Source organism: Pseudochaenichthys georgianus, chromosome 18 (genome assembly GCF_902827115.2).
Source record: "Pseudochaenichthys georgianus chromosome 18, fPseGeo1.2, whole genome shotgun sequence".
Classification (NCBI taxonomy): Eukaryota; Metazoa; Chordata; class Actinopteri; order Perciformes; family Channichthyidae; genus Pseudochaenichthys; species Pseudochaenichthys georgianus.
In genome coordinates, this window is record NC_047520.1 from 3298793 (window position 1) to 3370881 (window position 72089).

The 72089-nt window shown below is 39.7% G+C and overlaps 2 protein-coding genes across 2 annotated transcripts; both read right to left on the minus strand.

Moving 5' to 3' along the window:
• Positions 1–11353: 11353 nt before the first annotated feature.
• Positions 11354–19431, minus strand: LOC117463890 (tryptase-like). The gene is made up of 6 exons (XM_034106385.1): positions 19362–19431; positions 14837–14860; positions 14578–14740; positions 14217–14479; positions 13995–14131; positions 11354–12048 (listed from the first exon to the last, which is right to left on the minus strand). The coding sequence occupies exons 1-6, from the start codon at positions 19417–19419 to the stop codon at positions 11671–11673; spliced, it is 1023 nt and encodes a 340-aa protein (XP_033962276.1). The 5' UTR covers positions 19420–19431; the 3' UTR covers positions 11354–11670.
• A 6094-nt stretch (positions 19432–25525) lies between these two features.
• On the minus strand, positions 25526–33605 carry LOC117463903 (tryptase-like). Its single transcript, XM_034106403.1, has 6 exons — positions 33536–33605; positions 29009–29032; positions 28750–28912; positions 28389–28651; positions 28167–28303; positions 25526–26220 (listed from the first exon to the last, which is right to left on the minus strand). The coding sequence occupies exons 1-6, from the start codon at positions 33591–33593 to the stop codon at positions 25843–25845; spliced, it is 1023 nt and encodes a 340-aa protein (XP_033962294.1). The 5' UTR covers positions 33594–33605; the 3' UTR covers positions 25526–25842.
• Between the last annotated feature and the right edge of the window lie 38484 nt (positions 33606–72089).

The window sequence follows — 72089 nt, forward strand, 5'->3', positions numbered from 1 at the left end:
GTGTTTTAGGTTGAGTTTTAAAATCTGTCCAGGGACTACAGATGAAAAATAGCCTCTTGGCTAACTCTGGCACGTTTACAGAAATGTTCATTAATGTGCACTGTCCCTGTTAAATAAATGAATGAATAAATACAAATAAATGACCGATAGCTCATTTATATAATCTTATAGATTTCAGGGATGTGTATTGAGATTATATTGAAACCAATCAGCCACCCTACTACTGAAATTCAATATTCTCACTGCGTCTTTTTTGCACATTTTCCTGCTCCCTGTAAAATCAATTTCTGTAGAAAGTGTCACAAAGTAAATACACAAAAAGTTGGTTACCTGACATGAATCAAGCCCTCCAGCTCTTAACCCAGCACAGATCATGTTGTCTGTGAGATTTGGGTAGGCACATGTGCACTCATTGTTTCCCACGATTGGGACCCTCACTTCCTGCAGGGTGTCTGCTTGGGGACCACCTAATTGAGAGAAATTGGTGTTTAAAAAGACAACAGACATATGTACCCATCAATGTGTGATCAAGTGTGGAGTCAGTGAGCTTACCAAATGAGATTGTACCAAAACCAACGACCCAGTTGTTGTCACCGGTGTAGAAGGTGCTGTCTGCAGAGGCCAAGCACACTGGCTGGATGTAGTGGGTAAAGTTTACGGGACTCGACAGCTTCAGAAGAGCCATGTCGTTGTCTTTTCTCTCTACATCGTAAGCAGGATGGGTTATAATCTTATCAATTACCCTTGACACTTCAAGTTCAAGTTTTGACCTTTCATGCTTTCGCGGCCCAGAACAACCGTCATGTTTTTGGGAAACCTTAAGACAAAATAGTACATTTAGGTTTATTATTTAACTTTCCCAACAAAATAGAAACAATCCCTGTAATATTTCTAAGAGAAAACTTGATTCCTTACTCTGGGATGCAGTGAGCAGCAGTCAGAACCCACATATCGCTGATCAGGGACCCTCCACAATTGTGAGCCTCATCAATTTGGAAACTGGCTATCCAGTTCCTGCAGCTGCATCTTGACCTCCCACAATTTTTGGGTTGTTTACCGCTCGGCCACATGCTGACAGAGAAAAGAGAACAGATTAGACATGTACAATCAGTCCTTTTCATAACTCACTGAAGGAATCTTGAAGAACTTGTAATGTTGCTTACCTGGCTGCTGTTTTGAATGACATCCTGAAATTGAGAAAACAGACAGAAACATGTTATGCAAACGTCTTGGTTGAAACAAGGGATGACAAGCATTTAGTGGTGGAACAATTCACATATTTTATTTAAGTAAACATACTAATACCACACTGTGAAAATACTACACGGATAGTTCCTGTGTTGTAATTTTACTGAGGTCAGATGAGTGACTATAGTTGGATAGATATGTATTTAATAATTCATAGAACATGGCTTGTTGATTGATTGACTTGGCTAGTTCTGTTAATAAATGCACTTCTTATTTTTATGTAAAAATCTTATTTACCTAGTATCTAGGTAAGTTGAAGTAGTACAGTACACAATATATTCCCTTGATTTGTAGTGGAGTTGAAGTTTAAGGTGGAATGAAAAGATAATACTCAAGTAAAGTACTTAATCACTGCACTTCAGTAAATGCACTTACGATCCACCCTTGCATGCCTTTATGAGCACACATCAAAAACAGACAAGAGATGTGGTAGTTTAACAGAGGGTCTGCTTTATTGAAGGCAGAAATGGACTCTTCCGAAATATTTTGAAAACTAAAAAATATCCTATCAGTTCACTTTAAAGTCTGCCTTGTTGTGTCACCAAATCTGCAGTCTAGCCCATCCCAAACTCCTGATGTACTTACTGATAATGCTTTACTTTTGACTTTAGTTTGATAAACTTCACACAGCACACTTTGTCCAATAACACACTCATGCTCATTTTTTTCTCAGCAACCAAACAGAACAAGTGAACACGAGAACACCAGCGAACTCATGAGGGCAAAATAAAATAAAAATTGAAAATACGGCAACAAAAAATCAGCTCAACCAGTTTAATTTTCTATTAAATCCCATTATTTTGTGGGTTTTTTCAACTAATTTGCTGATGACAGGGAGACAAAATATGCGTGTTGTGTTTTTGAGAGGATTTAAAAAAACAAAACACAATGACTACAATGGGTTTCATATTACTTTATGGTCCATTGACCCAGATGGATAAACCTGGTTTGAAATATTTAACTTCTGCACTGCCTCTCCAGCAGACAAATCAATTTCAAGGATTAACCCAAATCAAAGTACCAATACTTTTGCTGACCATTTGATTAATACTTTTTTTAAATAAAGAAAGAGAGAGACTAGATTCAATGAATATAGTGCAAGAAAAAAAATCCAAATCAAGCCGCACGGTTAGCACTGATTACCAGCACTCCAACACTTCAGTGACTTTAATTGATTAGCCTTCACATGCACTTGAACTCCTTTTGATCACATAATAAAATCAGTCATTTTCCAGTTATTAGTAGTCAAATATTTGCTCTTTAATTTGAAGGAAGATTTAGAGATCAGCTACAAAATCTCTACTATCAACTTAAAGACATTAGCATAATATAATTTAACAACAAAACATTTGTAATTGCTTAAATAAAAATCACATAAACGTTCTCACCATTGGATAAAAGGATGATCATCACCGCTGAACCACACAGAAATCGGTAGAGAGCCATTTTCACTGTGCCTTCTTCCCTCTGTGCTCACTATTTAATACCCTAAACCAGTGGTTCCCAAACTTTTTGTGCCCAAGGCACACCAAAGGACAAGTAAAAATCTCAAGGCACACCTATTGTGCAAAATAGCCCTTTTAACACGTGTTATCACTCATATCATGTAAAATATCTGTACATGTGCATAATTATTTACTAATGCCAAATAAAATGTGACAAAGACAACTATATTACTCATGAAATATTTATTAACGAAATATTTCAGAAATTAATTTGAAACGTTATCAAATTAGGCTTCATCAAAGCAGCAACACACTCATTTAAACCAGACAGGTCACAACATTAAAAATGAGACAAAGAAAATTCAGCACAGAGAACTGTCAATGCAAGGAAGCTGCATTGTCCATGGTCCTGAACTACAAATTATAAGTGTAACATTTCAGCAGAGATGGGGTCGTTACTAAAAAAAGTAATATATTACATATTACATATTACTTTAAAAAAAAGTTATATATTACACTACTTCGTTACTCTCTACATAAAGTCGTTACTTTACTCGTTACTTTACTCGCAGGGCCGGCCCGCCCCTCCCTGCAGGCAGATCACGCAGACTGCTAAAGTTTCAAATGTTCTCTTTAGTTCAGTTTCCATTGTCGCATAAGACTGATCCAGATCCTGAATGTTTTCCTATCTGACCATGGCTGTCCTCTGTCTCCTGCTATCTGTATATTTTGCACAGTCTATCTCTGCTCACTCTGTTGCGTCGGTGTGTTCTCCTGCGTGTTGGCCATGTGTTGCACTGGAACCAGACACCGCAAAGACTTCAGCCGAGCGCGTACGAACTGCACATGCGTGAGTGGCAATAACTCTCTTTACCAGCAGGCGGCGGTAGTGTGTATTCGTCATTCAAAACAGGCAACAACCGGAAGACAGAGAAGAAGAACAGACTGTGATATAAACAAACAACAAATAGCGTGTGCGGTAGCTCCAACTTAGCATGTGTTCTTTGCAGGTGCTTGTTGAGGTTTGACTTGGTGTTTACAGCAGTGGATAACAGCTTCTGGCCCAGACACAGTTTCCACCTCACCGTCACATTCCTGTCTATTCTTTGGATGAACTCAAAATAATGGGCATACCCCTCGAGAGTTATCGCTGACTCAGCCATGTTTATGCAGCACTGCACGTGGAGATGTGGACGCTCAAGTCGCGCAGATTACGTACATATAAACCTAAAAAGTACTGATATAGTAAATTAAAAAATAATTATTTTTGTGTAGTTGTATATTGCAATAATAATGTATGGTTGTCACAAAATCCCACGGCACACCCGGACTTGCCTCACGGCACACCAGTGTGCCGCGGCACACCGTTTGGGAACCACTGCCCTAAACCATAGCTCCGCCCACAACTTTATATCGTATATCTTTCACTCTAATTTTTTTATTGTTACACATAAAACAGATAAAGATAAGTCTAACTTGTTTTTCTTAATGCCTTTGTGTCTGCAGCATGCATGAAGTGTTGCAGAGGTATCTCAAATAAAAGTTCATTCAGATATAAATGAAATAGTTTACATTCATTTCTTTTTTGTTTTAACTTTTACGATTCCTTTCAGTCTAACATGAAAACAGCTATAATTCTCACCATTAGAAAGTTCAGTCATAAGTTACATTAACAAAAACAATGACCTTTGTTTTCTTCCGTCTTTTGCTCTATTGGACGTCACTGTTCAATAACCCAAGTTTAGTAGATAAAAAGTGTTGTGTAATGTTTGTCAAGCTGCCTATAGGTGTTTTCCTTTGCAATGGCAGATTATACCTCTTCTCAGCACTGTGTCCATGTGTTTAATGACTGTGGTTAATCGACAAATTCCTTTTTTTGTGCTTGTTAAGGCCCTGTCACACTGTCCCGAAGTTGACACCCGATGGACACACGAATATGGAATTGTGAATTTCGCACGAAGATGGCCCCGAACCACACACAAAGGCAACATTTACATTACATTTAAGAAATACAACTGCAATGAAAGTACCAAAAACAATTATGTTACAGTACTATGATACTGTACTGATATTTTCAGACTTTGTTCTTTACTTTCTCCGTCTTTATATGTAGAAAATATTACGTTTTCTCCGTAATGTTGTTTCCATAGCAACAACAACTTCCTGTCAACTCTCCTTCAAAATAATATAGTATATCCTTTTTAGTTTCACAGTAACACAAATTGGGTTATTTACATAATATGTTTACATGATTTTGTTGTGCAATAAAACAACCCGATGGACACACGATAAAGGAAATGTTCAAATTCGGCTGTGATCGTAGCAACATCGGGCCGTTCGTGAGGGCATCTTAAGCCATCGTATGACCGCCGGTGGAGTCTCTCAGGCTCCGGCAGCAACTTCGTGAGCGGTGGCAAAATCTTTGGCATGCCAAAAAATTGCCGAAGGACCTTGCGAAGGTTCATTTTCGTGTTGAATTTGTGTGTCAATTTTACCCTTCGTAAGGCCATCGTGAGGGCATCTTGTTATCATCGGTGCCATCGGGCATTCGCCCCGATCAGAGTGAGGGTGAATGCACCGATGATAACACGAAGATGACACTATTTGACAAGATGCCCTCACGAGTGCCTTACGAAGTTGCCGCTCATGAAGTTGCTGCCGGAGCCTGAGAAACTCCACCGGCGGTCATACGATGGCTTAAGATGCCCTCACGAATGGCCCGATGTTGCTACGATCAGAGCCGAATTTGAACATTTCCTTTATCGTGTGTCCATCGGGTGTCAATTTCGGGACAGTGTGACAGGGCCTTTAGGAGTTTCAATTCAGTGAGAATCTTCTGCATCAAGTGCAAAATTGGTGATTCTATTCTAAACCAATAGAAAGCTCTCTCGATTTACAATTTACACCACTGAGAATAAAGTAATCCCATCCACGGAATAACAATGAGACCGTTGCTCCGGGCTGCTTGCTAGTTAGTTTTCCGATCAGCCACGCAGAACATATTGCAGTTTTTTCACAAACGATGCGAAGCGGCCTGCTGGGGATAGCAGTCGCATTCCTGTGTGAATATTTGAAAATTAACATTTAGAGAGTAAACAAGGGAATGAAAGAATAACGTACATTTGTCCCAGTTAGGTTTTCACACACACACACGCACACGTTAGAGCTGTATCCGAATATTTGTTCGTTGGAGTACTATTCGGGTTTCAATTTCGTTATTCGGATATTGGTTTTGTTAGTTTTTTAAGTTTTTTCCCGTTTTTTTTTTTAAATTGAATTGATTGAAATCTCCAATATCAACGTAAGAGCTTGTGCCTCTTCGGGGGGTGCTAACACTTAACCATAAACGTTATTGTTTCCTTTCTCCATCTTTATATGTAGATATGACTTTTCTCCGTTAATCTCCGTCACGTTGTTTCCATAGCAACAACAACTTCCTGTCAACAGCGCTAACTCTTCAAAATAAAAGCATGTCCATAAATAGGAAGCCAAGCCAAATTACACTTAAGACATATACAACTGCCACGAAAGTAACAAACACAATGCAATATCCTTTTCAATTTCAAAGAACACAAATTGGGTTACATCAACAAATAAATATAAAACAACAATACTGTAGAATAACAAAATGAATGCAGTGAATACACCGAAATACACATGCCCCCCCCGCGCAGGCCGAATATTCGCTGCTGATTACTTCCGAATATCCGGAGCCCGACAAATGGTATTCGGGACAGCCCTAGCACATGCACATGCACACACACACGCACATAAACACACACCTAATGAGTGCTCACACACCCTTAGAATCAGTGCATGCTATTTTTCACACCATTGATACTGCAGGCCAGGGGAGAGTTTAACTTCATTGCCAGGATAACATAAATATATGTGGGTGTGCTACCATGAGTAATCCTATCTAATGAGCGCTATGGAGAATGACAGAGCAGAAAAATAACAGCTTCTAGTTTTTCAGGTTTGAACAGTCGACTTATGGGAGTTCATCTTGTAGAAAGGACATTATGGTTTTTTCTAATGTTATAATTAGGGCCGGGACTTTAACGCGTTAATTAAGATGAATTAATTACACAAAAATTAACGCGTTAAAAAAACGCACTTTAATCGCACTTATTTTTGCACAGCGGAACGTTTCTCACTGGATGAGTTTCAGGCGTACCGATTATACTGGAGCACCAACTAACGTTCATGACTTCAGCATGGGACTTCAAACAACAACAAATCACGGTGAACAATAGTCAAACATGAACGAACAAGCTGATGAGACCGCTTTGGTCTGCCCCGTGGATGGGACATTTTGTTTTAAAAAATGGACGGATTTAAGCGTCGATAAGAGCACGGTTGTGTGCAAATTATGCAAAAAAGAATTTGCATATCACCGCAGCACATCAAGCCTAAAGTATCACCTAAATGCAAATCATGTAGCAGCTAGCGTGGACGTTAGCCCGACTCCGAGTGCAAGGAACCACACCCTGACCCAACCCACACTCAACCAGAGGACTGGTTTCAGGGCCAGGATAAGTGAGTCCACGTCTGAGAGAATAACCAACTCCCTGGCTCACTGGATTGCACTCGACTGTAGACCACTTGGAGTAAAATCCATGTGAAAATGGCTTCTCACTGGTCAAATATGTATCTTTGATTAAAAATGCGATTAATTTCGATTAATTAATTACAAAGCCTCTAATTAATTAGATTAATTTTTTTAATCGAGTCCCGGCTCTAGTTATAATATACCTTTGGTTGATCAATAAAGGTCCATCTTATCTTATTCCGGAGCTCTTGGCAGATATTAGTTTTGAGCCACAGTAGTTTTTTTTTTTTTTTAAATTGGTCTAATGACATCTCTATGTACCCATTTGTTGGATGTATGTGTTCAGCCTAGCTTAGCACAAAGTCTGGCAGTTATGTTACTTAAAGGAATGGTCCACTCATTAGATAATTAATCAAAACTTCAGTATTTAGTGAAACGTTATGTTTAAACCATACCCTGAAGAAATCAGCGATATTCCCCGGTAAATAATGATTTTATAGCTCTTTTTTATCAAGACCTGTATATTCCGTCTGGCCGCCGCCATGTTTGCCATTTTCAGTAGTCACGTGATGGTCGTGACGTCATCCATGCGTTCACTTTGTCAACACACGGAAACATGGCGGAGTATTTCAGTTCGGACTCGTCAGCAGAGGAACAAGTTTTGACCAATGTGAAGAGATTGGATGGGGGAATTCAGCCATACATATCAGTATGACAATACGACACCCTCTGTCTTTAGACCCTCACATCGTACAAGGAAAAACTTCCGAAGAAAACCCACAGTTTAAAGGGAACATGGGAGAAACCTCAGGGAGAGCAACAGAGGAGGGATCCCTCTCCCAGGACGGACAGACGTGCAATAGATGCCGTGTGTAAATTGAAAAGATAATACATTTGCAACATAGGTAGTCCAGATGTTTGGAAATGCATGTGTGTATAACAGGAAGATGATATAAGATACTATATGTATGCTTGTAGTACCACCCTTGCTAGCGATTCCCTCTCTAGTTTAGCATACTCAGCTTCGTTGTCCCTGGCCATAGAATCACGATTTTATGGGGCCGGAAAAACTGGGGGGAAATACACACTAGCCGGTACTACGCTATATGGAAAGGCCACCAAAAACTGTCCTGGCCTGGACGTTAAAACGGGGCTAGCCGCTGCAATGGAAATGCGCTATAACATACCTTATTCTTACTCCGAGCACTACTTCTGCTCCTCCGTCGCTTCACACTTGTAGAGGGCGATTTCTCTACTGGCCGAACTGGTGTCCTGGTCGGTGATGGCACCAGAAAGACCGATGGTACTGCATCTCCATTGAGTAATGGTTGTTCTTTAAATCCCATGTTATGTTTGATCATACTCTCAGAGTAGTCGTCCGGAAATGTGAAATGTTCGCTGCATACATGAGCCTGTAAATCTCTCGGTCCCGGCGGCCACATTTCGCTAGCCACTGCCTCCGAATGTACTTCTTATGCTTACCTTTTGGCAACAGATGGAACCGAGCATTCCGTGGATTGTTCCTATCCGAATTATGGCAATATTTCGCGATACAGTGAGGCATATTTGAAGAGAGAAACTACAGTAAATAACATGGAGATCAACGTGTCTTCGAAAACCAAACGCATGGATTACGTCACGTCCGGGAAATGGCGGCGCCCACAGTGTTGATGTTATTTCGGTATATAATCAGTTTAAAATCACTGATAATGTCATCGGATTAAAAAAAAAAAAAGAGAGACTGGCAGAGACTGGTCTGTTTTATCGGATGATAATTATTTAAAAATGAGTGTCATGAGCATACCATTCCTTTAAAGGTGGGGTAGGTAAGTTTGAGAAACCGGCTCGGGATACACTTTTTGTAATATTCCATGAAATGCTCTTAACATCCCGATAGCAATGAATATCTGAAGTGCTTTGACAAAAAATCCATAAAAATGTCATCTGTGGAAGCCGTGGCGCTGTAAAAAGCACGACCAATCATCTGAGCCGGCCCGGCTAAAGTAACTGGATGGCCTACCTGCCTGTCAGCCTTCCATCTGTGCACAAATTTATCTCGTGCCCTCATTGGTCACGTTCGTGTGTTGGAGGCAGTGGCGTAGCCACCATAGGGCCAGGGTGGGCCCACCCAGTTTACTCATTGGCCCACCCTGAGAAAGCTTTGGTGTCATTTAAAAAAAAAAAATCTTTAATTTTTTATTTTTTTAATTTTTTAATTATTATTCTAAAAAAATGTATTCACCCATTGAGAATATCCAAGCATTCAAAGTGAAATTCAAGTGAACAAATATCGAGTTTAATTAATGTTGTATGTGTTTTGTCCTCTGAACCGAACTCATTTACGGTAAAAACTGATTGTTGGTTCCGGCGGCGCCATAATAACCTGAGAGAGGCAGAGAGCTGCCTGCGAAATAAATGATGGCTCAAAGTTCACTAATGAACTTTGGTTTTAAAAAAAAAAAAAGCCTGACTCCAAGAAGAGCCCCCACTGCCCTCATCTAGCAGCGATCTATACGATCATTTTCTGAAAACGATGAAATAGCCCCGCCCCCCTCTCCCTACCTGCTGGGCTATCAGAAGAAAAAAAATGTTAACGGAAACTCTGCCGCACGGTTCCCTCATCCCTTGGAAGAGGCGGAGAGAGGTGGGTGTTTTTCATCTGCTGGTGGACAGCCCGGAGAGATATACACAGGGTTGGATTGTAACGGAATACATGTAACGGCGTTACGTAATCAGAATAAACAAATCAAGTGTATTCAGCTGGCGTTACATTTGAAAAACGAGTAATCTGATTACAGTTACTTTCGTAAACCTGAAGTGAATACATTTTGGAATACTTATTGGAATTATTGGTGGAAAGGTTTCCTCACAAAATGTAATATTCATTACCGTCAGAACTGTGTGCACACTGCACAGCGCTGCAGCATGTCTGTGAGCGAGAGAGAGATGCAGCGTGTCTGTGAGGCCCCGCCCCCGCACGCAGATGAGAGAGAGAGATCTCTTTTAAAATATATTGAACGTTAGAAACGGAGATGGTTAGATAAAATGTGCAAGATAACGTTTATGTAGCATTTCTTTATTGTCGACATTTATAACGGGATCAAATCAAAGAGAATGGCCTGCTGCTGCTGAATGCATGGGGCAAGTGACTGGAAAAAGTTTTAAAAGTTATTACATCATTTCAGATAATAATAATAAATAATGATGATTCATTCTGTTTAGGGGCGCCTTTCAAAGCACCAAGGACACCTTACAATTCATAACATATTCCAAGGAAAGGTTTTAAGACAGTTCAAAGAATGCAGTCCGGGTGATGTGTTTTATGTGGGGTGCAGATGAGAGAGCTGTCCAGAATGACACATGTTGTGTTTGTGCTCTTGATAAGGCATTAAAACAGTAACGTATACGTGTCTCCTGTTCACCAAAACATACCCATCTGTTATGGAAAATAAAGTATTCCAAAAGTATTCTAAAAGTAATTTGCCACCGGTACCGGCGGGGATTGTTGTTAGCTTCTGATGCACAGAAGAAAAATCTGGCCCACCCTATTTTGTACAGGCCCACCCTAAAGTACATTTCTGCCTACGCTACTGGTTGGAGGAGGGGCTCTATAAGGAAGTGGCAGATTTTTTCCGGCTGTGTATTTTCAAATTCTAGCACACTCGAGCTTGTTTCTCCAAAATTACCTACCCCACCTTTAAACTTTAGATTAGGTAGGGTTAGGGTTAGGTTAATCTGGTGGATGTATCTATGTGTTCAGCCCAGTTTAGCACAAAGTTTGGAAGTTACGTTATGTTACTTACACTTTAGGTTAAGTCAACAATTATTGCAACTTTGAATACTTTGAAAACTACATTTGAACATAACTAGACCAAAACTACAATAAACACACACATAATACAATACAGGAATTAACCTATAAGAGTTAGCACTAGCGTTTTAGTGTCTTTCAGCGCACTGTTTTGGTATCCCAAACTTTACTGTTGTGGTTCATTCTCAATGCTCTCATCAACCCAAACTAGTCACCTTATTCATAGGCCTGCTGACCCAAAAATGAAAAAATGTATAACACAAAAGATAATTATTTATTTTAGTTTTTTATCCCGTTATGTATGGAAAAACAATCTTTACAAGACAATGCAAAATCGTTGAAAAACTTAATCCAGTCATCTGCAAAATTATTGACTTTCCACCAGAAATGGAATCAAGATAAGTTTAACACTTTGATTAAAGGAACAAATGATCACATTTGAATTATTATATTATTTTAAATCACAAGAAGGGTTATCGCTAATTAAAACATTTCAGTTATATATCTTAAATCATATGTTCTATTTTCGAACAATTAGGGCTCATATCAAATCAAGGGAATGAGCCATTTGGACACAGAAACCCTAAACGTGTCTTACTTCAACATCTCCATGTTTATATGCCTCCAACCAGCGCATAAAAACACATAAGGAGAAGACCGAGTGAGGAGATCACTCTCTCACCACTGCCAAACAAACTGTCGTCATCGGTGGTATGGGGGTGATAGGTGGTGGGATAAGGTTTGGGGGGTTCGGTGTTTGTGGTTATTTCAGAACAGTCAAAGGTTAAGTCGGTGTCAACGCCTGAGGACATGGAGTCAACAAAGCCTGGTTGGCTAGAGCCAGTGTGATTTTTGATCCAGTCTTCGTAGTTGGACACACGGGAGTAAACTCCAGGAAAATCTGGCAAGGCGCAGCCTTTTCCAAAACTCACAACACCACTCTGGACCCAGACTGAACCAGTTTTGATCATCATTGGTCCACCTGAGTCTCCCTGTAGAAAGAAATTGATGGTTGAGGTGATATGATAGAACCATCCACCCTGCTAAAGCATGGCAAGGCAAGGCAAGTTTATTTATATAGCACATTTCAACACAATGCAATTCAAAGTGCTTTACAAAAATGAAAGACATTAAGAGCATTACGAAACTTATTATACATTGGCATTTAAAAACACTAATTTAAAAGCAAAGATAATAAAACAAGAATAACAAAGGTACATGAATAAAAGTTACAGTGCAGCAGAATATATCAATTAAAAGCAGCGGCAAAAAGGAAAGTCTTCAGCCTGGATTTAAAAGTAATAAGAGTTGCAGCGGACCTGCAGGTTTCTGGTAGTTTGTTCCAGATATTTGGAGCATAATAACTGAATGTCTCCATTTTTAGTTCTGACTCTGGGGACAGAAAGCTGACCAGAAGACTTGAGAGTTCTGGATGGTTCATAATTTAGCAGTAGGTCTGAAATGTATTTTGGGCCTAAACCATTCAATACTTTATAAACCAGCAACAGTATTTTGAAATCAATTATTTGAAACACAGGAAGCCAGTGTAAAGACTTCAGAACTGGAGTGTTGTGATCCACTTTCTTAGTGTCAGTGAGGACTCGAGCAGCTGCGTTCTGAATTAGCTGCAGATTTCTAATAGATGTGTTAGTGAGACCTGTGAAGACACCATTACAGAAGTCCAGTCTACTGAAGATAAAAGCATGGACAAGTTTTTCCAAATCCTGCTGTGACATTATTCTTTTAATCCTCGATATGTTCTTTAGGTGATAGTAGGCTGATTTAGCAATTGTTTTAATGTGACTGTTGAAACTCGGGTCCGAGTCCATGACTACACCTAGGTTTCTGGCTTTATCTGTTGTTTTGAACATTGCAGACTGAAGCTCAGCGCTGACTTTTATTCGTTCCTCCTTGGCTCCAAAAACATTTACCTCAATTTTAATTGGAGCATAGTCTCCTGGTGAAATGTAAATGTGTGTGTCATCTGCATAGCTATGGTAACTTAAAGAGAAGAGGCCCCAGGATGGAGCCTTGAGGAACCCCACATGTCATATGTGTCTATTCAGATGTGAATTTACCCATAGAAACACAATTGTTCCTGTCCCTTAAGTAGGATTCAAACCAGTGTAGAACTATTGCCGAAAGTCCCACCCAGTTTTCCAGTCGGTCTAGTAATATGCTGTGGTCAACAGTGTCAAACGCAGCACTGAGATTTAATAATACTAACACTGAAGTTCTGCCACTGTCTGTGTTTAAGTGGATGTCATTGAAGACCTTTACAAGAGCAGTCTCAGTGCTGTGGTTGGTTAAAAGCCTGACTGGAACACATCAAAACCCTTATTTAGATTAAAGAAATGACTCGGCTGTTGAAAAACAACCGTTTAAATGATTTTACCAAGAAATTAGAGATTTGATAAAGCTTGTTGTTTGATACAGCCTGACTTCCTTTAAAATACATTTACTGGACATACTTTTAATCAATGCAGTGGAAGGCTTGCTTATTTCCTTCTGTCTTAATCAAAGTCATGAGAACTTAATTTGGCTTCAACTCTGTGTTTATTTGGTGGATGTATCTATGTGTTCAGCCTAGTTTAGCACAAAGACTGGATGTTACGTTATGTTACTTACAACTTTAGGGTAAGTCAACAATTCTTGCAACTGGGACAAACTTTGAAAACTACATTAAGGTAACACACAAAAAATACAAATTTTAATTTTGGGTAGTCAAAGAGAAGCTTGTAATTAGCATGACCGATAGCTCATTTATATAATCTTATAGATTTCAGGGATGTGTATTGAGATTATATTGAAACCAATCAGCCACCCTACTACTGAGATTCAATATTCCCACTGCGTCTTTTTTGCACATTTTCCTGCTCCCTGTAAAATCAATTTCTGAAGAAAGTGTCACAAAGTAAATACACAAAAAGTTGGTTACCTGACATGAATCAAGCCCTCCAGCTCTTAACCCAGCACAGATCATGTTGTCTGTGAGATGTGGGTAGGCACATGTGCACTCATTGTTTCCCACGATTGGGACCCTCACTTCCTGCAGGGTGTCTGCTTGGGGACCACCTAATTGAGAGAAATTGGTGTTTAAAAAGACAACAGACATATGTACCCATCAATGTGTGATCAAGTGTGGAGTCAGTGAGCTTACCAAATGAGATTGTACCAAAACCAACGACCCAGTTGTTGTCACCGGTGTAGAAGGTGCTGTCTGCAGAGGCCAAGCACACTGGCTGGATGTAGTGGGTAAAGTTTACGGGACTCGACAGCTTCAGAAGAGCCATGTCGTTGTCATTGTTGAATGCATCGTAAGCAGGATGGATTATAATCGTATCAACTACCCTTGACACTTCGTTCACGTTTTGACCATTCATGCTTTCGCGGCCCAGAACAACCGTCATGTTTGTGGGAAACCTTAAGACAAAATAGTACATTTAGGTTTATTATTTAACTTTCCCAACAAAATAGAAACAATTCCTGTAATATTTCTAAGAGAAAACTTGATTCCTTACTCTGGGATGCAGTGAGCAGCAGTCAGAACCCACATATCGCTGATCAGGGACCCTCCACAGCTGTGATCCTCATCAATTTGTAAACTGGCTATCCAGGGCCAAGTTCCTGCAGCTGCATCTTGACCTCCCACAATTTTGGGGTTGTTTACCGCTCGACCACATGCTGACAGAGAAAAGAGGACAGATTAGACATGGATATGGATATGTACAACCAGTCATTTTCATAAATAAACTTGTAATGTTGCTCATGTACGCTTACCTGGCTGCTGTTGTGAATAACATCCTGAAATTGAGAACACAGAAAGAAAAATGTTATGCAAACGTCTTGGTTGAAACAAAGGATGACAAGCATTTAGTGGTGGAACAATGTATCTATCTTTTAGTTAAGTAAACTTACTAATACCACACTGTGAAATTACTACAAGCAAAGTTCCTGTATTGAACATTTTATTAGGACACAAGCAGGGGTGGACTGGCCATCTGGCATACCGGGCATTTTCCCGGTGGGCCGACGTGCCTTTTGGGCCGACACGTCATTTTCTTTTTTTTTTCTGAAGTCCCGGCCCATAAGACGGGTAGATTGGCCCTCTGTTTAAATGTTTTTAGTAATTGACACTGGGCCGGCCCAATCAAATCTTTAATCACCTCCCCCTTTGGGCCGCTCGGTGTGCATCATTAAATCACGCCCCCAGGAGGTGAGCCGGCCGTTGAAGCCAAACTGCCTTTTTTTTCGAGAAAAAAAAAAGTTCGAGTTAGAAATGGCGAAGGCCAAGCGAAAAGGGAGAGCAGAACAATTGCGGGCAAGAAAAAAGTAGGCCCTTCGTGCTGATGCTGCCGCTTGTGTCAAAATAACCGACATGTTTAGTACAGGTGCAGGTCCATCTTCTTCTAACCCGTGGCCGATATTGGTGGTGAGGAAGATGATGAGAGGGAGACAGATCAGCGCGAGTGGGGAGAGCGAGGAGAACTGGCGGTAAGCAGAAGCTAAGAAAATTAGGAAAAGATTATTATTAAGGTTATGATACTCTGTAGTTCTGGAACCCATTAATATCCCTTTGATGAAGCACTAATAAGACAAATATTATAAGAGAAACATTCGTTAGCCTACAAGCTAGTAAGCTGGCTTTTTTAGGTTTTCCCTGGCAAGTTAAAATATAGCTTAATGGGACTCTGATACATTGTTTCATTGAAAGTTAATCAACATTCATGAACAATTACTGTCAGCTGGCAGCTTGTTTTGTTTAGTTTATTTACTTATTTGGTTATAAGGGCAACAGTGGTCTTTTGGGACCTGAAGAAAATGTTTATAGTCAGCTTGTTGTGGTAGTTTTGATTGACAATATATAGAATGAATAATATAGAAATAGATAAAAAATGGAGGCACACATGTAGTTTTGACCATTAACTGTGTGGTATTGTTATGTCAATGCCTATTTGTATGGACCTCTATCAGGGAATCCATTCATTCTGTATCATCGTGTTGAGCCAGGTAGCATCCCCAGAGGAGGAGAGTGAGGAGAGCAAAGAGCAGGAGGACATAGATTACTTTGCCCGTCCCGAGCCATCTATGTTACAGATGTTTTTAGAACAGCACCCACAACAACATACCAGAAGTCCAGTTGTGCAGACGGTATTCACCTGTAAAGATGGCACCAGCAGAAAGTGGCGTCATATTGCAAGGGACGTCATATGTTGTTTTGTTTTGTATGTCTGGCATTTGGGAAGAGGACTGACACTGGCACATTTATAACTGGAATGTCAGATTGGACGCACGCACACCAGCGTACAGAGGAGCACGAAAAGAGCATTACACATTCAACCTGTGCTGAAGCTTTCTTCTTACGGTGCTCTAAAGCAGACATCGAAAGCATGTTTGCTGGCAGTCAGATGTCTGCTCATAGGGAACAAGTCCGAAAGAGACGTCAGGTTTTGGAGCGTGTGGTGAAAGTGCAAGCAGGTAGAGAATGAGGGAGCATATATGCTAGCTGACAACACCGTGGACCACGGTAACATTTTGGAGCTCATCCCTTTATTAGGAAAGTATGATGTCTGCTTAAAAGAGCATCTGGATGATTGCGTAGAGAAGAGCAAGAAATTGCACCAATCCAGTGGAAGTAAAGGTAGAGGGTCTCTCATCACCCTACTCTCCAAAACTACTGTTAACTCCATCATAGAAACTGTTGGTAGTCTAATCAAAGAAAGTATCTCCAGTGATGTCCAGAAGGCCGGGATGTCTTCTGTTCAGCTGGACACAACACAAGACAGAACTTCTCAGGATCAGTGTTCAGTAATCTTAAATCAATGAGACTGTGCAAGAGAGGCTTGTGGCTTTAGTGAAGTGCCATGCATCCACCGGACAATACTTCATGCATCTGAAACTGGACAAGGGCATGTGTGTATAGGTAATGCAACAGATGGAGCATCCAATATGCAAGGCCGGTACAAAGGATTTGCTGCAATGTTCTTAATCTTGTCCTGGCTGAAACTACCCAAACTGTCATCGAATGTGGAACACTTTTCAACCTAATCAATGACATAGCAGTGTTTATCAGGGAGTCATATCAGAGCGTCAAGCTGTGGGAGAAACGAGCCCAAGAAAAGATGCCGTCGACTCATCCTGTAGACTCATCTGGTCCTATCTCTATTGTGTTGTCATAGAAAGGGGAGGCAGGTCACTATAGGGTCCCCCCCCCCCCCCCTTAAATTAACTAGAAGTCATCATTTAAGGGGTTATTTTTAAAACTTTTCTTCTGGGGGGGGGCATACCCCCCCAGACATTACATTACATTACATTTAGCTGAGGCTTCTATCCAAAGCGACTTACAATAAGTGCGTTCCACCAGGAAGACACAACCTTGAAGAAAACAGAATCATAAAGTACATCAGGTTTCATAGAGCCAAACATTTCAAGTGCTACTCAACTGGCTTCAGATAAGCCAGCCCTTTATTAGTATATAAGTGCTTTGTTAGTCATTCTATCGCTCGAAGTGGAGTCGAAAGAGATGAGTTTTCAGTCTGGAAGGTGTGTGAGCTCATTCCACCATTTTGGAGCCAGGATAGCAAACCCACGTGTTTCTGCTGATGGGAACTTGGGATGGCCTACCTGCCTGTCAGCCTTCCATCTGAGCACAAACTTATCTCGTGCCCTCATTGGTCATGTGCGCGTTCGTGTGTGTTGGAGGCGGGGCTCTGTAAGGAAGTCTGAAGTTGGTGCATCATGGCATGTGGCTCATTAAAGAATAAGTACAGCTATTGTCTCCCTCTTGTAGAACTGGTCGGCCCCACCTGCAGCAGGTACTCCAGGGTTGCCAACTCTCACGCATCTGGCGTGTGACACACGCTTTCACTCTCAATCTCACGCTCTCATGCTGCCCAAACTATTCTCAAGCCAAAAACAAGATGAACCGGTGATCGTCTTTTGTTGGTTATTTACAATGTTGAGTTGACAGCTGCTCAAGCTGTTGATCCGCTCCCTCCCCACCATCAGACCCCCCTATTAGTGCTCGGTCACTGTTCGCTTTGTGAGAGGGTTTGAAGGTCTGATTTCTAATGATTGATAGTTACACATACTTGTTGTATGTATTAGTTTAGTTTGCCCCTGGTACGTAAAAAGGATAATAATAATAGCGGTTTTTTAAATTATACTGAGTTATTCTTCTTGTCAATAACCGCTACTATTCGTTTGTTTTATGGATTTGGGCCGGTCTGGGTCTAAATGCCAGGGCCGATTTGCTGTCCCAGTCCAGCCCCGGCCACAAGGATATTAAGTATAGTCAGAAGAATGTACTAACCCAATCTAAATCAAAGAAACAAACCAAATAATTGATTGATTTGATTTACTTGTATATACTGTTTGCTAGTAATAATCTTTTATAGACTCTTGGGATTTTTTGTTCACATATTTTATTTTGTAAAGTAACTAAACTTTAAAGTACAATACAAAACGGTGTAACAGTTCTCTTAGACTTGTAGTGGAATTGAACTATAAAGTGGCTTGAAATGATAAGTACTTTGATGTTGTACTTAAGTACTTGAGTAGATGCACTCCATCATGCATTTGTGAGCACACACCAAAACACAGGATATACTGTATGATAGTTTGACTGTGGCTTGCCACTTCATTTCCTTTCAATTCACTTTAAAGTCTATATTCCACATATTTCCAATGGAGTCTGCCTTATCGTGTCACAGAATCTGCAGCCTAGACAAACCCAACATCCTGATGTACTCATTGATAATGCTTTACTTTGGACATTAGATGGATGAAATTCAGCACGCCTTGCCTTATCAAATAACACATTTCTTCTAAGCAATCTCACAAAATAACTAAACACACGGAAACACAATAGAACTCTTTGCTTAAACATGAACAAATGCGATTATTTTAGTTTTTTTTTCCAACTAAATTGGCAGGGAGACACCATGTTTTAAGCTTCTTGTTGTGCTTTTAGGAAAGGATTTTTAAAATACCACAATGTTGATAAGGGTTATCATGACATTGATGGGTTAACCCGCCCTGAAATATTCTAGTTCTGCATCGTTTCTCCAGAAGATAAAACAATAAGGAATTACCTTAATAACAGTACCAATACGGTTGCTGTCCATGTTAATTCATCATAGTTTTAAATAAAGAAATATAAAATACTGCATCCAATCAATATAGTTGTAATCAAAGCAGAACGGATTGCAACTGATTACAAGCTCTTTAAGCAAATTAGCCTTTTATCCTTTTAACAACCAAACATTTGTAATATTTTAAAGAGAAATCACATGATCGTTCTCACCATTGGATAAGAGGATGATCATCACCGCTGAACCACACAGAAGTTGGTAGAGAGCCATTTTCACTGCCTTCTTCCCTCTGTCCTGACAATGAAATACTCCACACCTCATACCTAGCTCCGCCCACAACCTTTGACTACAGTACGTTTTTCCCCAGAATCTTTAGTTCCTTCTCGTAACAACAACCCCCTTCATACCTCAACACATATTCTTAGAAGGTATGCATGTGAACATGTGAAAAATCGCCACGTCAACTGTTTTTTTCTGATGATGTTGTGTTTGCAGCAGGCATGTATCTCCCAGTGTTTTGTAAAATGCAATCGTTCACATTCATTTTGCGTTAAATTGTTCTGACGCAATGCCTTTTAATGTCTGAGTATTAATTCAATTATCCCGTATCACACATAATTTTCAACTGTAAAGCTCTTTGAACTACTTTTATACTACTTCACTAGTTGTGTATAGTAACCAAATACATGTTCTCAAGTACTGTACAATTGAGGTGCTTTTACTATAACTGAGTATTTTTACATTATGCTGCTATGACATACTTTTACTCCACTAAATTCTGTAGTCAAACGCTGTACTATTACTCCACTAAAAGTATTGTACATATTTAGTTACTAGTTGCTTTGAAAATGTAGGTTATTAATAACAATGAAGTCAACCAATACATTATCATTCACACCTACATTATAATATGATACTTTAAGCTACCCAGTTGTATATAAAGTCATTCAAATAAACCCTACCCAAGTTCAACATTGAAGTAAAAGATGCATAAATTATCATAATACAAACATTTAAAAATATATGGTGTTTTAATGGGCAATTAAGCATAATGAGTATTTTAAAGGGGACCTATCATGATTTAACCCCGCCCCGAGGGGCTCTGTAAGGAAGGGGCACATTTCTTCTGGTTGTGTACTTTCAAATTCTAGCGCACTCGAGGTGGTTTCTCCATTCTTACCTACCTATCTCTCAATTCTCAATAACTGCTTACTTGCTGCATGATTGAAAGTTACACATTCAGGACAACAGGAACCAATTGTTTCTTCCTGGTAACGTGCAGGGCTCGTTGTGTGTGGAGTGTGCCAACGTTAAAAATAAAGTCATTGAACTCATTTTAAACAATTCACATGACATGGACACTGTACAGATCGTACAGCCCCTGATGGAAAGGAACAGGGAGAAAGTCTTACTTTACCTGCCCTTTACTTAAAAATAGATGGTCAATCAATCGTATATATATATATATATATATATATAACATTGTTTAACATTATCATGAAAACCCTCCAATAGTTCTCTCCATGAGAAAGTTCAGTGTTTTTATAAACTTATTTTTCTCTTTTGTGTCACACTTTCCGAGCTCCATTGAGCGTCACTGTTCAATAACCCAAGTTTAGTAGATTTCAAGTGTTGCGTGATGTTTGTAAAGCTGCCTATAGGTGTCTTCTTTTGTAATAGGTGATAAAAGCTCTTCTGAGCACTATGTCTATGTGTGTACAGTAAGTGACAAGTATTTTCATTTTGTTGCTCTTGTTAGGGCGGGGTTAAATAATTCAGTGCAAATAAGAACTTATAGTAAGCTGTTTTAATAGTGTCAATCTTGATTTTCAAATATACATTTTGCAAAAACACTATTCTTGGTTACAGGCCGCATTGGTATATTAAAGCAACTGTTTTTTTTCATATACGATTACAATGATTTGAAGGAATTCATATACGTCAATGGGCGAGGTCAGAAAAGAAAAGAACATTGTGTACAACATTAACAACATATCTGATCACTGTTCCAAGGGTAGAGATCATGAGATGCCTTATCGAGGAATCTTTGGCATCCTCTTTGCTGTGGTATGTCATATGTCCAGAGCAATGGTGTACAGACAGTTCTGACACATGGAACAATGCCCTGAACAAACCGTGTGAACCTATTGTATGGGTAGCGTCAAACTAAGCTAACAAGTTCTCTCCCTGACTATAAGAAAGCTTGTTATGTTTGAGAGCTTTATTCTTCCAATTCAATACCTTTTTTAATTGGGGAATAAACTCAAAGGAAAATTACATTACATTGCATTTAGCTGACGCTTTTAGCCAAAGGGACTTACAATAAGTGCGTTCGACCAACAAAATACAAACTTGAAGAAAACAGAATCATATAAGTACATCAGGCTTCATAGAGCAAAAACATTTCAAGTGCTACTCAACTAGCTTTAGTCCTTTGTTAGTATTAAGTGCTTTGTTAGTAATTGTATCGCTCGAAGTGGAGTCTAAAGAGATGAGTTTTTAGTCTGCGCCGGAAGGTGTGTAAGCTTCCTGCTGTCCTGATGTCAATGGGAACTCATTCCACCATCTTGGAGCCAGGAAAGCAAACCCACGTGTTTTTGCTGATGGGAACTTGGGTCCCCTTCACAGCGAGGGTGCAGCGAGCCGTTTGGCTGATGCAGAGCGGAGTGCACGTGCTGGGGTGTACGGTTTAACCATGTCCTGGATGTAGGAAGGGCCATACCCTGAAGAAATCAGCGATATTCCCCGGTAAATAATGATTTTATAGCTCTTTTTTATCAAGACCTGTATATTCCGTCTGGCCGCCGCCATGTTTGCCATTTTCAGTAGTCACGTGATGGTCGTGACGTCATCCATGCGTTCACTTTGTCAACACACGGAAACATGGCGGAGTATTTCAGTTCGGACTCGTCAGCAGAGGAACAAGTTTTGACCAATGTGAAGAGATTGGATGGGGGAATTCAGCCATACATATCAGTATGACAATACGACACCCTCTGTCTTTAGACCCTCACATCGTACAAGGAAAAACTTCCGAAGAAAACCCACAGTTTAAAGGGAACATGGGAGAAACCTCAGGGAGAGCAACAGAGGAGGGATCCCTCTCCCAGGACGGACAGACGTGCAATAGATGCCGTGTGTAAATTGAAAAGATAATACATTTGCAACATAGGTAGTCCAGATGTTTGGAAATGCATGTGTGTATAACAGGAAGATGATATAAGATACTATATGTATGCTTGTAGTACCACCCTTGCTAGCGATTCCCTCTCTAGTTTAGCATACTCAGCTTCGTTGTCCCTGGCCATAGAATCACGATTTTATGGGGCCGGAAAAACTGGGGGGAAATACACACTAGCCGGTACTACGCTATATGGAAAGGCCACCAAAAACTGTCCTGGCCTGGACGTTAAAACGGGGCTAGCCGCTGCAATGGAAATGCGCTATAACATACCTTATTCTTACTCCGAGCACTACTTCTGCTCCTCCGTCGCTTCACACTTGTAGAGGGCGATTTCTCTACTGGCCGAACTGGTGTCCTGGTCGGTGATGGCACCAGAAAGACCGATGGTACTGCATCTCCATTGAGTAATGGTTGTTCTTTAAATCCCATGTTATGTTTGATCATACTCTCAGAGTAGTCGTCCGGAAATGTGAAATGTTCGCTGCATACATGAGCCTGTAAATCTCTCGGTCCCGGCGGCCACATTTCGCTAGCCACTGCCTCCGAATGTACTTCTTATGCTTACCTTTTGGCAACAGATGGAACCGAGCATTCCGTGGATTGTTCCTATCCGAATTATGGCAATATTTCGCGATACAGTGAGGCATATTTGAAGAGAGAAACTACAGTAAATAACATGGAGATCAACGTGTCTTCGAAAACCAAACGCATGGATTACGTCACGTCCGGGAAATGGCGGCGCCCACAGTGTTGATGTTATTTCGGTATATAATCAGTTTAAAATCACTGATAATGTCATCGGATTAAAAAAAAAAAAAGAGAGACTGGCAGAGACTGGTCTGTTTTATCGGATGATAATTATTTAAAAATGAGTGTCATGAGCATACCATTCCTTTAAAGGTGGGGTAGGTAAGTTTGAGAAACCGGCTCGGGATACACTTTTTGTAATATTCCATGAAATGCTCTTAACATCCCGATAGCAATGAATATCTGAAGTGCTTTGACAAAAAATCCATAAAAATGTCATCTGTGGAAGCCGTGGCGCTGTAAAAAGCACGACCAATCATCTGAGCCGGCCCGGCTAAAGTAACTGGATGGCCTACCTGCCTGTCAGCCTTCCATCTGTGCACAAATTTATCTCGTGCCCTCATTGGTCACGTTCGTGTGTTGGAGGCAGTGGCGTAGCCACCATAGGGCCAGGGTGGGCCCACCCAGTTTACTCATTGGCCCACCCTGAGAAAGCTTTGGTGTCATTTAAAAAAAAAAAATCTTTAATTTTTTATTTTTTTAATTTTTTAATTATTATTCTAAAAAAATGTATTCACCCATTGAGAATATCCAAGCATTCAAAGTGAAATTCAAGTGAACAAATATCGAGTTTAATTAATGTTGTATGTGTTTTGTCCTCTGAACCGAACTCATTTACGGTAAAAACTGATTGTTGGTTCCGGCGGCGCCATAATAACCTGAGAGAGGCAGAGAGCTGCCTGCGAAATAAATGATGGCTCAAAGTTCACTAATGAACTTTGGTTTTAAAAAAAAAAAAAGCCTGACTCCAAGAAGAGCCCCCACTGCCCTCATCTAGCAGCGATCTATACGATCATTTTCTGAAAACGATGAAATAGCCCCGCCCCCCTCTCCCTACCTGCTGGGCTATCAGAAGAAAAAAAATGTTAACGGAAACTCTGCCGCACGGTTCCCTCATCCCTTGGAAGAGGCGGAGAGAGGTGGGTGTTTTTCATCTGCTGGTGGACAGCCCGGAGAGATATACACAGGGTTGGATTGTAACGGAATACATGTAACGGCGTTACGTAATCAGAATAAACAAATCAAGTGTATTCAGCTGGCGTTACATTTGAAAAACGAGTAATCTGATTACAGTTACTTTCGTAAACCTGAAGTGAATACATTTTGGAATACTTATTGGAATTATTGGTGGAAAGGTTTCCTCACAAAATGTAATATTCATTACCGTCAGAACTGTGTGCACACTGCACAGCGCTGCAGCATGTCTGTGAGCGAGAGAGAGATGCAGCGTGTCTGTGAGGCCCCGCCCCCGCACGCAGATGAGAGAGAGAGATCTCTTTTAAAATATATTGAACGTTAGAAACGGAGATGGTTAGATAAAATGTGCAAGATAACGTTTATGTAGCATTTCTTTATTGTCGACATTTATAACGGGATCAAATCAAAGAGAATGGCCTGCTGCTGCTGAATGCATGGGGCAAGTGACTGGAAAAAGTTTTAAAAGTTATTACATCATTTCAGATAATAATAATAAATAATGATGATTCATTCTGTTTAGGGGCGCCTTTCAAAGCACCAAGGACACCTTACAATTCATAACATATTCCAAGGAAAGGTTTTAAGACAGTTCAAAGAATGCAGTCCGGGTGATGTGTTTTATGTGGGGTGCAGATGAGAGAGCTGTCCAGAATGACACATGTTGTGTTTGTGCTCTTGATAAGGCATTAAAACAGTAACGTATACGTGTCTCCTGTTCACCAAAACATACCCATCTGTTATGGAAAAATAAAGTATTCCAAAAGTATTCTAAAAGTAATTTGCCACCGGTACCGGCGGGGATTGTTGTTAGCTTCTGATGCACAGAAGAAAAATCTGGCCCACCCTATTTTGTACAGGCCCACCCTAAAGTACATTTCTGCCTACGCTACTGGTTGGAGGAGGGGCTCTATAAGGAAGTGGCAGATTTTTTCCGGCTGTGTATTTTCAAATTCTAGCACACTCGAGCTTGTTTCTCCAAAATTACCTACCCCACCTTTAAACTTTAGATTAGGTAGGGTTAGGGTTAGGTTAATCTGGTGGATGTATCTATGTGTTCAGCCCAGTTTAGCACAAAGTTTGGAAGTTACGTTATGTTACTTACACTTTAGGTTAAGTCAACAATTATTGCAACTTTGAATACTTTGAAAACTACATTTGAACATAACTAGACCAAAACTACAATAAACACACACATAATACAATACAGGAATTAACCTATAAGAGTTAGCACTAGCGTTTTAGTGTCTTTCAGCGCACTGTTTTGGTATCCCAAACTTTACTGTTGTGGTTCATTCTCAATGCTCTCATCAACCCAAACTAGTCACCTTATTCATAGGCCTGCTGACCCAAAAATGAAAAAATGTATAACACAAAAGATAATTATTTATTTTAGTTTTTTATCCCGTTATGTATGGAAAAACAATCTTTACAAGACAATGCAAAATCGTTGAAAAACTTAATCCAGTCATCTGCAAAATTATTGACTTTCCACCAGAAATGGAATCAAGATAAGTTTAACACTTTGATTAAAGGAACAAATGATCACATTTGAATTATTATATTATTTTAAATCACAAGAAGGGTTATCGCTAATTAAAACATTTCAGTTATATATCTTAAATCATATGTTCTATTTTCGAACAATTAGGGCTCATATCAAATCAAGGGAATGAGCCATTTGGACACAGAAACCCTAAACGTGTCTTACTTCAACATCTCCATGTTTATATGCCTCCAACCAGCGCATAAAAACACATAAGGAGAAGACCGAGTGAGGAGATCACTCTCTCACCACTGCCAAACAAACTGTCGTCATCGGTGGTATGGGGGTGATAGGTGGTGGGATAAGGTTTGGGGGGTTCGGTGTTTGTGGTTATTTCAGAACAGTCAAAGGTTAAGTCGGTGTCAACGCCTGAGGACATGGAGTCAACAAAGCCTGGTTGGCTAGAGCCAGTGTGATTTTTGATCCAGTCTTCGTAGTTGGACACACGGGAGTAAACTCCAGGAAAATCTGGCAAGGCGCAGCCTTTTCCAAAACTCACAACACCACTCTGGACCCAGACTGAACCAGTTTTGATCATCATTGGTCCACCTGAGTCTCCCTGTAGAAAGAAATTGATGGTTGAGGTGATATGATAGAACCATCCACCCTGCTAAAGCATGGCAAGGCAAGGCAAGTTTATTTATATAGCACATTTCAACACAATGCAATTCAAAGTGCTTTACAAAAATGAAAGACATTAAGAGCATTACGAAACTTATTATACATTGGCATTTAAAAACACTAATTTAAAAGCAAAGATAATAAAACAAGAATAACAAAGGTACATGAATAAAAGTTACAGTGCAGCAGAATATATCAATTAAAAGCAGCGGCAAAAAGGAAAGTCTTCAGCCTGGATTTAAAAGTAATAAGAGTTGCAGCGGACCTGCAGGTTTCTGGTAGTTTGTTCCAGATATTTGGAGCATAATAACTGAATGTCTCCATTTTTAGTTCTGACTCTGGGGACAGAAAGCTGACCAGAAGACTTGAGAGTTCTGGATGGTTCATAATTTAGCAGTAGGTCTGAAATGTATTTTGGGCCTAAACCATTCAATACTTTATAAACCAGCAACAGTATTTTGAAATCAATTATTTGAAACACAGGAAGCCAGTGTAAAGACTTCAGAACTGGAGTGTTGTGATCCACTTTCTTAGTGTCAGTGAGGACTCGAGCAGCTGCGTTCTGAATTAGCTGCAGATTTCTAATAGATGTGTTAGTGAGACCTGTGAAGACACCATTACAGAAGTCCAGTCTACTGAAGATAAAAGCATGGACAAGTTTTTCCAAATCCTGCTGTGACATTATTCTTTTAATCCTCGATATGTTCTTTAGGTGATAGTAGGCTGATTTAGCAATTGTTTTAATGTGACTGTTGAAACTCGGGTCCGAGTCCATGACTACACCTAGGTTTCTGGCTTTATCTGTTGTTTTGAACATTGCAGACTGAAGCTCAGCGCTGACTTTTATTCGTTCCTCCTTGGCTCCAAAAACATTTACCTCAATTTTAATTGGAGCATAGTCTCCTGGTGAAATGTAAATGTGTGTGTCATCTGCATAGCTATGGTAACTTAAAGAGAAGAGGCCCCAGGATGGAGCCTTGAGGAACCCCACATGTCATATGTGTCTATTCAGATGTGAATTTACCCATAGAAACACAATTGTTCCTGTCCCTTAAGTAGGATTCAAACCAGTGTAGAACTATTGCCGAAAGTCCCACCCAGTTTTCCAGTCGGTCTAGTAATATGCTGTGGTCAACAGTGTCAAACGCAGCACTGAGATTTAATAATACTAACACTGAAGTTCTGCCACTGTCTGTGTTTAAGTGGATGTCATTGAAGACCTTTACAAGAGCAGTCTCAGTGCTGTGGTTGGTTAAAAGCCTGACTGGAACACATCAAAACCCTTATTTAGATTAAAGAAATGACTCGGCTGTTGAAAAACAACCGTTTAAATGATTTTACCAAGAAATTAGAGATTTGATAAAGCTTGTTGTTTGATACAGCCTGACTTCCTTTAAAATACATTTACTGGACATACTTTTAATCAATGCAGTGGAAGGCTTGCTTATTTCCTTCTGTCTTAATCAAAGTCATGAGAACTTAATTTGGCTTCAACTCTGTGTTTATTTGGTGGATGTATCTATGTGTTCAGCCTAGTTTAGCACAAAGACTGGATGTTACGTTATGTTACTTACAACTTTAGGGTAAGTCAACAATTCTTGCAACTGGGACAAACTTTGAAAACTACATTAAGGTAACACACAAAAAATACAAATTTTAATTTTGGGTAGTCAAAGAGAAGCTTGTAATTAGCATGACCGATAGCTCATTTATATAATCTTATAGATTTCAGGGATGTGTATTGAGATTATATTGAAACCAATCAGCCACCCTACTACTGAGATTCAATATTCCCACTGCGTCTTTTTTGCACATTTTCCTGCTCCCTGTAAAATCAATTTCTGAAGAAAGTGTCACAAAGTAAATACACAAAAAGTTGGTTACCTGACATGAATCAAGCCCTCCAGCTCTTAACCCAGCACAGATCATGTTGTCTGTGAGATGTGGGTAGGCACATGTGCACTCATTGTTTCCCACGATTGGGACCCTCACTTCCTGCAGGGTGTCTGCTTGGGGACCACCTAATTGAGAGAAATTGGTGTTTAAAAAGACAACAGACATATGTACCCATCAATGTGTGATCAAGTGTGGAGTCAGTGAGCTTACCAAATGAGATTGTACCAAAACCAACGACCCAGTTGTTGTCACCGGTGTAGAAGGTGCTGTCTGCAGAGGCCAAGCACACTGGCTGGATGTAGTGGGTAAAGTTTACGGGACTCGACAGCTTCAGAAGAGCCATGTCGTTGTCATTGTTGAATGCATCGTAAGCAGGATGGATTATAATCGTATCAACTACCCTTGACACTTCGTTCACGTTTTGACCATTCATGCTTTCGCGGCCCAGAACAACCGTCATGTTTGTGGGAAACCTTAAGACAAAATAGTACATTTAGGTTTATTATTTAACTTTCCCAACAAAATAGAAACAATTCCTGTAATATTTCTAAGAGAAAACTTGATTCCTTACTCTGGGATGCAGTGAGCAGCAGTCAGAACCCACATATCGCTGATCAGGGACCCTCCACAGCTGTGATCCTCATCAATTTGTAAACTGGCTATCCAGGGCCAAGTTCCTGCAGCTGCATCTTGACCTCCCACAATTTTGGGGTTGTTTACCGCTCGACCACATGCTGACAGAGAAAAGAGGACAGATTAGACATGGATATGGATATGTACAACCAGTCATTTTCATAAATAAACTTGTAATGTTGCTCATGTACGCTTACCTGGCTGCTGTTGTGAATAACATCCTGAAATTGAGAACACAGAAAGAAAAATGTTATGCAAACGTCTTGGTTGAAACAAAGGATGACAAGCATTTAGTGGTGGAACAATGTATCTATCTTTTAGTTAAGTAAACTTACTAATACCACACTGTGAAATTACTACAAGCAAAGTTCCTGTATTGAACATTTTATTAGGACACAAGCAGGGGTGGACTGGCCATCTGGCATACCGGGCATTTTCCCGGTGGGCCGACGTGCCTTTTGGGCCGACACGTCATTTTCTTTTTTTTTTCTGAAGTCCCGGCCCATAAGACGGGTAGATTGGCCCTCTGTTTAAATGTTTTTAGTAATTGACACTGGGCCGGCCCAATCAAATCTTTAATCACCTCCCCCTTTGGGCCGCTCGGTGTGCATCATTAAATCACGCCCCCAGGAGGTGAGCCGGCCGTTGAAGCCAAACTGCCTTTTTTTTCGAGAAAAAAAAAAGTTCGAGTTAGAAATGGCGAAGGCCAAGCGAAAAGGGAGAGCAGAACAATTGCGGGCAAGAAAAAAGTAGGCCCTTCGTGCTGATGCTGCCGCTTGTGTCAAAATAACCGACATGTTTAGTACAGGTGCAGGTCCATCTTCTTCTAACCCGTGGCCGATATTGGTGGTGAGGAAGATGATGAGAGGGAGACAGATCAGCGCGAGTGGGGAGAGCGAGGAGAACTGGCGGTAAGCAGAAGCTAAGAAAATTAGGAAAAGATTATTATTAAGGTTATGATACTCTGTAGTTCTGGAACCCATTAATATCCCTTTGATGAAGCACTAATAAGACAAATATTATAAGAGAAACATTCGTTAGCCTACAAGCTAGTAAGCTGGCTTTTTTAGGTTTTCCCTGGCAAGTTAAAATATAGCTTAATGGGACTCTGATACATTGTTTCATTGAAAGTTAATCAACATTCATGAACAATTACTGTCAGCTGGCAGCTTGTTTTGTTTAGTTTATTTACTTATTTGGTTATAAGGGCAACAGTGGTCTTTTGGGACCTGAAGAAAATGTTTATAGTCAGCTTGTTGTGGTAGTTTTGATTGACAATATATAGAATGAATAATATAGAAATAGATAAAAAATGGAGGCACACATGTAGTTTTGACCATTAACTGTGTGGTATTGTTATGTCAATGCCTATTTGTATGGACCTCTATCAGGGAATCCATTCATTCTGTATCATCGTGTTGAGCCAGGTAGCATCCCCAGAGGAGGAGAGTGAGGAGAGCAAAGAGCAGGAGGACATAGATTACTTTGCCCGTCCCGAGCCATCTATGTTACAGATGTTTTTAGAACAGCACCCACAACAACATACCAGAAATCCAGTTGTGCAGACGGTATTCACCTGTAAAGATGGCACCAGCAGAAAGTGGCGTCATATTGCAAGGGACGTCATATGTTGTTTTGTTTTGTATGTCTGGCATTTGGGAAGAGGACTGACACTGGCACATTTATAACTGGAATGTCAGATTGGACGCACGCACACCAGCGTACAGAGGAGCACGAAAAGAGCATTACACATTCAACCTGTGCTGAAGCTTTCTTCTTACGGTGCTCTAAAGCAGACATCGAAAGCATGTTTGCTGGCAGTCAGATGTCTGCTCATAGGGAACAAGTCCGAAAGAGACGTCAGGTTTTGGAGCGTGTGGTGAAAGTGCAAGCAGGTAGAGAATGAGGGAGCATATATGCTAGCTGACAACACCGTGGACCACGGTAACATTTTGGAGCTCATCCCTTTATTAGGAAAGTATGATGTCTGCTTAAAAGAGCATCTGGATGATTGCGTAGAGAAGAGCAAGAAATTGCACCAATCCAGTGGAAGTAAAGGTAGAGGGTCTCTCATCACCCTACTCTCCAAAACTACTGTTAACTCCATCATAGAAACTGTTGGTAGTCTAATCAAAGAAAGTATCTCCAGTGATGTCCAGAAGGCCGGGATGTCTTCTGTTCAGCTGGACACAACACAAGACAGAACTTCTCAGGATCAGTGTTCAGTAATCTTAAATCAATGAGACTGTGCAAGAGAGGCTTGTGGCTTTAGTGAAGTGCCATGCATCCACCGGACAATACTTCATGCATCTGAAACTGGACAAGGGCATGTGTGTATAGGTAATGCAACAGATGGAGCATCCAATATGCAAGGCCGGTACAAAGGATTTGCTGCAATGTTCTTAATCTTGTCCTGGCTGAAACTACCCAAACTGTCATCGGATGTGGAGCACTTTTCAACCTAATCAATGACATAGCAGTGTTTATCAGGGAGTCATATCAGAGCGTCAAGCTGTGGGAGAAACGAGCCCAAGAAAAGATGCCGTCGACTCATCCTGTAGACTCATCTGGTCCTATCTCTATTGTGTTGTCATAGAAAGGGGAGGCAGGTCACTATAGGGTCCCCCCCCCCCCCCCCTTAAATTAACTAGAAGTCATCATTTAAGGGGTTATTTTTAAAACTTTTCTTCTGGGGGGGGGCATACCCCCCCAGACATTACATTACATTACATTTAGCTGAGGCTTCTATCCAAAGCGACTTACAATAAGTGCGTTCCACCAGGAAGACACAACCTTGAAGAAAACAGAATCATAAAGTACATCAGGTTTCATAGAGCCAAACATTTCAAGTGCTACTCAACTGGCTTCAGATAAGCCAGCCCTTTATTAGTATATAAGTGCTTTGTTAGTCATTCTATCGCTCGAAGTGGAGTCGAAAGAGATGAGTTTTCAGTCTGGAAGGTGTGTGAGCTCATTCCACCATTTTGGAGCCAGGATAGCAAACCCACGTGTTTCTGCTGATGGGAACTTGGGATGGCCTACCTGCCTGTCAGCCTTCCATCTGAGCACAAACTTATCTCGTGCCCTCATTGGTCATGTGCGCGTTCGTGTGTGTTGGAGGCGGGGCTCTGTAAGGAAGTCTGAAGTTGGTGCATCATGGCATGTGGCTCATTAAAGAATAAGTACAGCTATTGTCTCCCTCTTGTAGAACTGGTCGGCCCCACCTGCAGCAGGTACTCCAGGGTTGCCAACTCTCACGCATCTGGCGTGTGACACACGCTTTCACTCTCAATCTCACGCTCTCATGCTGCCCAAACTATTCTCAAGCCAAAAACAAGATGAACCGGTGATCGTCTTTTGTTGGTTATTTACAATGTTGAGTTGACAGCTGCTCAAGCTGTTGATCCGCTCCCTCCCCACCATCAGACCCCCCTATTAGTGCTCGGTCACTGTTCGCTTTGTGAGAGGGTTTGAAGGTCTGATTTCTAATGATTGATAGTTACACATACTTGTTGTATGTATTAGTTTAGTTTGCCCCTGGTACGTAAAAAGGATAATAATAATAGCGGTTTTTTAAATTATACTGAGTTATTCTTCTTGTCAATAACCGCTACTATTCGTTTGTTTTATGGATTTGGGCCGGTCTGGGTCTAAATGCCAGGGCCGATTTGCTGTCCCAGTCCAGCCCCGGCCACAAGGATATTAAGTATAGTCAGAAGAATGTACTAACCCAATCTAAAATCAAAGAAACAAACCAAATAATTGATTGATTTGATTTACTTGTATATACTGTTTGCTAGTAATAATCTTTTATAGACTCTTGGGATTTTTTGTTCACATATTTTATTTTGTAAAGTAACTAAACTTTAAAGTACAATACAAAACGGTGTAACAGTTCTCTTAGACTTGTAGTGGAATTGAACTATAAAGTGGCTTGAAATGATAAGTACTTTGATGTTGTACTTAAGTACTTGAGTAGATGCACTCCATCATGCATTTGTGAGCACACACCAAAACACAGGATATACTGTATGATAGTTTGACTGTGGCTTGCCACTTCATTTCCTTTCAATTCACTTTAAAGTCTATATTCCACATATTTCCAATGGAGTCTGCCTTATCGTGTCACAGAATCTGCAGCCTAGACAAACCCAACATCCTGATGTACTCATTGATAATGCTTTACTTTGGACATTAGATGGATGAAATTCAGCACGCCTTGCCTTATCAAATAACACATTTCTTCTAAGCAATCTCACAAAATAACTAAACACACGGAAACACAATAGAACTCTTTGCTTAAACATGAACAAATGCGATTATTTTAGTTTTTTTTTCCAACTAAATTGGCAGGGAGACACCATGTTTTAAGCTTCTTGTTGTGCTTTTAGGAAAGGATTTTTAAAATACCACAATGTTGATAAGGGTTATCATGACATTGATGGGTTAACCCGCCCTGAAATATTCTAGTTCTGCATCGTTTCTCCAGAAGATAAAACAATAAGGAATTACCTTAATAACAGTACCAATACGGTTGCTGTCCATGTTAATTCATCATAGTTTTAAATAAAGAAATATAAAATACTGCATCCAATCAATATAGTTGTAATCAAAGCAGAACGGATTGCAACTGATTACAAGCTCTTTAAGCAAATTAGCCTTTTATCCTTTTAACAACCAAACATTTGTAATATTTTAAAGAGAAATCACATGATCGTTCTCACCATTGGATAAGAGGATGATCATCACCGCTGAACCACACAGAAGTTGGTAGAGAGCCATTTTCACTGCCTTCTTCCCTCTGTCCTGACAATGAAATACTCCACACCTCATACCTAGCTCCGCCCACAACCTTTGACTACAGTACGTTTTTCCCCAGAATCTTTAGTTCCTTCTCGTAACAACAACCCCCTTCATACCTCAACACATATTCTTAGAAGGTATGCATGTGAACATGTGAAAAATCGCCACGTCAACTGTTTTTTTCTGATGATGTTGTGTTTGCAGCAGGCATGTATCTCCCAGTGTTTTGTAAAATGCAATCGTTCACATTCATTTTGCGTTAAATTGTTCTGACGCAATGCCTTTTAATGTCTGAGTATTAATTCAATTATCCCGTATCACACATAATTTTCAACTGTAAAGCTCTTTGAACTACTTTTATACTACTTCACTAGTTGTGTATAGTAACCAAATACATGTTCTCAAGTACTGTACAATTGAGGTGCTTTTACTATAACTGAGTATTTTTACATTATGCTGCTATGACATACTTTTACTCCACTAAATTCTGTAGTCAAACGCTGTACTATTACTCCACTAAAAGTATTGTACATATTTAGTTACTAGTTGCTTTGAAAATGTAGGTTATTAATAACAATGAAGTCAACCAATACATTATCATTCACACCTACATTATAATATGATACTTTAAGCTACCCAGTTGTATATAAAGTCATTCAAATAAACCCTACCCAAGTTCAACATTGAAGTAAAAGATGCATAAATTATCATAATACAAACATTTAAAAATATATGGTGTTTTAATGGGCAATTAAGCATAATGAGTATTTTAAAGGGGACCTATCATGATTTAACCCCGCCCCGAGGGGCTCTGTAAGGAAGGGGCACATTTCTTCTGGTTGTGTACTTTCAAATTCTAGCGCACTCGAGGTGGTTTCTCCATTCTTACCTACCTATCTCTCAATTCTCAATAACTGCTTACTTGCTGCATGATTGAAAGTTACACATTCAGGACAACAGGAACCAATTGTTTCTTCCTGGTAACGTGCAGGGCTCGTTGTGTGTGGAGTGTGCCAACGTTAAAAATAAAGTCATTGAACTCATTTTAAACAATTCACATGACATGGACACTGTACAGATCGTACAGCCCCTGATGGAAAGGAACAGGGAGAAAGTCTTACTTTACCTGCCCTTTACTTAAAAATAGATGGTCAATCAATCGTATATATATATATATATATATATATAACATTGTTTAACATTATCATGAAAACCCTCCAATAGTTCTCTCCATGAGAAAGTTCAGTGTTTTTATAAACTTATTTTTCTCTTTTGTGTCACACTTTCCGAGCTCCATTGAGCGTCACTGTTCAATAACCCAAGTTTAGTAGATTTCAAGTGTTGCGTGATGTTTGTAAAGCTGCCTATAGGTGTCTTCTTTTGTAATAGGTGATAAAAGCTCTTCTGAGCACTATGTCTATGTGTGTACAGTAAGTGACAAGTATTTTCATTTTGTTGCTCTTGTTAGGGCGGGGTTAAATAATTCAGTGCAAATAAGAACTTATAGTAAGCTGTTTTAATAGTGTCAATCTTGATTTTCAAATATACATTTTGCAAAAACACTATTCTTGGTTACAGGCCGCATTGGTATATTAAAGCAACTGTTTTTTTTCATATACGATTACAATGATTTGAAGGAATTCATATACGTCAATGGGCGAGGTCAGAAAAGAAAAGAACATTGTGTACAACATTAACAACATATCTGATCACTGTTCCAAGGGTAGAGATCATGAGATGCCTTATCGAGGAATCTTTGGCATCCTCTTTGCTGTGGTATGTCATATGTCCAGAGCAATGGTGTACAGACAGTTCTGACACATGGAACAATGCCCTGAACAAACCGTGTGAACCTATTGTATGGGTAGCGTCAAACTAAGCTAACAAGTTCTCTCCCTGACTATAAGAAAGCTTGTTATGTTTGAGAGCTTTATTCTTCCAATTCAATACCTTTTTTAATTGGGGAATAAACTCAAAGGAAAATTACATTACATTGCATTTAGCTGACGCTTTTAGCCAAAGGGACTTACAATAAGTGCGTTCGACCAACAAAATACAAACTTGAAGAAAACAGAATCATATAAGTACATCAGGCTTCATAGAGCAAAAACATTTCAAGTGCTACTCAACTAGCTTTAGTCCTTTGTTAGTATTAAGTGCTTTGTTAGTAATTGTATCGCTCGAAGTGGAGTCTAAAGAGATGAGTTTTTAGTCTGCGCCGGAAGGTGTGTAAGCTTCCTGCTGTCCTGATGTCAATGGGAACTCATTCCACCATCTTGGAGCCAGGAAAGCAAACCCACGTGTTTTTGCTGATGGGAACTTGGGTCCCCTTCACAGCGAGGGTGCAGCGAGCCGTTTGGCTGATGCAGAGCGGAGTGCACGTGCTGGGGTGTACGGTTTAACCATGTCCTGGATGTAGGAAGGGCCAGACCCATTCGCAGCATGATAGCAAGTACCAGTGTCTTGAAGTGGATTCTAGCAGTTACCGGAAGCCAGTGGAGGGAGCGGAGGAGCGGAGTGGTGTAAAGCATAATAGAAGAAATAAAGAGACCATCGCTAACGTGTGAATCTACAGTCTTTAACATGTTCCCATTTTTATGATCAGATTACAGTAACCTCACGTATTCCCAGATTCAGTGTAAACATAATTGAACATAGCTGTGTGAGTTGTGTTTATGGTTGTGAAAGAAAGCAAATAACAAGTTGCACAAAGGGACCAAAGGAATCTTGATTATCAACACAATTCTCTCTCAAAAGCAAATGTCACAAGACACTATTAAAACAACACAGACACATCATGGCGATAATCCTATGGCGGCTCCTCACATTTTTTAAAGCAGGTGAAAGGTACATTGTGTCATGCAATGGATTGCATAATATTCCTGTCACTATTTTTATCTTTGTTGCCTATGCCACTGTTAACGGTGTGTTAACAGTGGCAGAGGCAACATATGTTCTAAATAACTTGAACTCAATCGATAAAGTCTAAATCAATGTCATCTAATTTGATTTCATGTGGAAAAGGAGCAGCTGGCAGCATATTTGTCATGTTTCATTTTTTACCCCGGAGAACTATTTGAAGGAGGTGTTTTAAAAAAGAAAACTGATGAGTTTATAGTGTTTAAGTTTTACTGAATCGATTTAAAGATACAAATCTTTATTAAAACAAACCATTACATCACGCTTCATATTGGAACAAGATCCTGAGACTAAGTTGCATTAAGTTAAGTAGTTTTTAAAGCATGTATGTCCATGTCTGCCTCATCATGTGCGGTTGTTTCTACGACACATTTGACATGTTAAACCGCTTGGTGGCACCTCAGCAAATAGACTGCTGCTGTTTCCATAACTGAATACAAAAGTATTGTAAAACAAAAACAAAAAAATAGTGTGAAGGGTGTGTTGGCATCAGCGACACGGTTTGTTTGTTTATTTATTGTATAGTATTTCATATTTTATTGTATTTATTTTGTCATCTTCCTTTTAGTGAGTGGGTTATCATCCTCATCCATTTTATTTTAAATGCTTATTATCATAACTATGTTACCTCCTTGAAATCTTATTTAACCTGTTAAGCAACATCTTGCAAGAAACAACGTCTGAGGGCTTCTTAACATTTAACAAACTATGAATGTGTCATACCCACTTAACGGGAAGAAACTCAGCTAACTGACGATATGAACAATTGTTACCGAAACAAAACACAAGTCTAACGCCGAGCCTCTGAAGTAGCACTAAGCGAAAGAGTGCTAACGCACTTAGCACATAACTCACGGTAGAAATATGTTATACTTCATCGGATCTGCACACACCAGATATCATATGAAAGCTGATATTCCATAGATTCCAATGGTATAAGTATCATCACTGAGACCAAAACTTGCGGGAGCGAAAGCCAGCAAAGACAACACACGACTTCACTTTACGGGGCCAAAGCGGCAAATACGTCTTACTTTTGCCTGTAATCCATAGGTTGATCCAATGTCTCTGTGTCACTTTGAAATGATTACTGATAATCCATCATCATATTTATGTCAATAAGAGTAGTTTTCATATATAGCTGCTATGAGAGCAACGAGAGTGTATGAGAGCTTCCGGTTTTGGGCATGCTAGCTGCGCATCACTCTCATTCACCAATGGAAATGTGTAGATGGATTTAGGAACTCCCTCTCGATTCTATTGGCTCTAACGGTTACAAAGAGGTGGCAATCATCAAAATCGACCAATGGGTTCCAGAGATATGGAAAATCCACCCAAATGACCCCAGAAGTGTTTTGTTCTTTTCTAAATCTCTCTAAAAAGGTCAAATGTCACTTGTTTTGCATCAATCTTGATACAGAGTATTTATTATATGTTATAGTTTGGATTCCTAAAGCTTTTTGTCTACTAAACTCATCATTCAAGGGTGGTTTTCACTATAAGTAATGTTGTTTTTTTGGACGGACACTATCATTTACATTTTTTTACTATGTTAAATCTGAATTTACTTTAAAATAAAAACATATGTATTGATTCTGACTCTTCTACATCCAACTCACAGGTTTATAATTGCTTTGAGAAAAAATATTTTTTATTTACCCCTTTTAGATACCATACCTATACAAAACATGTCTGTGAAGTTTTTTGCTTAACAAACAGATCACCCATTGTAGCCATGCCTCATACTGCTCATACCCCTCTTTAGCAGCCCTGTTAGAGAAATGCGGATTTTGGGTCCTTAGCTAAAAAAAAAAAGAGGAGGCGGAGCTAATGCCTGATCAGAATTCTACCAGAGATAAAGTTAAATTCTGCTGTGATAAAACGCCATCCTGTTTAAACCACATCAAGGGTTATTTCTTCACAGTATGGAGCTCAAATGCTTTTTCTCTTGCAGGTTTATCACAAGGTGAGTTCCTTTCTTTATTTCCTGCTTTTTAAACACGTGCTCTCCAGTACAGGTTAGCTCTGAGTGTTAGCGAGGCTTGCTAATGTAAACAAAGACGATATTACGTCCAAAACACGTCAGGCATTGTTTCTGATAGCAACTTTCTGTGGGTCCGCCGCCGATATTACGTCATATCGGCAGCAAATCTGTATCCACTCGTTGTACCTCCGTTTTATTTTCTGACGCTGCTTGAGTTCCCCGACGCACCGGGGACACATATTTATGTATAAAAGACATTAAAAAAAGTGCATTTAGCATGATAGGTCCCCTGCAAGATAAGATAAGATGCACTTTATTGATCCCAATTTGGGAAATGTTTGCGTTGCAGCAGCATAAAAAGAAGGCATTGCACATAAGAGAAATTTAAAGTAGAAATAAACAATTTCAAAATGTAAACATCTGAAAATAGGAATAAAACAGCAATACAACAAGTAGAAAATATACGCACAATTTACAGTAAAAAATATATAAAGCAGGATATTATAAACATTAAAGGGGACCTATCATGCAAAATGCACTTTTGTACGTCTTTTATACATGAATATGTGTCCCCGGTGTGTCAGGGAACTCACCAGGTGTCAGAAAACACAACCCTCTCTCTTTTCCTCCGTACCCAAATCTCTAAAAACGGGGCTGCGATGGAGATTTGAATTGTTCTGATGTCAGAAACGGGGTACTCCGCCTATATGGGCAACTCTCCACCTATCAGGGGAATGAGAGACCGCTCGAAAGCGCTGGAGACGCTGTAGTACATATGCCAGGCCTGTAAGTGGCGCTGTAGTCTGCCACAAAAGCAGCGAAGAAGACTTCTCACAGAATCAGCCCTCGCAAAAACAGGGCTGGAATAGAGCAAATAGGGCGAAATGAGGCATGGCTAAAATGCATGATCTGTTTGGTATTTTGAAAAAAAAACTTCACAGACATGTTTTATATAGGTATGGCCCTACAATATATTATTCAAATATAGCATGATAGGCCCACTTTAAGTGTGTGAGGAATGGACTATTAAATGAAATATAAGTGCAACATGTACATTGTGAGTTTAAGCCATTTTAGTCAAGATTATAGACTGAACAATGGAAAGTCTGTAAAGTGAGGGGAAGCGTAGATTGACAGGTGGAGCTGTGATGGTGCCGAGAGGTTGATTGTTGCAGATTTTCAGCAGCTGGATGGTTGTAATGAATCTGATTATCCGATGCAATCACATAAAACCTTCTCATCCTCTCAATCAGATGGACGGAGCGGAGGATATTGATTGAGGTGCAGTGATTGGGGCAGGTCCCCTCTGTGTGTGTGTGTGTGATTTGAAGTCTAAATAAAGTAGTGTGTGATTCATTCAAGCACTGAATCCTCCTTTCTTACAATACATTCCTCTTATAATCGTGTATTAAATATAAAGTCGATAAAGCTCAGTGTTTGACTGGTGACGCATGATGAAATGTGACGAGTCATCCCTGCTTAATGGCTACTAACTATAATCAGAGCTTTCCCAACACACAGTAACCAATCAGGTCGACATGTTATTAAAGCGACCTTTAATAAAACAAACATTGGTACACTTCTGGATCTAATCCAACGAGTCCAAAAGGTTTGAGTTGAGATTTTTAAATGGTGTTTCAATTAATCCTGTTTTTAGACTCATAGAAAAAATGTCAGTTCTTGAGATATCTCAGAACATCCCACAAATTAAAAGTAAACTTTCTCCAAATCGAAATATTGTTTTCTCTACTTTGTTATCCAATCAGAATCAGAATAGGAAATACTTTATTTATCTCAGAGGGAAATTGGATGAATTATAATCATATTTTGACCATTGAAAGTTGTTAGTTATAGTGGCACCATCAACAATTTGAATACATAAATAGATTAATTGACTAGCACTGTAAATATGAATTGGATTAATGTCAAAATAATCCAAAATATACCTGAATTCTCCTGTTTTAGTGTATTATATTTATTTTCCTATTAGCCAATATTAGCATGCTAGCACAATCAAATAAGACAACACTCCACACATTGCTACATGCTACACACTGTGATCTTGGAAATGTGTTGCATGCTGACAGTAGCATTTTAAAAGGTTCTACATCCAGATAAGTTATTGGGCAGGCAGCACTTAACTCTCTTTTGTAAGTATGACAAGTATTTAATCATAATTGTAGATAAGTGTTTAGAAGTGTGAGTCATGAAATGGTGTCTTAAATGCACCTGTGTAGCTTCAGTGCTTTAATGATGGAGTAAAACTGACACCTATACTTAAACATCAAACATTGTTCTTTTCCTCCACTAAGTGATCACAAATAAAGGTTTGTCACGTACTTTGAATAATAATTTTGCTTTCAACTGTGTCAAAGACGTCAGGAAGGCATTGTTATTGTTCACTTTCATCCTGACTGAGATACACAATTCCCTAAAACGTTATTGGAAAGCATCCACTCTCCCCCCGTCATCCCAGCAGCACACGGAGCCAAGCTTTTAACACAAACATTTCAAATTCTTGAATAGTCTGTCCCTTCTGCAGACAGCTGCCTCCGGTGCTCATGAATCACATCCACTGCCAATTTCCATATTTCTCTCCCCAACACTTTCACTCAGAACAGCATCATCAGGATTGAGTCATTTCTCAAATGCTAATGCACCTTTTGCTCTTCAGTACACGAGGAAATCTTAAAACCATAAATGATTTAAGGTGTTGCAAAACATACGTTGCTCTGTAGGTACATCACGCTCATTTTTATATTAGGAAAAAGGTCTTGGGATTTAATATCCGATGGCAGAACTCAAGATCTTTGTCATGTCAAGGCTGCCTGGGACACAGTGTTAAGAAATTGTGTTTCACCTTGGCTTTTAAAGGATGGCTGTAGCTCAGAAGGTAGAGTGTTTGGTGGTAAGTCAACATTTTTAAGTGTCCTTGGCGGCTAAGGTTAGGTAAATGGGAATGTACCAATCAAAAGGGTCAGTAGTTTCGATATATAAAGCGAACTGGACGTTGTTTAGTGGCGCATGAAGCCAAAATACTAAAATCATCGGGGGTCTTGGGCCCATAGAGCATCGGTTCCCAACCTGTGGGCCGCGGCCCCCTAGTGGTCCGCGAAGGCATTGAAAATGGGCCACCAAATAATTTTCAAAACATGATTTGTGTGGAAACATTTCATTATTACGATTTTTTTTTAACCCATTTTCCTTTCTCTTTCTTGATCCTCCTTAGCAACGGTCATTACAGTCCTTGACAGCGGTTTTTCTGCTGGATTAACAATGTGTCACATGTTCTAAATTGACCAATCAGAATCGAGTATTCATCGAAACCGTGTAATACACATATCTGTTTGTTACTGATGGCCAGCTCCTTTTCTAATTCAAATAAAAAGTACTTTATTTAGCCTCCGTATTGTTTATGGTTGAATGTGGGCCGCAAATATTTTTAGATTCTTAAGTGGGCCCTGAGTTGAAAAAGTAGCCGCTGACATAGAGCATTCGCACTTGTGTTTCCTTAAGCCGGAAAATAACTTGGATATATAAAGCGCTTAAAGATTGAGCTTTTAGTGCATTATACAACTCTTAAGACCTAAAATAAGGGCTCGTCAAATTTAGATTAGATTAGATTCCTTTTATTGTCACTACACGGAGTACAGCGAAATTCAAAGCATTCCCGTCGGTGCAATCACACATATCAGACAGTATCAGTGTCATTTTGACAATTCAAGCTAAAACTTTTAATATATAATAAATAAAGTGACTATAGTGTTAGCTCAGCTTAAAACAAATAATATATGGTGATCTACAGACGTATCTTTCCAGGTTGGATTACCACCATTTGACCCCTACGAAAAATTCCGTCAATGTCCGGTATACTTCTTGGGGCTTGATCCGCTTGTAGTCATCTTGTTATAGTGCACTTATTGAAGATACTTAACCCGAGTATTGGTCCCGTAGGCATGTCTGCGGTATTGAAGATTATGAAGTCACTTTGGATAAAAGCACCAGCAAAATGACTGTAATAAAGAGATGCTTAACCACAAATTGTCCCAGATGGCATTGCAAGGAGCCTAGGCCTCTGTATGTGCAAATGGGTGAATGCTGTCTTGTAAAAGCCCTTTGATGGGACTCAAGAAGCATTATAATGGCCTTAATGGCATATCCATTAACTCTCTCATCATACTACTTCCCTGATGGCTCCCACAGGATTGTTGACATCCTCCTGGACTCATCTTCTTATTACAGACACATGCATTTCCTAACATTTGGACTACCTATGTTGCAAATGTATTATCTTTTCAATTTACACACGGCATCTATTGCACGTCTGTCCGTCCTGGGAGAGGGATCCCTCCTCTGCTGCTCTCCCTGAGCTTTCTCCCATGTTCTCTGGAAGTTTTTCCTTGTACGATGTGAGGGTCTAAGGACAGAGGGGCTAAGGACAGAGGGTCTAAGGACAGAGGGTGTCGTATTGTCATACTGATATTCTGTACAAACTGTGAAGTCCACTGAGACAAATGTAACATTGTGATATTGGGCTATATAAATAAACATTGATTGATTGAAGGTCTATATGCTGCAAAACAGGTGATTCCTTTTTTGTCCACCAGGCGTCCTCAGACAGTCAGACAACCCTCTGCTCAATCTGCCTTTACTTTCAATTGGCCAATTCTCTTTGATGCTCTTTGTCTCCCAGGGTTATAAAGACCTCTTTGTCTCTGATTATTGCAGCTCACCACAGCCCAGAATATTATCTGTCTACTTTTTAAACAATTGAAACTTGAAATAGGGCTGTCGACGTGATGCAAGACTTGAGTTCTCCACCCAAACGATTTTAGAAGATTATCTTTTTTCATTCTTCGCCGTGATGAAACGGAGACCAGATCACTTTGATGTGTTGCTGCATACTTGACTCTGCTTTCATTCCCTCTCTCTGTGGTAATGGAGAATGCAGCTCATTTATCTCAGCTTGTTCGTGTGTCTGGTCGATATATTGACAGCGTCCTGAGTAGGGATGTCCCGATCACCTTTTTTTGCTCTCGATCCGATTTCGATCATTTGATTCTGATAATCTGCCGATACCGATTTTTCCCGATCCGATCTTTATGCAATGCATTAAGAGAAAAAAAAAGGTAACAGATAACGGCTGGTCATCCAACGCGATGAATTCAGCTATCTTGGCTGTTATTTTGTTGGCACTGTTCTGGGGCAGTTTCTCTTTCCTTCTAAAAGTCTCTGAAAGTGTCGGTTGTTTCAGTGCCGTTACCTGAGTGGCTGCTGTGGACTCGTCGTGTTGTTGTTGGTGTTTGTTTCTCAGGTAGCGTATTAGATTGGTCGTGTTGAACGTAGCTCTGTTCTTTCCACCACGCGGAACCTCCGCCTTGCAAACATTGCATCTGGCTGTTACACTGCCTTCGCTTTCAATTTTATAATACTTCCAAACTCCTGACATTTTCTCTGTCCCGACTCCCGAGTCACCAGCTGAACGTAGCCTCTCGTTAGCTTGCTGCTACTATTAGACACTGCGCCCACTCTGTTGCCAGATTTGAGAGAAATAAGCAACCAGGTCTGAAAACAAGCCCAAAAGAAGCAACACATACATGATGTTGTGTAATTTTAAACCAAAACTAAGGTTTTAAATTAAATAGAGAACAAGATGCCAAGAAGAAGCTGAAGAAGAAGCAGAGGCCGAAAAGAGAAGACAAAGACAAATGAAGAAGGAAAAGACAGATGAAATCTCCTTTTCCCCCTTTTAACTTCAACGTTCTGATTCTTAGCCACTTGGGGGCAGCAAAACAACCGTCACCACCTTAACAGTGAGGTTGTTCTGTGATATTGAATAAAAAATATAACATTAGAATAAGAATAATTTTAGGGATGCACGATATTGGTTTTTACATGATGTACATACATGTAAAACAACATGATGTTGTGTAATTTTAAACCAAAACTAAGTCCTCAGGATGACTTTAAGACGTGAACATGGTCATTTTTGTTTTGTAACATTAAATAAAATAATAAAAATATTTTATAAAAAAAAAATATTCCCGATCCCCAATTTTTTTCTCCCGATTCCGATCTTTCGAAAATCACGGGATCGATCCCCGATCACGTAATCGGATCGGGACATCTCTAGTCCTGAGCCATGCAAACAGCAGCTGTACTGATCATCCCCAGGCTAACACTTGTATTCAGAGTGTCCTGTTGACTCTATAGGTGTCTGAGTGTGTGTGAACAAAGAGAGTGTGTGTTGCATTTCTCGGCATCTGATTGCTTTTTTTGTGGAATTGAAGACATATGCATCCAGAAGTGGTCTGCTGTTTGTGTGTCAATGTCGTTTAAGGTGTGTGGGGTGATTTCCCAGCATTCACTCAAACACCTGTGCACAAAGTAGGCAGGACATTATATATTTTAAATCATTGAAGGAATTTTGTTAAACACTCTTTGAGAAAGTTTGACGTAGCAGCGTGTCTGTTATTTTCTGAAGTGGCAGCCATTCATTTCACAATTTGCTGTGCCAATAGCAATCACAAATGAAATGGCAAATGTCCATTTAAGGGACATTTTGTTTGAGCTAATTAATGCTAAGTGTGTGTCTGCTTCAGAAAGTGTCGAGTACATTAAGTGACACACGCTGTGCCCCCTTCAGATCTCCTCGAAAAAGCTCTCGTTAGTTGGAACCCCTCGACACAAATAAAAGCAAAACAGACCGAGACGGAAATATATTTATGGATCGATTAGTTTTTCTGGCCTATTTGAGATGATCAGATTAGCAGCCAACAAGATTCTTTACGCTGATAATGAGAAGAAAGCTTTGCTGTACAGCCTTCTGAGGAACACATTTACATAAAGAGTGGAAGAACGGGAAAGTGTGTGTGGGAGAGATTGGTGTGTGATTTGTTTAAAGGTGTGAGTGTGTACTGGAGTTGATGATGTTTACCGGGATATGAATATGACAAATAAATGATGTGTGTGTGAGACCAGAGGTTGTTTTCCAAGTTTGTTTATTATTCACGAAGGTGCGCATAATGCCTCAGAGTGTGTGTGTAGATGTGTGTGTGTGGCCTGTAGGTGAAGCTTTAAAACCAGAGCACGTAGAGGCAAATATTGAATATTACTTTTACTTCTTGGCACCGATTTTCCGATTTCTCTCTTTCTGTGTGACTCTGAAACTCACACGGAGGAACATGATTTCATTCATGGCAGCACGCGGCTGTGATAGGAGAAGCAGCCATTTCTACACATTTCCAGTTCTTCTTTTCTCTGCAGCTCAGTGAAAAGTCAGTGTGTTCAAATGTGGGTTTAGCAGCAGGGAGGCGTTTGAAATGAAGCTTCACAAAGACACACACACACCAGAGTGCATTGACATTTTACGGCTAATTAATCATGTTCAATATAATCTCTTTAAAGGCTGTTTCTACCCGCTTGTTGCTGCAGTAAAATCAGAACAAATGACCCACTCGGGAGTCAATGATACTTTGCTTTCATTACAAGCTATCTCTTCTCTCGCTTCAGTGTGAATGTACTGTTCACACATTTTACGGTTTCCAGATCGCTGTTTGCGTCGCATTTTAACGGGAATGCTTGAACAAAAGTTACTCTCTGGTGGGATGTATGATAAAATAGCAATATTCATTGGCATCAGTGTGGCAGAGATATAATTACATTTAATGACTTCAAAAGCCAAATAAGTTATGCAATCTAAGAGTGGTAGGCGTAATAAACTGGAGTTAACACTTTTGCAGCCTTTAAAAAAGTATATTATCTTGTTTTTCGGGAGAATTATTGCCTATTTTCTTGTTTTTACATGACACTTTGAAACATATAGTGCATATGAATTGATAAAAGGTGTTAATCAGGTGATATTTTGTAGATAAATCATGAACTAGCCAGAACAGCAGAAAAGATAATTAAACTCGATGGGTTTCAAGTTTGAAATAAAGATGGAGGCTAAAGTTAGCTTAGCATAGTTTTCTGGACAAGCTCTTGGTTGCTTTTCTGGTTTTTCCACAGTCATTCCTTTATAATCCTTTCTTTATCCTTTGTGTCTCTGACATTTTGTCTTTTTTGACAAGTGATGACTATGCATGTGCTGCTTTGTGAGAGTGACCTTTAAGAAAGGTTACATTTTTAAAACCTCCTACAATGCTTGCCAATATCCTAAAAAAAATCCCATGAATGAGGAAGATAAGATGGACTTTTATTAATCCCCGTGGGGAAATTGTTTCTCTGCATTTGACCCATCCTAGTGTTAGGAGCAGTGTGCTGCCATTTTGAACGGCGCCCGGGGAGCCGTGTGGGGAACGGTGCCTTGCTCAGGGACACCTCAGTAGCACTTGGTCTTGCCGGGACTTGAACTGGTGACCTTGCAGTTGCCAAGCCAAGTCCCTATCTACTTCGCCACCACCGGCCACCAGAACTTACTTCCTTGTCCTCAGAACTCTTTGTTGCTGACTGACTGCCTCGCTGACTGACTGATGTTGTATTTCTTGTGTTTTATTGTTCTTTTTCTTTCTTCCCTGATGCTTTTGTTGTCTCATTTGTCGCTCAGCATCTCCACATGTCAATACAGACAGCTGTGAACTTTCAGTGTGCATGGAAGCTTCTTTGTGTGTGTTCCTGGTAATGTGTGTTGTATAAGAGTGTTCTTTTAGTGTGTGTATCTAATAACAATTGTCCATCTGTGTTTGATTTTGAAATCCATTGGCCCAAATCCACTTTTCATTCCATCTCTGTGTATAAATCAGGTGTTGAGTTATACACACGCACACACACGCACACACACACGCACACAAACACGCACGCACGCAAACACACACACACACGCACGCACACACACACACGCACGCACACACAACACACACACACACACACACACACACACACACACACACACACACACACACACACACACACACACACACACACACACACACACACACACACACACACACACACACACACACACACAAGACAAGGCAAGGCAAGTTTATTTATTTATATAGCACCTTTCAACACAAGGCAATTCAAGGTGCTTTACACAAATGAAAGACATTCAGACAAGAAACATTAAAAGAAATAATACATGAATAAAAAGTACATGAATAAAAAGTTACAGTGCGGTTTAAGATATGAATAGTTCACACAGAAGTTCCACTTTACTGATGAACACAACGGCTCAGTTTCAATTAAAAGCAGCGACCAAAAGAAAAGTCTTCAGCCTGGATTTAAAAGTAGTCAGAGTTGCAGCGGACCTGCAGGTTTCTGGGAGTTTGTTCCAGATATTTGGAGCATAATAACTGAACGCTGCTTCTCCATGTTTAGTTCTGACTCTGGGGACAGAAAGCTGACCAGTCCCTGAAGACCTGAGAGATCTGGATGGTTCATCATTTAGCAGGAGGTCAGAAATGTATTTTGGGCCTAAACCATTCAGTGCTTTATAAACCAGCAGCAGTATTTTGAAATCTATTCTTTGACACACAGGAAGCCAGTGTAAAGACTTCAGAACAGGAGTGATGTGATCCACTTTCTTAGTGTTAGTGAGGACTCGAGCAGCGGCGTTCTGAATCAGCTGCAGCTTCCTAATAGATTTTTTAGCGAGACCTGTGAAGACACCATTGCAGTAGTCCAGTCTACTGAAGATAAAAGCATGGACAAGTTTTTCCAAATCCTGCTGTGACATTAGTCTTTTAATCCTAGATATGTTCTTTAGGTGATAGTAGGCTGATTTAGTAACTGTTTTAATGTGACTGTTGAAACTCAGGTCCGAGTCCATGACTACACCTAGATGTCTGGCTTTATCTGTTGGTTTGAACATTGCAGGCTGAAGCTCAGCGCTAACTTTTATACGTTCTGCCTTGGCTCCAAAAACCATTACCTCAGTTTTATCTTTGTTTAATTGGAGAAAGTTCTGACACATCCAGTCATTGATTTGTTCAATGCACTTACTCAGTGTTTGAATTGGAGCATAGTCTCCTGGTGAAATGGTTACGTACATTTGTGTGTCATCCGCATAGCTATGGTTTATAGTTTATAGTTTATTAGGATCCCCATTGGCTGGTGCATAACAACAGCTAATCTTCCTGGGGTCCACAAATAATATAAAACATGACATTCGACAGTACATTACAAGACAATGATAGATATCGTGTACGGCGTCAATTTTCCTTCAAACAGTGACTTTCATATCAACCATCACATACAGCTTATTTTCTGATTCCCCATTTCCTTGGAAAGAATTAAAAAAAAAAAAAAAAATAGTGATTTTACAAATGTCTCCCTTCGCTTCTTTTAGAGTAAAAACAAACTAAACAAATACAATCCTCATCATAACTGTGAAAGGCTGTGTGTGTGTGTGTCTATCTTAGCGAAAGTACCATATTCCTGCATGTGTTTAAAAAACCTATATGAATCGGTGTGCGTATGTTTACCATAACCTGTCTGCTGCTTGTGTAATTTACAATCTTTGGGCTTCTAGATGCCTCTTCAATCGTCTTTTGAAGCTTGCTTTAGTTGTTTCTTTAGAAATCTGATCTGGCAGTGTGTTCCATGCAGCCATGGCTCTATACAGCACTGTGCTCTTCAGAGACTCTGTTTTGGCTTTAGGGATTTGATAGCAACCTCTTGTGGCATGTCTCGTTGTATATGTATGGATGTTAGAGCTAGGTGTAAGTTGCTTATATAGACAGGTTGGATGCTTCAGCTCATGTGTGAGTGATACCATCAGCCTCTCCGTGACTAATGTTCAGGAGAGCTTGACATGCATTTTGTTTACATTATGTCTTGGTGTACACCTAAGGACAAGCCGAGCTGCTCTGTTTTGAACCAGTTGCAGCTTTCCCAGGTCCCTCTTGTTTGCCCCTGACCAGATCATTGAGCAGTAGTCCAGTTGTGAAAGGACTAGAGTCTCAATGACTTGTTTTGTCAGTTGCGGTGGTAAAAACACTGAGCACCTCTTGATGACAGATATATTCCTCCCCAACTTTGCCACCACTGACTCTATGTGTTTCGTCCATGATACATTGTTCACTATGAGTCCCAGGAGCTTTGTTTCCTCCACCTGCTCAACCTCTACATTATTCAGCATCAGATTCAACTGCGGTTTAGACCTTAGTACGTAATTTGTGCCAAATACAATACTTTTTGTTTTTTGAATGTTGAGCACTAATTTGTTGCTGGTCACCCATTCCATTACTGTTTTCAGTTCTTTGTTCAGAATATCAGTTATCTCACCAATTGTGGGAGCCTGTGTAGTGTCGTGTCATCCGAGTACATAGAGACTTGTGCTTTTTCAAGAGCTAATGGAAAATCATTTGTAAATATTGAGAAGAGTAAAGGACCTAGTGTCACGATCTGTCTTTATGGTGTTTTCTCCTCCCTCCTCACCTGTGTCTTGTTTGTGTGATTAGTCTTGTGTGTATTTAAGTTCTGGTTTTTCTGTCTGTCTTTGTCGGTTCGTCTTGTGTATTGGCTTGTCCTCGGTGAGTGTTCTGTTCTGTCATTGTCCTTTTTAGCCTTGAAATAAAGGAATTGCACGTTAATCTGCATTTGGGTCCTACCTGCTTCACACATCGTAACACCTAGTGAACTTCCTTGTGGAATTCCACTTGCAACACATCTAGCACTAGAGATACGGCCATTAAAGTATACACTTTGAGTTCTGTTATAGAGATAGCTTTCTAGCCATGATATCGCCTTTGGGGCAAAACCATAGCACTCCAATTTGTCAAGTAAAATTCTATGGTCTATCAAATCAAAGGCAGCGCTATAATCTAATAGTACTGCTCCCACCATTTTCTTCACATCAATCTCTTTCATCCATTGATCTGTCATTTGTGTTAATGCTGTGGCTGTTGAGTGACCCTCTCTATACGCATGTTGATGCTCACTCATCAGACTGTTAACAGAAAAATAGCATTGTATTTGATTGAATACAATTGTTTTTCTAATAGTTTGTTTAGAACAGGTGACAGGCTTATTGGTCTGCTGTTAGAGCCAGTGAAGGCATTCTTTGTATTTTTAGGGAGTGGAATAACTTTAGCTACTTTCCAGATTTGCGGGCATGTACCTTCCAGACTCATGTTGAACATATGACGGATGGGTGCAGCAATGAACTTGGCTACATTCTTTAATAGCTGACCATCTAAGTTATCAATACCTTGTGGTTTATCATTATTGATTGCCAACAATAACTTTTCCACCTCTTCTGTCCTAACTTTACCCAGCTCAAAGGTGCAATTTTTATTTTTCATAATACGTTCTCTAATATTAACATAGGACGTCTCACAGCTAGATTTTGGCATTCCCTGCCTTAGCTTCTCCACTTTATCAATGAAATAGTTATTAAAATAATTGGCAATATCTAGTGGTCTAGTGATGTATGCCCCCTCTGATTCTATAAAGGATGGTGTTGAGTTGTTTTTCCTACCCATGATGGTATTCAACGTACCCCAGAGCTTTTTTCCATCATGCTTTATATCATTTATCTTAATCTCATAATACATTTTCTTCTTCTTTCTGTTCAGTTTTGTCACATTATTTCTTATTTTGCAATATAACTGCCACTCAGAATGATTGCCGGAATTCATTGCTGCCCTTTTTGTTCTGTCTCTATCAGCCATACATTTATTTAGCTCCTCGTCAATCCATGGTGCCTTTACTGTTTTACCGGTTAACTTCTTAACAGGTGCATGTTTATCCATCACTGGTAACAACAATTTCATGAAAACATCCAGTGCCACATTTGTGTCACTCTCTTTAAAAACATTAGACCAATATACTCCCTTAACATCCTCCACATATGAATCACAGCAAAACCCTTTATATGATCTCTTCAGCACTATTTTCAGTCCTGCTTTTGGGACTTTGGCTTTCCTACATATTGCTACAAGGTTATGATCGTTGAAGCCAATTGGTACTGATACCGCTTTTGAGCACAGTTCACTTGCATTTGTGTATATGTGATCAATGCATTTGGATGATGTTACTCCAGAGCTATTGGTAATGACCCTGGTTGGTTGATTGATCATTTGATCTAGGTTACATGCACTTGTTACCGTCATCAATTTGTTTTTCAATGAACAGTCTGATTGCAGAAAGTCAATATTCACGTCACCCAATAAATATATCTCCCTGTTTTCATCACGTGCCTTCTCAATCATTTCACACAATTTATCTAGATAATTACTATCAGAGCTTGGTGGTCTATAGCAACATCCCAGCAACATAGGTTTTAAATGGGGCAGGTGAACCTGCAGCCATACCATCTCTACCTCACTTAACATAAAATCCTCCCTATACTTCACAGGAATGTGACTTTGTACATAAAAAGCCACTCCTCCCCCATTGCAGTTTCTATCCTTTCTGTAAAAATTGTACCCCTGTATTGATATTTCACCGTCCTCAAACGAGTCATCTAAGTGAGTTTCAGAGATGGCCAAAATATGAATATTATTTGATATCAACATATCCTGAACACACTGAACCTTATTTCTAAGGCAAGGCAAGGCAATTTATTTGTATAGCACAATTCATACATTAATGCAATTCAAAGTGCTTTACAGGATCAAACAGAGAAAACACAATACATTGAGAAGAAATACAAAACACACGAAATAATTAATTAAAAGAAAGAAGACCTTTTTTAACAGTTCGAAAATTTGAAAATTTAAATTTGAAAAGCCATATTAAAAAGAAATGTTTTTAGACCTGATTTAAATGTTTCTAAAGTGCTAGCCATTCTCATATGTTCTGGGAGTTTGTTCCATGCATTAGGAGCATAGATGCAGAAGGCTGCTTTCCCACACTTTGATCTCACAAATGGAACAGTGAGCTGGCCTGCGCCTGAAGACCTAAGGGGTCTGCTGGGTTCGTAGACTGAAGGAGGTCCTTGATATATTTGGGTCCTAGCCCATTTAGTGCTTTATATGTGTGCATTAAAATCTTAAATTAAATTCTCTCACTAACTGGAAGCCAATGCAGTGATCTCAGCACTGGAGTGATGTGATCTGTTTTCTTTGTCCGGGTTAAAATTCTGGCAGCAGCATTTTGAATTAGTTGGAGTTTACGGAGTGATTTTTTTGTGAGGCCTGTGAAGATGCTGTTGCAGTAGTCAAGCTTGCTAAAAACAAATGCATGGACAAGTTTTTCAAGGTCTTGCTTCGACATAAGGTCTTTAATACGTGAGATATTTTTAAGATGGTAGTAGGCTGATCTGTTGATTGCCCTGATGTGGCTGTTAAAATTGAGGTCAGAGTCTAAAATTATACCTAAGTTTCTTGCTTGACTTTTCGGTTCGAGTAATAATGATTCCAGGTGTGCAGAGACTTTAATTCTTTCTTCTTTGGTTCCAAAAACAATTACTTCGTTTTTTTTTGTGTTGAGCTGTAAGAAATTACAGCACATCCGGTCATGTATTTGTTTTAGATATGTGATCAATAAATCAGTAGGACCGTATTCATCTATGGAAAGTGATATGTAGATTTGGGTGTCATCCGTGTAATTATGATAGGAAATGTTATTATTTCTAATTATTTGAGCAAGTGGCAGCATGTACAAATTGAATAGAAGGGGCCCGAGGATCGACCCCTGGGGAACTCCACATGTCATTTTGGTTCTGTCCGATGTACAGCTACCAATTGAAACAAAATACTCTCGGTTTTCAATATAGGATGTAAACCATTTTAGGACAGTGCCAGACAGACCCACCCATTTCTCTAGTCTTTCTATTAAAATGTTGTGATCTATGGTGTCAAACGCCGCACTGAGGTCTAATAGAACTAAAACTGTCGATTTCCCACAATCGGCATTACAAAGAATGTCATTTAAAATATTTAATAAAACCGTCTCTGTGCTATGAAGAGACCTAAAACCAGATTGGAAAGTGTCTAACATGTTATTGGAGGTCAAAAAACTGTTAAGTTGAAGGTAGACAACCTTTTCAATTATTTTGCTTAAAAATGGTACATTTGAAATTGGCCTGTAATTACCGATTGTCAGTGTATCGAGGGTGTTCTTTTTTAGCAGTGGCTTAATAACTGCAGTTTTCAAGCACTTAGGGAAGTCACCTGAATGGAGCGACATGTTCACAATCTGCAGTACATCTGAGGCAATATAGCAATAGACATTTTTAAAGAAGTTTGTCGGAAGACTATCAAGTAGGGGTGTAACGGTATCCGTATTCGTCCCGTACCGTCACGGTTCGGACTTCACGGTTCGGCACATGCAGTCACACGGCGAATACGCCTTTTTTTTACGAGTGGGAAAAAGGTCTGTCATTCAGGGCAGCATCCACTATACTATTTATAATCCAGGGGGCGGTATTGCACCTAAAAGCTGTTTGCCAGCCGCCCTTAAACAACAAATGAAGAACAAGAAGAAACACAACAACAAAACAAACTAAATACAAGAAGAAGAAAAGTTAGTATGGTGAGTTCAGATAACACACAGGAGCTAGAACCCATCTGCTTCTTTTAAATCAGCTGTGTGGGAACATTTCGGGTTCCCTGTGGACTACAATAACGATGAAGTGCGCGAGTGGTGGATCCGACGAGGACGGTGTGTCGCCGTTTTTAGACAGCGGTGCGGTATGCTAATGGTAACACACGCCAAACATGCTAAATCATATCAGAAGGCATCACCCAGATTTGCCACTCACCGGAGCCCGGCAAAAGACAACAGCAGTTCAACAGCTGATCCCCGCTGTTTTTAAGAAGCCAATAGACATGAAAGCCGAGAGACCAAAAATAAATAACGGACACTTTTGGCATAATGTTTTTAAACGACTTTGCGCTCTGGAAACACTTTCTTAATATTTATAATGTAATATTTTCAAGACATTCTTTTTAGTTTTACAGCTTGATGAAACCTTTTTGTTTGACATCAGCCATTATAGATAATCTGGCCACCTGAGTGTACTGTACTGTGTATGGTTTGTTTTTAACTGTTTAATACAGTTAATTATTCAAAATGTCAGAGTTCTTTATTTTTAAACTGAAACTTGCACTACTGTTTAAAAATAAATAACAACAAACATGGAATTATGCATTTGGGACTTTTTTTTGCTTTTTTGTTGTTGTACCGAACCGTACCGAACCGTGACCCCCAAACCGAGGTATGAACCGAACCGTGACTTCTGTGAACCGTTACACCCCTACTATCAAGACTACATGTAGTTGTTTTTAGATGGAATATAATGTCTTCAAGTGTTTTATGGCTGACTGGAACAAATTCTGACATGTTTGCTTCATGAATTATTTGTCCTTGCAATGGGAACGGGTCAAGACTCGGAATTGAGGAATTGATATCTTGCCTGATCTTTAAGATCTTTTCTGTGAAGAATAAAGCAAACTCATTGCATTTCTGAGTGGAGATTAGTTCAGGGGCTATTTCCATTCTGGGGTTAGTTAACCTATCAATAGTGCAAAATAATAAACGAGAGTTATTAATATTTTTGTTGATAAGATCAGAGAAAAATGATTGTCTAGCTTTCTTCAGTTCAAGACCATAGGTGAATAGTTCTTCTTTGTAAATATCATGATGTATATATTTGCGGACGATGAACAATTAGTCTGTCGTACCTAATGTAAGCAATGTTCCCTTTGCTCCTTTCGGCCTTCATGGCAGGGATGAGTTCCTTTCTCTTCTGGCGTACCGCTTCAGGATAATCCTCGTTGAGGAAGATGTTCGTTCCTTTCAACCTGTTTCGTCTGCCCATCACGGCCGTCTTGTCCTTGAAACGCAGAAACTTCACAACAATCTGCCTAGGCTTGTCTGCGCCGTTTCCCATTCGATATGCACTTTCCACCTCGATCCTCTCCTCATCCATCTGTAGTTCTGTTCTGAGCAGCTCCCGGACCTTGTACTCCGATTCCTCCCAACTCTCCCCTGGAGACTGTGGGATTCCATCAATAATTAAGTGTTTGCGTTTCGATTGGCCCTCTAGATAGTCTGATTTTCCACTCATTGTCATAACAGATTCACGCACAGTACTAATGTATGTGCATGCTTCTTGGCTCTTCTTCTTCAACTCCTTACAAGTCTCTTTTAGTTCATCCACTTCTTTTTGGGAAAACTGTAGACTGTTCTTAAGGTCCTGAGCCTCCCTATTCATATCATCCATTCTCTCGTTGGTGGAATCAACCAAGATTTGGATGAAACTTTTAACATTGTTTTCTTGCTGCGTTAGTAGCTGCCCGTATGCATCCTGTTGTTGTTTAAACAGTTCACGCACCTGTGACAGGCTGACGTTGTCCTCTCCTCTCGGCGGCATGGTTGTTTGGTTACCGTGAGTTTGACGCTAACTCCCTCTTGGCACGTCCTTACAGGAAGCTGGCCGGTCAGTTAATCTGCTGTGATCAGAATGGGGGGAAATAATCCAGGAAATCACATTGTAGGATTTTTTATGAATTAATTGGTAAATTCCTCGGTAAAATAAGTATTTGGTCACCTACAAACAAACAAGATTTCTAGCTATGGTAACTTATTTTGTTGTTTTTCATTATCTGAGCCAGTGGTAGCATGTAGATGTTAAAGAGAAGAGGCCCCAAGATGGTGCCTTGAGGAACCCCAAATGTCATATCTGTCAACTCAGATTTGTTTACCTATAGAAACAAAGTTGTTTCTGTCCTTTAAGTAGGATTCAAACCAATTTAGAACTGTTTCCGAAAGTCACACACACACGCACGCACGCACACACACACACACACACACACACACACACACACACACACACACACACACACACACACACACACACACACACACACACACACACACACACACACACACACACACACACACACACACACACACACACACACACACACACACACACACACACACACACACACACACACACACACACACACACACACACACACACACACTCTCACACACACACACAGACCTAGCTCTACCAGACGAGTCCTTTACTTGTATTGGTGTGTGTAAATACATTTCCTCTTATTGTGTGTATTTTTCTCACATAATGCGTGTGTGTCTAATCCAGCAGTGTGTTTGACCCTTGACCTGCTTATCTCTTCATAACACACAGCTGTTTTCCTTCGTGCGTGTGTGTGTGTGTGTGTGTGTGTGTGTGTGTGTGTGTGTGTGTGTGTGTGTGTGTGTGTGTGTGTGTGTGTGTGTGTGTGTGTGTGTGTGTGTGTGTGTGAGACAAATACAAATTACGATATGCCCTTGTCACAGTGAATATGTTGATGTCATGGTGGGAAAATATGTAAATAAGGTTAATGATTGCTGCAGATAGCATTTTTTGCATGGCTGTTGGTGAACTGCTACTTGAATTTTCCCCTATTTTTGTTCAAATCCTTTAACAGTGTTGACAAGCAAGACATGCTAAATATTCACCGGTTAAAACATCTCTAATGTGAAGATTAAAAAGCTTTTTGTTGTTTTTATACCATAAAACACCTTTCATTTTGGGTTCTTTGTTGGACCGGATCAGACGTTTAAAGAGGTTATTTTGGTCTCTGGAAGCCTGTCATTTCATATTGTTATTTTATAGGGGTGTAACGGTTAACAAAAATGTCGGTTCGGTACGTACCTCGGTTTTTAGGTCACGGTTCGGTTCGGTACGTTTTCGGTACAGCAGAAAAAATTATCACAAAACATAACATATTTTTTTTTAATTATTATTAAACTGTGAATAATGTAGTCACTCAAATAAATGCAAAATATAATAAAATAAACATTAAGGTGCAGCATTTCGATGAACTGAAATAATATGTATTTGAACTTTACTGTACTAGTACTCACAAAACATAAACTATTAGTTTTGGGTTTTTAATTATTATTAAACTATGAATATTCACTCAAATAAATATAAAATATAATAAAATAAACATTAAGGTGCAGCTTTTCGGTGAACTGAAATAATCCGTATTTGAACTGTACTGTACTACCTAAGCAGCCAGCTTGACATAATGACTTGCTTGTCATTGTATTTTCATGTTGTTCTAAAGAAAGATGAACTTGTCCACATTGCTTGCCGAAAGGGCAGATCTGCTGGCACTAGCAATGTCTCCTGCTGTGGAGAACACCCTCTCGCTAGGGACAGAGGTAGCAGATACAGCCAGGTAGCGCTTTGCTAACATGGCAACATAAGGATATTTGCCGTTTGTAATAGCTTTGGCTCGGTCTGAAGTTTTTGCGAGTGGTGGAGGCTTAAATGCTAGCGGGAGTTGGGTTTGCACTTCAGTCTTTTGGTACCGGTGATATTCACGTTCGGGTGATGCCTTTTCAAATGAGTGTGCAAGTTTGATGTATTGCCAGCCGCATAACCAATTTTAGTTGAACAATGCCGACAAACAGCTTTGGTTCGGTCCACCTGTCTTTGTCCGTCATCCTTGTACGTAACTGCGAAACCAAAATGTTCCCAAACCGGAGACTTCAATGATGCTGGAGGATCTTCGAGCTCAACTTTATCTGCGTTCGCCATTTCGACAGTTCCTCAAATTACTGACTACATTTGAACGCATCCCTCTGACCAGCTCGTCCAATGAAACGACTTGCTCGCTCTATGACGCGTTGAACACAATGGGAGCAAATTACTCTGAATGCTTCGACGCAGCACCTGAGATTACTTCCAAGAAGTTGTTCTCAATTGTTTACGTTTAACGTTATATTCGTTCGGTACACTTCGGTACACACGTGTACTGAACCGAAGGGCCCGTACCGAATAATTTCGGTACGGGTACGTGTACCGTTACACCCCTATTATTTTATCATGAAATTCTAGTGTTACTACTTCACATTTTTAGACATGAGACATCAAAATGCCCCAAATCAACAAAACTAAATCAAAGACAGGTGTAAATGTAAATCCTGACTTCATCAACACATTGTACTGTAGAACAAAGTTGGAGTTGGATGAATGGAGAAATCAGATTGAAACAACAGACAGAAACAATTAAAGAATGATAATGACCTCTGAAGGCAGGGACGTGCTTTCCTTTTTGCAGATGCCACGCTGTCAACAAACAACGCCACGATAATTAGTAGTAAAGATCTTTTGCAATGATAATGACTAACATGCCTGTAATTATTTTACTGTTGGGAAATTGAAATATTTTGTGTGACTCAACAGACCTGTCGGTTTTGTTGAAATGAGTTTATACACCTGCCACTTAAATATGAACTCCAGTTAGACACATGTGTTATTACGGCTGCTGCTAATGTATTATTATGGTAATCAGTCAAATGTAAATGTACATTTCTATTCCTGGTGACGCATGTCAAAGGTAACAAAGCTGGAAACACTTAATCTTTATTTTTATTAACACAGGTAAACAAATTAAGACTTCAACAAATGACAGTTTTATAATTTCTTATACAACTTGGTTACTGCAATTAGGAGAATGCCTATTAAACATTTGAAGCTGTATATTTGCATTAAAGAGGCCTTATCATGGTTTTTACGGTTTTTCCTTTCATATAGTGTGTAATATAGTTTTTAGTGGTCTGCAAAGGCTAAAATCCCTGAGTTTCTCGATGTAAATGTAGATGTATCATTCATTTTCCCCCTGGAGATAACTCACTTATCATCGCTCTCATTACTCATTTTACTGAAGCACTTGTTGTGTATGTTCCATTACTTTTAATGGCCTGCTCCTCCTGATAAACAGAATCTGCAAACACAAAAATAAGCCTTTTGCAAATTGTTTTTATTTTGGACACAGACACCAAAGAGCCTTAAATCCAGGAGTGAAATAGCATGAAACAGTAAATTGACAGCTGGCGAGTCACACACATGGTGAATGAGTGGATGTCACACTGAAGGATTGTGGGGCAAAGTGAATGGGTTTGATAGCGTGTGCACACGGCGGGATATTGGCTGTCATATTTTTAGTCTGGCATTCATGGATGTCAACCATCTGTTACAACGCAGTGCAAGGTGGGAAACTTGAGGGAGGTGTGCAGATATTTCTGTGTGTGTGTGAGGCCTAGTATTACTATCATTGTGGGGACCTACATCTGTTTACACAGTCACATGTGGGGACTCGCCTACCTTATGGGGACATATTGGGGAATCATTCATTTTAGGGTGAAGACTTGGTTAGGGTTAGGGTTAGGGTTAGGCATGTGTTGGTTATGGTTAAGGTTAGGATAAGTCTCCAGGAAATGCATGTCAGTCAATGTAATGTCCCCTGAAGTGATGTATACATGGTATGTGTGTGTATGTGTTTGTGTGTCCAACACAAAGAGGGTTTTCCTCGAGGAAGCATTTACTAGTGATACACACATTTATTGGGGATGTTTGCTTTTAAGGAATATTTTTAAAAAAAAAGGATGTTCTGCTGCCAAATCATTTCAAAAGCTTGGCTTGGAAATGTTTCAAAGAGAAATAAAGGGACAAGAGCACACTGATGGATTTGCAGCCTTTAAATGTGCAAAGACTAATATTTCAACATATAAAAGTGTCAATATTTACAATAACACAAGGCAAATACATTTGAAACAAAAGATTGCAGATATATCTAAAAGGGATGGTTCAACAAAAATACATATTTTCCTTTATAATTCTAGTTTTCTGCTTAAAAACAAGCATAGCTTTTTTCACCACACACACGTCATTACTGTTATCTCCTTACCTTCTCTAACTGGAACTGATTGAGCACTTGATTTCAGAGTTGAACGTGGGTCTGCATTGCGAGCAAACACTCAATAATGTAATTCCAATTATAATATTCAGAGTTAAATGTATTCATCACATTTACATAGGTCTTTATCTAAAAGCAAGTGCTTTTTATTTTTGGGGCTTGATTGGTGCAACCATTTCACGATACTTCATGGAAATAGAAAATGCAAATGTTAGTGTTATTATGATAAGATAAAGTGTGCTTACATACAAAAATTCATGACGGAAATACATGCATGTGTACATTTATGAAACATTTCACGTAACAATTTAAAAACAGCAGAGACAGATAAGAATGGTTGCAGAAATATTTGTATTTTTTAGCAGATTTGTTGTAAGTCAAAGCATGTTTTCTAGCAAAATATGTTTTGTACTGTACACAATGTACCAAAACAATGAGAACCAGCCAAAGTTGAAACATTTCCCACATCTGTCTGTGTTTATCGCTGCATCGTTGGCAGTCTGCCTATGATCCTGTGGCTAAGTGTTAATGACAAAATATGACCTGATTTAAATAATTGATTTACAGCTGTGGTAAAAACAGCCATTGATATTTGGACCGTCACCAACTCTTGCAGAACTAATTGGTTTACACTTAACACTGAAGCTGCAAGGGCGTCTCCCTCCTCTCGTTCTCTCTGGTCCCAAAAGTCACTGAAGGAGAAAGAGACAAACAACCCACTTCCCTGATGAAATGAAGATAATTTAAACAAATGCTTCACCTTGAAAACTCATTGTGAACGCAGAGGCAATTAGGAAACAGCCATGCTGAAGTATAAGGGACGTCTGTTGTTTGCCTGCTTGCAAACTAAGTATGTTTTGTATCCGTGTTTTGGATGGGGTTTATGTTCCTTCCCATGTCTCGATGAATAGATTAACCTCAACCTTCCCCTTGAATCACCCACTTCCGCTTTGTTAAACCAACTGGGACAATCCAGGCGATTAGCAACGACGGGATATCAGAACCGCTGACCTGATGAGTTTTGAGGAACCTGGACCAGAATTGGTGATTAGAAAAGGAAAAGCAGAGGTGCAAGGCAGGGACTAGGAATGAAATGGATCGATGTCCAGGTTAAAACCCCGGATCGGAAACAATCAAAGGAGGATCGGGCCGGGAACGTGGTGGCTTTGAAAAGTGTTGTCCTGCTTAGAGACATGGAGGAACAGTCAAAGGGAACCGTGAAATATTCTCAATTCCCAGTATGCTCCTCCTCGATTCCTCTCTTTGAATCCTTGCCTTGCGCTGGGGTCCATTTCCGGATAAGAAGTCGGAGAATCGAGGTTCAAGAAGTCTTGGAGCATTTAAAGGTCACCTATTATGAATAATCCACTTGTTCCTGTCTTTTCTACATCAACATGTGTCCCCTCTTCTTCATGTCTCTTCTACATCAACATGTGTCCCCTCTTCTTCATGTCTCTTCTACATCAACATGTGTCCCCTCTTCTTCATGTCTCTTCTACATCAACATGTGTCCTCTCTTCTTCATGTCTCTTCTACATCAACATGTGTCCCCTCTTCTTCATGTCTCTTCTACATCAACATGTGTCCCCTCTTCTTCATGTCTCTTCTACATCAACATGTGTCCCCTCTTCTTCATGTCTCTTCTACATCAACATGTGTCCCCTCTTCTTCATGTCTCTTCTACATCAACATGTGTCCTCTCTTCTTCATGTCTCTTCTACATCAACATGTGTCCCCTCTGTGGAAAGAGACTCTGAAAGTTTCAGGAACAAAGATTCTCTCTCTTTTTGATCCATTTCTATAAAAACTTGTCTGAAAATGAGCTGATCAGATTTTGGCCACTTTATGATGTCATAACGATGTTTTGTCTTGTGTACCCATTAGCCAATCAGCAACCAAGGTAACCCCCCCCCCCCCCTTATCACCTGAATCCTCTCCTAGAGCTCCATTGAGTTCTTTGTAACCAAATGTCTCTCAGAGGGGCGTGGGGAGGGGCTCCTTATTTTCATCTAAAGTAACAGACAGAGAATCAGCACTTTGGAAACAGGACTGAAACAGAGGGGATTATGGGTAATGCTGCAATGATCTGTTTGGTGTTTCGAGCCAATCAGAGACATGTTCTGTATATATCTGAGACCTGTAATATATTGATGAAAAACAGTATGATAGGGGACCTTTACGTATTGAGAAAGGCCTTGACGTTTGCATAGTTCGAGCAAGAAGTTCAGATGTTACCGGGTGTTTTATTCCAAAGTGTTTGCACCCCATTCACCGGTTTATGTCCATCTCGATGAGTCATTCTCTGTCTGCACCATGCAGAGAGTCGGGTTTGTTGTTAATGGTCTTCTTCCGGCCTGCAGACACACCGCGGCGGTTCCTAATCTGTAGCTCAGACAAATAAAGAAAGTGTATGTGTGGCCTTCTCCAGTTCTCATTGTTATCAAAGAGCTGTTTGACGGATAAAGCTGGATTTTTAAGGTTTGGATTGAAAATACCAGGATTTGGTCGAACTACATCTTAACAATGTAGGTTAAATTCAACATAAAATAAAGGTATAAAAGGGAGCAATAAGGGCAGATCAGGGAAATGGCAGACATGTACAGTGGTCCAAACTACGAAGCCACCAAGTTGCCAGACATGAGCGTAAAAGCAAAGCCCTTAACCAAAAGCATTAATGTTGTCTGCTTCTTAATGTGGCTCAAATTGCTTTGGCAGCTTTTCCAGTGGCCTGAAGCCACTAGTTCCTCTAATGGGGATGCCACAGAGTAAATAAATAAATAAAATCATTGTCGAGAAACATTACACAAGAAAAGAGACCCACCCAAGAATCCTTAAAGAGGAACTCACTGAACAGTTGTATTCTTGAGCGATCTGTCAGAAGCATTTGCAGTCGAGCATTTCAATTATTTGTGAGATTACTCAAAACGATAGCACCAGTAGAATTCAATTATATTTCTCCACGGTTACAAGAAACCAATAGCAAGATGTCAACGGGTCAGAGAACCTTGTTAACCTGCAATATTGCCATGACCCTTGAGAAATCGTGACAAATACCAGCATCAGGACTGGAAGTACGAGCAATAATAGCTTGGAGAAGTGGCAACACAGATTATCCTTTTGACTTATTAGAGAAAATCCACAAGGGCGGTTATGGAAGAGGAGATAGGACTCACAAGTGAGAGGATAATTTCTCCAATGGATGTTTTTTTCAGCTTGCAGTAGAAACAGAGATACCCCGCTGATCAGAGATTGAGGATATAAAGTCGTTAAACAAGAGGAAGAAGAGTCACTTTCAAGGACGGAAGTAATATGAAGTTCAGAAATATAACCAACTTTCTGTCTTTGAGAAAGTATTCAGGAACTTGAAAATGACAATTTGTGAGCAATGGCAGTTGTCTTTGTCTTGTAAACAACTCCGATAATTGGCATTTGGTTTGGGGTTCTAACTGCCAGACTCGATCAATTTCTCCAGGAAGGTTTTTTACCAGATTACAATCTTGTTGAGAAATCTCATTTCGTGAGGTCCAGTCAGGTAGAAATGTCTCGGCAGCAAAGGGAGAACTACATGTACTGCGGATACAATGCATGAAGGAAAACAGGAGCATACTTGTATCTATAAAGGCGCCAGAGCATTCTCATATAATTCAGCTGCTGATTCTCATTATTCAAACAATAGCTCCAGTATGAGGCGCTTTCACACCGGAGTACTTTTCCCAGTATAGTTCCGATACAGTTCAGAAAATGTGCGTTCACACCAAAAAAATCCGGAACTAGAACTTAGTTCACGAGAACCTTTCCACCCCCTTTTCAGTCCCTGCTAGAGAGCAGGGACTGAAAAGGGAGAAAAAGGTTCCCATTTCTGATTGGCTGGGCGGATTGCAAACCACGCCCCGTAAAACTCAAAAAAAGTTTTGTGAAGCCGCCATTTTATTTTCCTCGTATTAGCATTATTAGCATTAGCATTAGCCCAGCGCAGAAACGGAGAGAGACTAACTTATGGCAACACAAAATAAAACATGGTAGCGGTGGAGATGAGGAGGTGTCGGCGTTCTGGGGATTTACTCTGAAGCCTTCCCCAACTCCGGGGACTTCCGGCCGGGGACTTTGGGTGCCAGTATACGCCGTGAAGTGGTTTGCGGCCTGCCAGTAAACCCAAAGCAGAAGAAGAAGAAGTGACGTCAGCGGCTTCATTTGCCTAATCTTCCCTCAGGGACTTATTCCGGTGTGAACGCGATCTGTACTAAGTTCATGAGAACTAAAGAGTTCTCATGAACTAAGTACGGCAAAGTACTTGGTGTGAAAGCGCCTATAGGTTCACTGCAAACATAGATGTTCAAAACAAGTTTCCCACTCATGATTTTGAGTTTTTGAGTTCATTTAACGGATCATTTTGCGGATTAAGTAAACTCCAATTCAACTATAAAATGTAACTAAACTTATTTCTGTTGTTTATTCATGTATCTAATAAACATATGACATCACAGCTCTGAGGACATTTGCCTTTTGTTATCATCTCAAAAGAATAAACACAATCAATTGCTTTAACTTGTGTGACCTCTGGTAACTTGGGGGTTAACAGTGTGTTTAAATAACCCCTTTGTCTTCTTTCTTTCTGATTCTCAATTGATCCCCTAAGTCTCCACCTTCCCTCCTCCATCTCTGCACTTGCCGTCTTAATATGATCCAGGAGATAAAGTGCTTTATTTTAAGCCACACACCCTGCTTAAAAAAGAGTCTCGCTCCACAAAGAGGTCTGCCGTTGGGAAAGAGTAACACCTCCGTGATTACCGTCATCATTTCAATTTTAGTTATGAGTCACCTTTTTATTTTTGTAGTGGGAACTATCTGCAATTTTGAAACAGAGGTGACATTCAAGTGGAATAATGGGTAAAATGGACTGTTAGTAAAACCAATTTTTACCCAAAGGTCACACACATTCCTCCACTGGCTTCAAATATTAAAGACAGGATTACAATTAAATAGAGTTTTACTTTTGGAAATGTCAGTATTGTTGTTTTCATTCAACTTGTAAGTAGAAGCTGAGCAATATTTGGCAAAAACAACTTCAAGTCTCCCTAAATGAAAGGCAAAAATACCCTTTTAAGCCCCCTTGCTTGGAGACACACACACACACACACACACACACACACACACACACACACACACACACACACACACACACACACACACACACACACACACACACACACACACACACACACACACACACACACACACACACACACACACACACACACACACAGACACACAGACACACACACACACACACACACACACACACACACACACACACACACACACACACACACACACACACACACACACACACACACACACACACACACACACACACACACACACACACACACACACACACACACTCCAAAGAGATTAGCAGGCTATTTCAATTGTCTATCCTTCCCTTCCTCACACACACATTCTACAGCAAAGTCAATTTTCCGTACATGGCGACACAGATTGTAATCGTCCTCAGACACGACTCGCATTTTAATAGAAATGTGTCTGAACGCAAGACAATGCTTACACCAAGCAGCCTCAATATGTGTGTGTGTGTGTGTGTTTGTTTGTGTTTATCTTGTTTAATAGCTGTATGCGGAGATGTGACTTGAATTCTTATGCGTATAATTGAAACCTGCTTTATCCTTCATTTACCACAATCATCCATGGAGGATTAAAGATGAAAGGGAGGAGGTAGAGAAGGAGATATGAGAACATCTATGCTAGGGTTAGCTGTTTTTGTTTGTAGAAATCCACAATTATGTTTGTGTTGACATCATATGTGGTCATTTTATATGTAAGTCTCTTTGTCCAACCATGTAGCTCACTTTACGCTTCATAAACATCCACTTCTTCTTTGGTGTATTATTTTGTCACTTCCCAAATAAATAATTTACATGCCGTATACATATTCTCCCATTTGGCACTAAACAATTTCTCAGCACACATTTTATTTTATTTTATTTAACCTTTATTTAACCAGATAAAAGCATTGAGATAGAATCTCATTTGCAATGCTGACCTGGCCAAGAAGGCACCAACGTGCTATAATATAACATGAACAAATGTAATATATTTGTAAATATTTTAATTTTCTTAAGGTAAATTATTCACAATACAACCACACTGTTATAACAGCGGTTAAATAATACAATATAATCCAAATGACCTCACCAACAAACCTCATACTGTATATTTACTTAAAATGAGATTAAATGACGTTAATATTTGTTAACTATTACCAGATAAGTCAACATTTAATTTGCTTTTATACATTTTAGACATCCAAACATTTCTGACCAGCAGTAATGGTGGTTTTCTAACAGGAGAGCTTTCTCAAAAAGCACATTTTTCCTCTTGAAGCTGAATATTCAAAGCAGCATTTAAGTGTTCCTGCTTTATGCGACAAACAGAGTCGGGTCATTTCTTATTTCTATTCAGAAACACCTAGAATGACACATGAAATAATGACATAATGTTACATAATAGTCATAATAATCCCATGGTTGCATAAGAGGCCATATTTCATGTGGTTATTATGAATAAATTACCAGATCCTTTGATAGAGTGAACCATGAGAACACAGAGAGCAAATGAGACGGACATGGAGAGTTAATGGAGGCTTTCAGGACTCTTATTTCTCCACCTGTGTGTTCGGGGTCTCAACATCTCAGTCACAGTCAATCAATCTCAATTATAGCTTCTGGCATGCTTATGGACTGTGTGTGTGTGTGTGTGTATATGTGTGTGTCGCCTTCCTAGTTGGCACTCAAGAGTTATTAGCATCTTGAGTGTGTGTGTGTGTGTGTGTGTGTGTGTGTGTGTGTGTGTGTGTGTGTGTGTGTGTGTGTGTGTGTGTGTGTGTGACACCTCCTACTAATCAAATTAGCGCCAATTATCAATGCAGGGAGCTAATACATTGCTGCATGTATCACTTATGTGGAACCCCAGTGGGTCATACATACATAATTAGAGCAAACGAGGGGGTATAAATAGCAATAGTAATATTTGCATATGTTGAGTTTATTGATTAATTGGTATTGCTGCCATGTATTTTTGTTTGATGTGTTTGCATTATTTATGGCGGTGCATTTAGTCACGGTAAACAGTGGATTATTTCCAGTTATGCTAATGTATGCTAGCTACAGAAGCACATGCAGCCGCTGGATACAATTGATGTAATCGTTTCTATTAGCTTAGCTTATTAGCAGTCAAGTTTTTACTCATAGCTTTTGATGTAGGCATCATTTTTTGGTTTTCATTACCATAACTAATTATGAGACCGTATGTATTTGTTCTGAAGTGCTTCTGTTGTAACCCTGAAGCTGTGAAAACATCCAGTTTAATCTTTTACGATCGTTTACCCTATAAATTACACCATTTACAGTTGATTCACTATAAACAGTTATTCTTTATCACAAGAAAGAAAACTCCTTTAACGTTTAGTTTTTTTCCCGCCATTTTTCCGCTAACTGAGAGCAACTGAGCCTCAATACTTTTAGTTCAGTAAAGTAGTACTTTGGGCTTATTTTAAATCTAAAATAGGCTTAGCTAAATACCAGAACTATGATTGGTTGACTTTAATTCTGAAATGTTCAAACCTTAAGGATTCTAAGGTTTGAAGACGTCTTTAATCCCTGATTCCTAAGTATTACTTTCCCGCCTTTTTATATCGCCACTGCAACTTCACCTAAAGTTAGATTACACGCCTTATTTAAAAAAAAAGTTACCGTAATTATCTGTGAGTAATTTGGCTAGATTTGAACAATGTAATTAGCTTCATGTTGACTGAATAAAAGGCCACTCTGAAACGTGCATTTTTGCTTTATTGGGGGGGTGTGTTCGTCATCCATTACATACGCCTGCCCATACCATAACCCCACCACCACCATGGGCCACTCGATTCACAACATTACCCTAACCCTACCCCTACCCCTCACACCAGATACTGACTGGTTTTCGGACCCCCCCAGACCCCCCCAATAAAGCAAAACTGCACTTTTCAGAGTGGCCTTTTATTGTGGCCAGCCTAAGGCACACCTGTGCAATAATCATGCTGTCTAATCAGCATCTTGATATGCCACACCTGTGAGGTGGGATGGATTATCTCGGCAAAGGAGAAGTGCTCACTATCACAGATTTTTTCAGATTTGTGAACAATATTTGAGAGAAATGGTTATTTTGTGAATATAGAAAATGTTTTAGATCTTTGAGTTCTTCTCATGAAAAATGGGAACAAAAACAAAAGTGTTGAGTTTATATTTTATTTCAGTGTATGATTGGTTCACTTTAATTCTGAAATGTTCAAACCTTAAGGATTCTAAGGTTTGAAGACGTCTTTAATCCCTGATTCCTAAGTAGTACTTTCCCGCCTTTTTATATCGCCACTGCAACTTCACCTAAAGTTAGATTACACGCCTACTTTAAAATGAAAGTTACCGTAATTATCTGTGAGTAATTTGGCTAGATTTGAACAATGTAATTTGCTTCATGTAGACTGAACATGTGATCTTCATGGTGTGAGAATGTAATTATAACTTCAGGAAACCATCCCCAAAAAAGGAAGCTGTTTTCTGAGATTAGCCAGATGTTCCTCTTTTATGAACCCTGTAAAAGATCTTGAAAATAATGGTGTGATCACAATCTATGTGAATAATTACAGACCTTTTTGTGTCAGTGTCTTTGTTTCTTTCTCACTTGTCGAGGTAATTTCTAAACGACTATAAAGAAAGACCTTTTGAAATGTGTTTTGGATTGAAATTGAATCCCAGCAGCACTCTGATTTTCTCTCTATTGAACCATTTTTTTTTAGCTGGACACGAACTGACTCATCCATCCTTTGTACCCGCTTTCTTCACCTCGCTTTTGACTGAATTCACGACACACACTCACACACAGATCCTTACTATTCTCTCAGGATGTATTAGCAGTGATTGTGTGACCGGCTGAGAGAGAGACATTTCTCCTCAGTAAGGGCCACAATTATAATGTTCTTTCTTTTCATATTTGATTATTCACTTAAAAGTTTTCGAAACTTCATTCGGTATTGAAAGGCCTCTGGATATGAAAGGTGTTATGTTGGAAAGGTTAGTCATTTAATGAGCTGCTAAGCCCTGAAAGTATTTAAATAATGTGTGTTTCAGTGGACGGCAACAGGTGTTTTTCCACATTAAAGCTTTTTATTGGTATCTGCCTTGTTTTTCTCTTCAACAGCATAATGTGTTCTACTTACTGTGTGAAGGAGCAATCTGTCAGTATGCAGGAGTTAACAAAGTCAGCAATTGGCAATTTAGAAGTATTTTGCTTATATATTTAGCTTGATTTCAGTTAAAGAAGCCCTATTATGCTTTTCTTGCGGTTTTCCCATTCTTGTAATATAGGTTTTAGTGCATGTAAATGGTCTGCAAAGGCTAAAATCCCTCCAGAGGGACATTCTCTCTTTTGGAATCTGTTCTCTTTACTTTCTCTCTGTTTAAGAAAGCTATGATTTTCATACATCTTAAATAAAACCAAGGAATAACCAAAGGAACTCTTGAAATAATCTTATTTTTACTGTAGTTTTTGTGGAAAAGGATTAACTGAGCATTTTGTAGAGGCTCTTCATGTGTTATTTATGCGATACTTTTAATTTGAGTATATAACTGTTGACTTTTTAAGATAATAGGTACTTTATTGATCCCAAATTGGGAAATGTTTGCGTTGCAGCAGCATAAAAAACAACGAAACAAAACAAGGCATTGCACATAAGTAGAAATACAAAATACTAGAATTTCAACATCTCAAAATAGAATTTAAGCTGCATGTACATGTAAGGGAAACTTCTGCAGCAATGGAGAGTCAGGACTCAGAGAGACACGAAGAAAGTTGGAGCTTTGATGTCAAACACGGATCTTTAATACAAGTATCGGCCGGAGAAATTCACATCACAAGTCACACAGTCAAAGGTTCTGACTGCACGGGTGGGTTGCCATGTCAAATCTGATCAGCCTCACATCTTGGTAGACCCTTTAACTAGTTTACAGAGAGTCAAATCCACATATTAGGGATGGGCGTAAACACCTGGAGACACAGGAGATGTCTCTCACATCTGTGGTGCTTAGAAGCCAGCGTTCTCACAGTCGTAAACCCCCCCCTGTGCCCGCTAGGTCAGGCCATAAAACCTGGTAGTATCAACGTACAACTGCATTATCACATTCCTTACGGGAGATTAGAAGCAGGGTTGGTCGTAAATGTCAACACACAGAATAGGTTAAATATCTAGGAGTAAAGACAGAAATATTCTTTGACAGCTGCATTTATAAAGTAGAAAATATACAGAAAAGTAAAAAGTAGATTTATTTCCCTCTTTAAATTATTGGAGTAGAATCAGATTTGTCCTGAAATACTTTCCATAACTGGCTGTACGTTTACATCTTAGTCCAGGAAGATGAATCGGTTTGTTGATGTGAATATATTTATGCATCGTCACTTCATGTCAGATTGACTTTGAATCATTCATGTGGAGCGGTCACAGACAACATGCAAATCAAATCTCCTGCTAACACGTATCAGTGTGAGATTGTGTGTGATTCAGTCCTCATGTGTGATGTGACAACAGGACAACGTTGTTCTCTTTTTTCCCCCTCACACCGGACGCCTCTATCTCCTCATATTCCCGCCGAGTGTGTGAGATATGGAGGTGAGTGATTGAAAAGACCAGTTCTACGAATCGCCTGATTTATTGGAATATTATCTCTTTGCCCAGTGTGATACAGAAGATTTAGTTGTAGCTCCCTGTTCTGAGGGATGATTCACTTCTGTTTTTTTTCCAGCATGCTTATCTCACCATGACTTAATAAACTGCTGACATGTGATCCTAGCGCTGCCTGGAATACTCAATTACCACATTCAGGCTTTTTATTCTGAGTACGACCTGGAAATAATATCTCCGCGATGCCTGGGGATAGCCTGCGCCAGGTTAATTTACTCTTTAACACGTCTGCTCTGTTTTGCCCATTACCTCCAAATTAAATGCATCACTCCCATTGCCTCTCGCAAACCATATGCTTTTTATTAATTATTTATTACTTTTGTGAGTTTTGAATTCATATTATATTATGCTGTTATCCAAGATTGAAGGGTAAAAGATCACCAGTCCATTACTGGATGGAAACAGTAGGCAGAAATGTATACTATACTTGGTATCGAACAGAGTATGTTTTGCTTTGTGCTTAGGAAACACCAACAGGATATCAACATTTATACAAAGAAAACTGACACTCCAAAAGACCATTAACTAGAAGCTAAACCAATTGATTTTAGGGATTTAAAGTAAGCTGTGGTATTTTAAGGCCCTGACAAACCAAACTGACACCAAAGAATACGTCCCGACGGACCCGATTGTTGTGTCGCCTCACGTCTCCAGCGTCTTGGCCAAAAAGTCGCACTGGCACACACCGCAAAGACTTCAGCTGACGGCCAAGAAGCACGTACGCACTTGCGCATGCGTGAGTGGCAATAACTCTCCTTACCAGCAGGCGGCGGTAGTGTGTATTCGTCATTCAAAAGAGGCAACCGGAAGACAGACTGCGTGATATATACAAACAACAAATAGCGTGCGTTCCATTTTCACTCTCTGATACGATGGGCTCGTAAGAACTCAGATGCTCGATTCTGTTGCTTGGTTATACTCTTTATTGGACAGAAACCAAAGCTATCAATGACTTCTAGGTTCTACTAGGACTCTCCATGGAATCACTAGGATCTACTAGGTACTGTAATATCGATCTCTGGTAAACAGGCATGGATCTAACGATAACACAAGACGAACCAACACCAGACAAAGGGAGAGAAGGACTAAATATACACATTAGGTAATGGGGCACAGGTGGACACAATCAGGGGCGGGAACAACAATCAGTCTAGCAGGTGCCACACGGA

What these genes read in the sequence shown, in the direction of transcription:
- LOC117463890 (XM_034106385.1), bottom strand. Translation starts at nt 19,419, where the DNA reads ATGGCTCTCTACCAACTTCTGTGTGGTTCAGCGGTGATGATCATCCTC. An exon ending in GATCATCCTCTTATCCAATG is followed by an intron (nt 14,861 to 19,361) that starts GTGAGAACGATC and finishes TCTCAATTTCAG; the next exon opens with GATGTTATTCACAACAGCAG. An exon ending in TTATTCACAACAGCAGCCAG is followed by an intron (nt 14,741 to 14,836) that starts GTAAGCGTACAT and finishes TTTCTCTGTCAG; the next exon opens with CATGTGGTCGAGCGGTAAAC.
- LOC117463903 (XM_034106403.1), bottom strand. Translation starts at nt 33,593, where the DNA reads ATGGCTCTCTACCAACTTCTGTGTGGTTCAGCGGTGATGATCATCCTC. An exon ending in GCTGCTCACTGCATCCCAGA is followed by an intron (nt 28,652 to 28,749) that starts GTAAGGAATCAA and finishes TTTTGTCTTAAG; the next exon opens with GTTTCCCACAAACATGACGG. An exon ending in GAGGGCTTGATTCATGTCAG is followed by an intron (nt 26,221 to 28,166) that starts GTAACCAACTTT and finishes TTCTTTCTACAG; the next exon opens with GGAGACTCAGGTGGACCAAT.